This window comes from Trachemys scripta, chromosome 15 (genome assembly GCF_013100865.1).
Source record: "Trachemys scripta elegans isolate TJP31775 chromosome 15, CAS_Tse_1.0, whole genome shotgun sequence".
In the NCBI taxonomy this organism is placed as follows: Eukaryota; Metazoa; Chordata; order Testudines; family Emydidae; genus Trachemys; species Trachemys scripta.
In genome coordinates, this window is record NC_048312.1 from 10,388,609 (window position 1) to 10,460,697 (window position 72,089).

Consider the following 72,089-nt stretch of genomic DNA (forward strand, 5'->3'; position numbering starts at 1 on the left):
TTTCAATTGACATGTTCTAACTGAAAAATTCTGGTCTTCCAGTTTGAAACAACTTTTTGTTTCAAAATTTCAGCTGTAGTATATTTTAAATTAAAAATGGTCAAAAACAAAAATGATTTGATTGACCGGAACCAATTTTTAAAAAATATTTGCGCTTTGTAAAAAATTTTGAGATGGATTTTTTGTCCTGATTCAGGGAAAAAAGTTACAAAATCTTGAAAATGTTCACAGGATGGGAAACCATTTTCCAGCTCAACACAGCACCTGCCAGGACTGAACCCACTGCTCTTTGAGGAAGGATTACCATGTTGTTCCTAATGAGTGTATCACACATTTCAATGCTGATTAACTTCCTGAGGGCCTGCTTCTTCTACCACCTTGTCAAAAAGTGCCTTACTTCTCAAAGGGTCCCACCGATATCCATCAGGACTATTCATGAAATAAAGTGCCACTCAGCATAAATAAGAATGGCAGAATTAGGACCTAATTGAGATACAGAGAATAAGAGATCTCTGGAACAATTCTCTTCTGATGAACTTCCTTGAGGCTAAGAGTTTAGTTGACTGAAGTGGGGAGTGGGACCTATTAAGGCAGAACTGATTACAAAGGGACAGCAGCATGTTGACAAACAGTCACATTTAGAACCCTAACATAAGGTTGCCAAGACACTATGATTTACTGAGGACAAGTCGCAAAAATAGCAGCCACACATTTTAAAATACTTCAAAGAGAAAATAAGAGACCAGATTTATTTTTGTTTCACCTTCACAGAGCCAAAGAAAGATGGACACCCTCCTTCTTAAGGGCAGTACACTTGCCACCTACTCAGTTCTGTTAACCTCCTCTCATTCCGGTTTCCCATATACCCAAGAAGAAGGCAAGCATTCAAGAATTTCAGTGCCCTTTGTGACAGTCACAACCCAATCCATGCAATGCAGGAGACGCCATCGGATAATTTGGGCAAGTTCCCGTTTTATGTTACTGAGAGTGTTCTCCTACAGAAGAGAGTTACGGTGAAACCTCTTTTCAAAGCCTGTCTGTAGGATGCTGACAGAATGCAGTATGTAGCGTACGGTCCCTTACAATATGTACTAACTACCTATGCTAAATAATCTGTTCCATCTTGCATTTTGCTATGAGACTGGGAATTCCTTTCCCAGACATGAAGAAGAGCTGTGTGCGGCTCAAAAACTTGTCTGTCTCACCAACAGACGTGGGTCCAATAAAAGATATTACCTCACCCACCTTGTCTCTCTGACAGAATGCAGTGTCGCTCAACCAAGAATTTAATAGAGCAACTATTGCTTTGCTTTCTCATCCTCTTTTTACACCGTAAATAAAGTTATCTGGGATTTCAAGGCAGCTCTTCTACACTTTTCCCAGCACCAGCACGGTCAATAAAATAAAGGTGGGGTTCTGTATGCTTAGCTTTCTGTTGGCTCACGTGTGACTATCCATTGCCGGAGACAGGATATCAGATACATCAGATACCAGGCTGCTGGTCTGACAAAATATGGCAGTTATGCATAGCCAGCTGAGGGGCTGGATACACCTAGCAGATATGGCGTCCTTAGCCACACAGCAGCTACTATCCAAACCTACGAACAGCTGGGGTGATAGGGAGAGTTCCAGCCCTGCTGCTCACGTGGTGGGAAGAGACTCCCAATGTAACTCAGTGTATGATTTTGACCCAGGGCTATTGGCATAGCCTTTTTGCAGATTGCCAGCAGGGTGAGTGATGGTATCCGCCGTGTTTGTATTAAGGAATCAGTGAGAAATGTACACAACAAAAACCACCTAATACGACAACTTTTAAAAACCAAAAACTTATTAAAAATGTCAGGATTGATTTATCATTTGGGGTTAAAAAATAATAATAGCTTCACGGATGACAACGCTCCTCCTGAGCAATGCACAAGAGCAAATAGAACATGACAACTCAGCAGCATCACCTCCTCACGAGCATGGCCTCAAACAGACTCACAGGGCTGTCTGACCCAGACAGCTACCCCACACCGCTGGTCTCGGATTACAACCAGATCCGCCAAGTCTAACAGCCATCTTGAGTGCCACAGGGGAGACAACAAAGCTAAGTACAGGACCTATTTCTCACCTCATTCACAAAACAAGCACCCTTCACTTAAATACACCAGAAGAGCTTGTGTGAGATGGAGTCTTGTGATCGAAGAGATGACGTTTAACCCACTGCAGGGACTTGCTTTGGAGAACTGAAAGATCAGAATGACAAAGATATGGTTTCAATGGAGAACCTTCTGCTGTGCGCTCAAATGCAACTCTCCAGCCCAGCCCAAATGGTAGGAGATATGGCCTCATTGTTATTAATAACCAAAGATTCCTTTTTTTTAGAGTCACAGTTCTTATAAGCATCGTTCTTTATTGCTCTGACTACACGACAGCTGCGCATTGTGATTTATGGTACAGAACAAATACAGGCTCTAAGGAGCTTCATCTCACTGACTTCATGTAAACCCTTATATTCTAGCTGTGGAGGGAGGAGCTGCCTAACCTGACTAAAGGTATCAAAATCCGGCCCTAAGTTATGCACATAACCCCGGAAGAGATAACAAGCAAAGGACAAAGCCCGAGGAGCAGAAATACAAGCGAAAGAGAGCTTGATACAGACTTAGGTTCCATGCATGTTATTGGTTCCTCCTCTTTTTTTTTTTTTAGCCTTCTTATTGACATCTAGTTACAGGAGAGCTGTGAGAGATCTACCCATAATTCCACTGCTCAGATGAGGTGACAGGGAGCACGATGGCTTTAATGGATAAAATACCACCACCAGGCTCAGCTTGGCAATTCCACATGTTTAATTATTCACGTGGGCAAACTTTAATTAAGTCTTTGAGCCATGGGAGCAGCTCATTCACGGACGTGGAGTACAAAAGTGTGGAGCCTCCCAGGAAACCAGATCGTATTCCTTTGAGGGGAAGCAGCACGTCAGCTAGTTGAGTACCAATGGCAGCTCAACACCACCATCAGCCAAGCACCACTCGTAGCTGAACTATCACAAATAGAGGTGACCGGGATTAAGAATCTGTATTCTGGGATTCCAAAGTAATTTGTCAGGTGCAACTAAATAAACCAGTTTCGGGAAAACAGAGACCAGAGTGTGTGAGAATTTCTCTAGTTACCAGTAAAACTGCTTGATTTCCTTTAATGAGATGGGATTCTTTTAGCAGACAGCACAGGAATTAAACTTAGATGAGAAGTACTACAGTGTAAAATCCTGAACCGCTAAATGAACCATCTAATCACATCTGTTAACAATACAAGATACTTATTCTAGCCTGCTAGACAGTATTATTCAGTAGGTGCTACCTAGATATTTTCCACTCAGTTGAGCAAAACATCAAAGGGATCCGACAGCTGAGAGATTCCATCTTGTACACGTACTATAGCTTAGCTTGGTAAAGCACAAAGCATCTAGTGAAATGTGCTGAGAAGAAAATTAAATGAGTCTTTTGACTACTGGCTAGTTAAAATACATTCCCCCTAGCTATTATAAATTGGCTTATGCCATAAGCAACCTGCATGGCTACTCCCACCGCAGTCCATCTCCAAAGTCATTACATAAAGCAACCTCGCAACCAATGCTTTCAAAGACAAAAAGCTATGAATGATTAAACATAAACCATCCTGATGGTGTGACACTCTCTGAGGCAAAGGATGCTCAAAATAAACGCAGACATTGCAACTTTAACTCATGCTTTTGTGGCAGACGAAAGACAACAAGGACAGCTAAACTCTGTAAAGAGGCATTGTGGGTTTCCATATTTGTTGTCCATCAATGACTTCCATAGCCAGTTTGCTCAATGGATGCTTTGATCTAACTGCCAACTCTACAGACACACCCTGGTCTCTGAGAACCAAGTTTATGCAGATCAGTGTTTGCCCTCAGGAATATTTGTGCAGCACAGTTGCCCCCAAATAATTTGGGCCTCCTTGCAACTCTCTTTGCCTCCAGTGTGTGTGTTGGACCAAACCCCAGCACTTGGTTAGCAATTCTGCCTGTTGATGCTGGTGATTCTGTTCATGAATTGAATCCAGCTCACTCCACTACTCAATTGCAGAACTAACATAACTAATGGGAGTTACAAAAAAAATAAAATAAATAAATCAGTAGAGTAAGTGTCTATGAGTTGAGGGCTCAGACCCTTAAAAGCCTGCTTGCTGAAGCACTCATTCAAAATGTTGATTTTTTTTAATTCTACAATGCAATGAAGTAGAACAGCAGTTCTCAAACTTCATTGCACCGTGACCCCCTTCTGACAACAAAAATTACTACATGACCCCAGGAGGTGGGACTGAAGTCTGAGCCTGCCTGAGCCCCGCCACCCTGAGTGGGGAGGCCAAAGCCCAAAGGATTCAGTCCTGGGTGCGGGGCCTGTAATCTGAGCCCTGCCATCCAGGGATGACACCGTCAGGGGTCCTTTGGGGGAAAATAGCCTTCTCTAGCAGAATGGACGCATTAGCTCCCATTAGCACTAATGGGAATTGGGCACCTACATCGACTGGAGACTACAGACACGTTGGTAACACACGTCATGTGACTGTAGACTTCATCTGTTCTATGGTGGTTTAAGATGAATCATTGTAACATGACATGCTTGACAGCATCACCTAAAATAGCCACAGACCACAAACAATCTGGTCTCCGGTTCCTACTCTGAGGATGGAGGGTGGTCTGCACCAGTCCTGTGCCAGTGAGTTGTTTGTATCCCCCTCCAAACAGCTCAGCTGTGCTAGCCAGCAAGTTCTCTTGGATGCTTACCTGGCCCCTAGGACCACAGCTCTAAGCACCTCACAGCCTTTAATGTATTAATCCTCACTGTACCTCTGGCAGGTAGGGCAGAGTTGTTATCCCCATTCTGCAGATGGGGAACTGAGGCACAGAGACTAAATGACTTGCCCAAGGACACACAGGAAGTCTGAGGCAAAGTAAAGAATCGATTTGGGGTCTCAAATCCCAGGCTAGCAGTCTAACCATGAGGCCGTCCTTCCTCTTGGATGGGAACGGAGGAAGCAGGCAGGCCCTGCCTGTCCCTTTCTCACTCCTCTGTGAGGGAGGCGGAGCAGCAGCCCCTCCCAGACTCTTCTCCCTCTAGTGCTGTGACCTGCAATACAGGCAGGCAACACACAGGGTGGAGTAAGGTGGTGCATTATGCCCTCATGATTCCTGTGCAGCCACGGACAGTGAGTCACAATCTGCCCATGTTTTCATGTTTTGTGCCTTGTTTACTCCGCTTGGATAGTGAAACTGGAAAAACAAATCTGGGTTTTGCATTTGTTTAGATTTCATGTCAAATGCCGATTCTCTCCCCCCCCCTCCCCCCTTTGAATTTTACCCGGTAGAAGTTTGGGATAGAATATAAAAAAAAAAAAAGTGCAAGAAATGAAAGTGCCCCAAATGGTTATTAACAGCATAATGGTTCCAATCCAAAGCCCACTAAGAGATTTCCAATGACCTCAGCGTGCTTTGAATGACCCCCCACACACACCTCTTCGTCAGGAAGCATTACAGGAGCACAGGGCCTGCATTATCTTTAAAATGAGGCCTTGTTTTCTCCCTTTCCAAATCGGCTTCTCTTCCCTCCCCTCCCTTCCTCAGCAAACCCAGCAGTTGTCTCTCCACAATATGACAGCAGAGCTTCACTAGTGAAAGATGGAACCGGTTATTTAAAAAAAAAAAAAAAAAAAAAACCACACAAACCTCTGAAAAAACTGAAACCAGATCCCACCACCCCCATGAGTTCAGATGACTAATGCGATTGGGCAGCAACATCACAGCTGAAAGCAAAGATGGAGCCCAACAGCGAAGGGTGAAGGCATCCCATGCTAGCTACCCTGGTTTATTCCGAACCCAGGTTGGGTGATGTAATGCTTAATTTTCCAAGGTTCTGCATTTATGTGCAGCTGCTTTAGCACGTGAATGCTCCTCTTTATAGTTTATCTTCTGCTTCAGAACAACATCTTCGGCCTTATTTCGCATGCTGGACGTACACGTTATTTTGCAAATGCAAGACACCAGTTACCTAATTAGATTCATTCTGGCATTCCTGCCGTGACCAGCAGCTGTAGGAGACTAGTCCAGACTAAATTGTCAACTCATTGGGGCACATACGGTGTCTTCCTGTAGGTTTGTAATGCACCTAGAGCAACAGGGTCCTGATCGTGATTGGACCATTTGGCACTACCATGCTAGAAATAAATGATGATGATAATACTTGCTTCATGTCTAGTTTAAAGCTTGTGCATTGAATGGATCTTACTCGTTTGCAAGTCAACGGGAGCTCTGCTGTTTGCTTAGGTGGGAGTAGGAGCAATTCATTGTTTTAAGCAGCTGCAGAGTGAAGGAACACAGAGTTCTACGCTCCCCTTCAGCACAGGACAGTCTTCCTCTGGAGCTACACAAATGGGACATCACATCCCACAAGACCAAGTCCACTGTCTGGTACTTAACAAAAGTGAGCATATTATGTCTTTTGTTATAATCCCGAAGTGCCTTCCATTATTGATCTGGCATTCCTGGCAGCAATCTATCAATAGGAAATTGAGTTAAATCCTTTCAGCTGAAAAGAAGGGTTACTAATTAGCTGACATCTTCAAATAGCTCTCAAACTGAATGAATTCTTGCACTTAGATTCTATGTTTTATTAATGTTGCCGTCCAATCTGATATAAAGGCAGTGTGTAATGAGAGTTTACACATTTACCATTGATTGCAATATCAGATGCTGACAGCTCAAGGGGTGCATCTTGGATAATAGCACCAGAAGTAAATAGATAACATATTAAAACGCAGAGCTCCAAGCAGCAACAGTCTATGAAGAATGTAGCATACAATGGCCTGAGCTCAGTTCCCCCTGTTCAGGGAACAGATGGCAATAAGAACTGATTTTGAGTAGTTATGTATAATCCCCTCTAAGTGGTTGTCAGAATACACTGCCGTTGCTATGTACTGTACATAGAGCAAATGGTAATTTTCTATAGACTTTTATAAATGCCATTGTAAAAAAAAAAAAAAAACAAAAAAAAACCCTCTCACCCCTCTGGAGCGGTTTCAGATGAAAAACACTGCAGCGCCGCGGTCAGAGAGGCCACTGGTAAAATCAGAATAGGAGAACACTCGCTGGGCTTTGATGTACTATTGTTTACAGGACAGAAGCAGGAGGGGAAAAGTGATTGTTTATGAGAGACAAGAGGGAACCTGCCTTTAAGACAGAGGTCATCAGGTGAGATGCACTTATTCTGTGTAGCCCAGCTGGTTTTAAAATTGGTCTTGCCTATACTACTGCTGATTTAATTCCCAAGCCCATTAAAAAAAAAAAAAAGTGTTAGTACATAGGTGGCTACGTTTCTGCCCCTATAGAATACAGGACCGGGAATGGGTCAAAAGCAAAGTCGCAAAACTGACGAGTAACAATCACTCTCATTCTTGGTGCAACTGGAATGATTTGAAAAGACTTTTTAGGGTGCCCATTTACTGTTTTCTAAAAAGTGCCACCATTCTCAGGGCACATGCATTCTGTGCATTATACTGACTGTACTGGCTAATTCCTATGTGTGTCACTGCCCACTAGTGACAGGAACAACAACTGCCCAATTACATGTACCAATACCGCTACAACTAGTGGAAAGTCATCTGGAGCTCAACTGGTAGGTGCCCTTTTTCCTGGAGCAAGACTTGAATTCCATCTCTATGTGAAGCCTTGAATGGCTACACTGTGCAGAACAGGAAAGTTCTAGGTGGGCATGAATGGGTTTCCATTGCAGAGGCTGGTAATACCAGGATTACAATATTGTCCCACTTTAGGGTGACCAGACAGCAAATGTGAAAAATCGGGATGGGGGGGTGGGGGTGGGAGATAATAGGAACCTATATAAGAAAAAAAGACCCAAAAATCAGGACTGTGCCTATAAAATCGGGACATCTGGGTCACCCTATCCCACTTCTGTATAGAACTGGCCAGTCCTTAACCCTAGGGCTGGCTCCAGGCACCAGCTAAGGAAGCAGGTGCTTGGGGTGGCCAATACAAAGGGGCGGCACGTCCAGATCTTCGGCGGGAATTCAGCAGCGGGTCCCTCAGTCCCTCTCTTCCTCTTTGAGAGGGAGTGAAGGACCCGCTGCCGAACTGCCGCCGAAGAATGGAGCCATGTGATTGAGCTGCTGCTGAAGTGCCGCCGATCAGCTTTTTTTTCCTTCTCTTTTCTTTTCACTGCTTGGGGCGTCAGAAAACCTGGAGCCAGCCCAGCTTAACCCTCTCCCTTCTCCAGCTTTTATAACGTGCGGTGACATTGGCGCAAGAGAGCAACAGGAAGAGAATCAGCACCTTTCTAGGAAAAGAGGTTAGTAAATCATGTTTTATAGCTGAAAGAGGCTTTCATATTAATGAAATAGATTTGTAATACAAACCTAATCTGGATAACCTAGTTAATCCTTTGCCATCCTAATTCATGAATTTATAATACAAATCCTCAAAGGTCTGATAAAAGTGGCAGGCAAATTTAATTCCCTTTTCAGATGTATCAAAATCATATACGTGGATTTTGTCACAAATAAAAATACAATACATCCAATTGCTTAGATAGAGCTTGAAGCTAAAAAGTACAACGTTTCTCCTCTGGGCATCTTCCATATTTTTAATATATTTTTGCCAATGAAATACAACAGGAAGATTAAATAGGATGCTGAGTTAGCAGGCAATTAATACTACCATTAATAATATTTTCCATTTATATGTAGCCTTCTGAACAGAGGATCAGAAAGCATTAAACAAACCTCACACTATCCCTACAAAGCAGATAAAGATAATAGTTTTCCCCTTCTGAAAAAAAAATATATATTGTTGGGCTGACAAGCAAGCCTGAGAATCCATGCATGGGATCATAGCATGTGATATGGCCCAGGGTCTACAGACAAAACACCACACAGACAAGAAATGAACCTCTAATTCCACTAATCTTATCCATGTGTTTCCTCTACTGTAATCCAGACTTAATTGCAAGACGCTCCCCTCTTTCCAGCTGCTATTGCAACCACGCTGTCAAAGCCACCATCCCCGTTGCTGTTATTTAAAAAAAAAAGGTCCTTCCAAGTACAAATAAAAGAAGCAATATTGTTCTCCTATGTTCCCAAAGAAAAAAAAAGTATTTAAAAGTAGTCAAAGGGTTCTTCCTTTATTTTCTTTGAAAAGTTAATCACTCCAAGGCTACAGTATTTCACTTTGTTTCTTATATTCCCTTGCTTCTGCCGTAAGGCAATATTGTCATGCACCAACGGAGGTTGTCACAGTTTGCAAAGACCCTTTTTTTTGTTCTTGCTACACTGCCGATACAGATAATACTTCAATAGTTTTCTCAGCCAGCACCAATGTAGAAGTTGGCTCATTTAAACAATCTTGAATTATATTCAATTTGGCCGCAAGGCTGGATTTTTCATGATATTAGAGTACTGTTAAAGACTGATTTTGCTCTGTAGCTCTCTATTGTCTTCTAGTTCTTTCTAGCGTCTGCCTCACTTGGGGTGTTACCAGATTTAGCTGCAGAAAGCATCATACCCAATTGATCCTTCATGGTTGCTTGGGGTCCTGTTGTGTTATCAGATGTAATTCGCCTAGTGAAATTAAAAGAAGCGTTTAAAAAACAGTTGAAATACTTTCCCCCCTTTTTGAAAAATACACGATTAGCCAGAGGAACTCAGTGCATCATGATAGGGAGGTCAGGAATTTATCAGGATTCAAATATGGGTTACCTATTAATATAAAGAATTTATTGGATGCAAGTTTATAAAGGGACATAACCCTCCATAACTCAAGGCAACAGGCACTATTTATTGCCCATGGACAGTGTGTAAGAAAGCTGAATGCATCCAATTCTTTAAACTCATTTGTTTGCTATGAGGTAGGACCAAAAACGGATTCCAGACAAACAACTAGACCTCTTGGATGAAATCCTAGCCCCACTGAAGTCAATGGCAAAACCCTCATTGGATTTCAGTGGGACCAAAATTTCACCCCATATTTAAAGATGCAGCTCACAGAGACTAATCACGGAGTACATAAGCTACAGATATTAAATTCAAAATCTTTTAATGAAATTATCCTAATACGCAAGTATGAAAAAAAAGGAACAACAAATTTAAAAATACGCAGAGCCATGACCCCCTTTCCTTGGGGCAACAAACCATCATCATATTTCTAGAAATATCTAATCTAATGTTTGGTTGGTTACAGCTGTTCTCAGATATCTAGCCCTAGCATCTTCCAGGGGTTCTCAACCTTTCCAGACTACTGTACCCCTTTCAGGAATCTGATTTATCTTATGTACCCAAGTTACACCTCACTTAAAACTGCAGGGCTGGTATTAGACTTGCTGGGGCAAGGGTCCAAGCCCAAGCCCCACTGCCCAGGGCCAAAGCTCTGGGTGCACTGATCTAAGCAACCATCTGGCAAGCGTCCTATTCTTCCACCACTGGCAGTGGCATCTACTTGCTTTTTCCAACCTTGTAGTGATAAGACTGACCTAACCATCTCATTCACATGCTACAAAGTAATCAGAGCTAAGAATGACTTGGCCAGACACTGGCAGACACTCTAATAGGACACAACGGTATTTTCCAATCCCTCTTGACATTTTTTTTTAAATAGAAAATGCCAAAAGCACATAAGCTCTTGTTGAATCTGAGTTACTTCTATGCTAACAATGAAATAAATATTTTAAGACAGATTGTTTCTTGATGGCTGACCAGAAAAAATAAATTGCACACCAAGATTTTCCAAGAATAATTTGCAACTATGGTACTCCTCTGCATTTGTTCATACAGTGAGGAGCGCCTCAGCTGGTGTAAAGTGAAATTGAAATCAGAGGCACTACATCAACCAGACACAGATCTGGCCCATTCCTTTTATTGCCGCCAATAAGAAGAGCTGCACGGGACTCCAGCTTCTCCGGATGGCCCCTGGTCTCTGCCATTCTCTAGCTTTCTAGTAACTTCTCAGTGTATTCTGTTGCATTGCCTCAGACTGTTCTGACCTGGAGTTAGCCAACTGAAGGGAAATGCTAGTAAGACAAGGAAAGCCAAAGCTGCTGCTCCTAAGTCACTTAAGTGCTTTAATACAAAACAAAACCATCCCATATCACTTGCCCACAGTCACACAGGACTGGGTCTGTGCTGGAGTAGATATTGAACCACAGATCTTTTAAACCCCCAGCACTGTGTCTTAACCACAAGACCAACCTGCCTCTCCTTAACAGGCAGGACATTTGTACATATAAACCAGTGTAAAATGTTTTTTGAGGCTACAGCACAAGTTTAAGTGAGTGCTTCTTGTAGCGATCTGTGAGAAATTTGGCCCTGTCTTCTCCACTGGGAGCTGTAACCAAGTAAACAGGCTAAGAATTTAATCTATCGTTATTTTTTTCCCTCTCTCTCATGTTTCCTTTAGAATCACAGAATAGTTGTATTTTATATCATCACCACAGTTTTCCAGCAGAATTAGAAGAGAAAACATTGGGTTGATTGCAAGTTGCTGCCGGAGGTGCACACTGAACCATAAGCATAAAAGTAGTTTATGACTCTAAAAATTGTATCCTTCACAGGGCCTTGCAGAGGTGCAGCTTATTCCACTTTATCATCATTTTTGCCCCAAAAGCTTTGTGCCAACAACAAAAAAGTGTTTGTTGGCTCCATTTTGCATATCAGAAGCGGATATGAATAATCCAAACCAATAAAATCTGCTTCCCGGGTCCATGACCTATTCTCTCCCCTTCTAACACAATCTTCACTCCACTAATAGACACATCCCCTACTCTCCATCTTCTAGACAGCCTTCTCAGAGTTAATCCAGTGGGCCTCCCACCTCTCAGTCTTCCTGTGGTCTGCTTCCATTCTCTATCATTCCAGTCTCCTTTTCAGAAGAACAATTATTTCCTTCCCCACCCAGTCCTACGGCAAACCCCAGTCCCACCCCCTATCAGTTGACTGCCAGTTAGGACCCACTACCCCTCCTTTGGGTTCTTTGAAAAGATCTGGGGCCCAAAGTACACCACAATATTGTGACACCTCTCTCTAGATTCCTGACTATCTTTTGAATGGTTGTCACCCTCTTATTCTCTGGATGTGGATGGGAGTCATTGAGGTGCCACTAGCTATAGAAAGGGGCATAAGGATGCTACAACACCGTTGCACATGTAAGAAGGGCCTCTACTCTGGCTAAGGACAGAGCTCAATCCCTTGGCAGAAAAATTTGCACGGTCAAAGGTAAGACCATGTGGGGGGGGGAGGGGAGATTGTTGGGCGTCATAATTTATATTTCTGTGCCTTGGCAGTAAAACTACATCAGATTTACAGACAAACAATGGCACATACAGTGAGGGATGCAAAAGGATTCTTTCAGGGGAATGAGGAGATCATTTAGAGAATATTAAAACCTGACCAGAACTTCTCCTGTACACAGCAGCTCCAAGAAAGGCCAGTGTATGGATATTGTTACACAGGAGCGGCTAGAGAGCCAGACCTTCCACCAAAACTCTAGCTCCATGTTGGTGCCAAACTCCGAGTGGCTCAGGAAGATCCCAGTGAAATGTAGTAAAGAAACTTTAACATCACGGATGAGGGGTTGTTCTGTTTCCCCACATTCTCTCTGCAACAGGAAATATCCTTTTAAAAAGGAGGCCATTGGGTCAGGTAGAGTGTGATCAGCCTTGGTGCCTTTTAAGAGAACAGTGCATGAGAACTGTTTTCGTACCAACTCCCCTAATGCAGCAACACCGATCTGGCACTAACTCATTTTAATATGATTTCAAGCCATCAGCATATCAATTTGGTAATTCAATACAGAGCTTGTAAGGCAGCCGCCTGTGTAAAATAATCACTTAATTACAACACTGTAGCAATATTTTGTTACATTGTTAAATGACACAGCATTTAAACAGGGAGAGGCAACTCAATAGATAGATTGCTTTCTTCATGTTGGCCTCCTTCAGACTACTCCCGGTTATCATCCCTTCGTTAGAGTAGAATGGCTCTGATTCCAAATGGAAAACATGCACCTTCCCTGAAATACAAAGTGGGCCATGGTTAACATGACAAGGTTTTTCTCCCTTCCTTCCCTCCAGGGTGTGTATGTAAACATACCACCACACAATTTTCATGACTTTTTACACCAGTCTTTTCCCTCCTTCATCTCTGACCAGCTATCTCCAAAAGGAGCAAGGCACCTACCAAAGCAGAAAAGTCAGGCTAGTAGATATGCCTTGTCAGATCTGTCCCTGGGAGACATCCTGTTCCTCCAGTATTGTGCCAATAAGGTTTGTTCCATGACAATAAAATGTCTCCCTAGGCTGGGTTAGTTCCGGATCCTGAAAATTCCCTTCTTAATTCCTCACTGTTCTGTAGAGATTCCTATCAGTTGACTGTCAAGCACCGTACAATGGAAGTAAGTATCATTATTCCCATGCTTATGCTTTTGTTTCTCCATCATTGAGGGGTGATATGACTTGCCTGAGGTGACCCAACAGGCCAATGGCAGAGATGGGCCTAAAATCCAGAGCTCTTGAGCCCCCAGCCACTGTGAATCCACTGAGCCACAACACCTCCCTTTACCCACCTTCTCTTTTTAAATCTCATATTGCAAGTGGATCGTCTAGCCAACAATTACCCAGTGGCACAAACTCTTATACTATCCGTCAGCAATCATTATTAGTTGAGCTGAGGCTCATCTTTCCTCTCCCTTGCCCCGATACCACTCAGTGGGAGAAGTCCATGAAGTAATATGCTCCTAAATCAAAATAACCAGATTCTGGCACCTGCTAGTTAGCCCTTGGACTATACTTAACAATTCCTTCTCCCTCCTTGGTATTCATCCCTTCAAATACTCTTTCTTCTGGGAGGCTAACCTAAGGTGTGCCACATGCAGCAGCAACTTAAAGTTGTCCCTGTTGGTTTCCAGCATGTACCACAAAAGTAGTAGTCCTCCCATGGTGTAATTTCCTTTCCTTCCATTTGCCATTGTGGAGCTCCAGCCTGTTGTAAATCATGTTAAAAGTGCTTGCTTTCTAATAGTTCTTTTATTGGCTAATGCATTTTATTTGGCACTCGTTACCTTGGTGGGAATTTCTTCTTCCAGTAATTTACTGTATGTGACATAGTCCTCTAAGCATTAGTCAAACTGAGCTAACACAGTTAAACAGTAGATTTACTCTCCACGCCTTGGCTTGAAAAGTTCTGTGCGTGCTTGTGTTAGGAAAGCCTCGGAGTGCCCCCCTTCGCAAAGAGCTTGCCTGCTACTCGACTTGTTGTGTCAGTGTTGTCTAGGGCAATAGCAGGGTTCTATGGGATTTACTCTTCGTTTTGCCACTGACTTCCTATGCAACCTTGGGCAAGTCCTTTACCCAGGCAGTGCCTCATTTTACCCACCTGCTATATGAAAATTATTCTTACCTACCTCACCGAGTGTTGAAACTTAATGAGCCCTATGATGCCATTAGGATTTAGACACAATTCCTCAATGATTTCTACATGGAAATCTTAGAAACTTCTGATACGAGATGCCCTTTTATTTGTAAAATGATTTACATGTCATATGGAGCATACGAAGCATTTCCAACCATCCCATAGTTTTGGGTATGTTACATTCTTAACAAAGCTAGCTTAAATTTGGCCACACTGTCCATTTATTACAAACATTTACAAATAATAATTCCTGTGATCATACTAATAGGGATTGGAGCACTACAAGCCTCAAAGATTTGGCCTGGGTTAGATCTGCTCCACCTAGTCAAAGGCCTGGTCCCCACTAAGCCCCCACTTCGGACTAAGGTATGCAAATTCAGCTACGTTAATAACGTAGCTGAATTCGAAGTACCTTAGTCCGAAATTACCGCGGGTCCAGACGCGGCAGGAAGGCTCCCCCGTCGATGCCGCGTACTCCTCTCGGCGAGCTGGAGTACCGGCGTCGACGGCGAGAAGATCCGGGATCGATTTATCGCATCTTAACCAGACGCGATAAATCGATCCCAGAACATCGATTGCCTGCCGCCGGACCCTCCGGTAAGTGAAGACGTACCCAAAGGCATTGCACATGTTTTGCCAGAAGATAGCAGGTTAGAGATTATTTTGCATCTCATTGGCATCTGGCATCCCAAGGAGCAGCAGTGGGTGAGACATCAAAACAGCTTTTTCTAATTGTATTTGGGTAAGAGGTTGCAACCCTTTCTCTAGCAAGAGACCTCACCACAGTTCTTCATGCTTTTGGCATTCTCTGCATAAGAACCTTGCACAGGTTTAATTTAAATTGTTTTTTGAAGCAATTTACTTAAACCGGTTCAAATTTTTGTGCAGACACTCTGGTATCAGAGTGACTTATTTTGGTCTAAGCTTAAACAGCTTCCTCAGTTTCAGCTAAACCAAAGTAACACAGGGTTTAAACTGAAATAGGACTGTCCACACAGGAGTTGGCCCTAGTTTAATCACTTTGGTTTAACCCATACAATTTCATGTAGACAAAGCCGCTGTCACCTCACCATTGTGATGTTCATATGATGTGATGCACTTAGAGAGATACTTGTAGATCACTTGAAAGCTTCAGCTAGGGCTTACTCCATCTTCTATTCAAGTCAATGGGATTCAACCAATTCACAAACTCAGAGGATACAGGATCAATCCCCTAATGCAGAAAATAGCAGTCCACTTTATAGTGCTTAGCTGTGTGAACTGAATTGAGATTATACTTGTGATCCACCTGCAGTACTGGTGTACTCTCTGCTTCTGAGTGAAATTCAAGGAGTAGATGTCAGTGAACTAACCCTTGCATGACCTGAGGCAGTACTACGTAAGAAATTATCATGCTTTTTTGAGTACCCTTAAAACAGCTGATATCAGATTACATGATTTTGTAGCAATTCCCTTGAATTATGGGAGGAGAGGTCTTGGCAACAAGGAATTTCACTTGATGGGTCATGAGTCTGGAATTCTCTCCCTTTCTGCTCCTACCAAAGCTTGACATGGTGGGCTCAAAGGAAGGCCTATTGTTTTGGTCACACTCTTTCTCTGAAAGAGGCTGAAACGTGTGTGTAATCTAAATTCTAAATGATGTTCTTAGTCAATTTTGGAGAAGGGTCTCCATGGATTCACACACTTAGGATGGCATTTGCACTCATGATCTTGGGGACTCTATGTGGATGGTGCCAGCTGTTATAAATCACAAGATGTTGATGTATTCTATCTCATTGATTTAAATGAACCTAGGGGCTTTGGCAATATGGACATGTTCTGATACATATAAACAAGCAATGATTGCAGTGTATATTGTATACTAAATCAAGGGCCTTACTCTCCTAAAATGTTCTTTCCACAATGTCTTCCCTTTATTTTAAGGATCTTCTGTAGGTAGAAAGAAATTCACTACAGTTAGATCATTACAAACAGTGATTCTGTGTGCTGCACATCTGGGCAAAACCAATTTATTTTAAGGCCTTTCTATCACACACATCACCATAAGGCCTGAGCCTGTCACAAGGCACATTAATACCTCCAGATGGTTACGTCTCCCCTATTCAGTTTGAAAGAACCAAGTTCTAAAGCATTCAGGTCGTCACAAGCTAACAAGAGTCGGAAAGTTCATAATGAAGGCTACAAAGAGTCCTGTGGCACTTTATAGACAGACGTATTGGAGCATAAGCTTTCGTGGGTGAATACCCACTTCGTCAGAGGCAATGAAGGCTGACACTCTGGCCATAATTCACTCCATGATTAAGAAAAGCGGAGGTGGGAATGTGTCACTACAAGAGTTAAGGGCAGTGTCAGCAGCACTGAACATTTTCCCTTCTTGAGCACAATTGAAGGATGCCCTCAAGGCCCAAGCTCTCAACTGGCCCACAGAGTGGATACTACAGTTGAGCAGTCTTCCTCAAACTGCCCAGCCAGTGGAGAAACCACCACAATGTAGTCCAGTCTCTCTCCATTTCTTGGGCTTCTCTGTTAAGCCTGCCAACAGAGTGGCTAGAGGTCATAGTGATGACCACCGTGTAGGGGTCTCATCCCAAAACCCGTGGGAATCTTTGCATTCACTTCAATGGACTTTGGGGGCGAGGCTCAAAATGCTTAGGATAGACAAAGGAAGAGAGGGGACCAATTGTGGAGGAGGACAATGCTGATGAGCTTACTGTTACCTTGAGCGCTGCTATCTATTGCTGTATCCACCCGTTTCCACTTATGTACCTAGACTGAAAATTCTTTACGGCAGGAACCTCCATTTTCTCATGTGTGCATACAGCACAAGGCCCAGATGAACGATTGAAGCTTCTAGGTGCTATTGTAATAATAAAATTATTTTCCTGGGGAGTTGTGAGGACAATCCACAGCAAACATTTCCACAATCGTGAAGTATAACTACATACACAGATGTTTTCAAATCTCAAGACATTATCTGAGGGTTTTCCCCATTTCATCAGAATAATTTAATCCTTCCCTATGAATTAACCATACATTTCAGATCAGGTGGACTTCTCTCCCTAAGCCAGTGTCTGAGGGTTGAACAAAAAATGGTCTCATCATTGGCATTCTTGCCTGCTGCTGTAGGATGAGAGGCGAAAACTAACAAAGCAAATCAACCAGAGAAGAAAGAACTTCAACTAGAGAAAGAGATGCTGCTTAACTTTGCATTTGGCTCCTGTTCTCTGCTATTCCATCCCAGCACAATGTAAGTAATGCAAGTGGCAGGCAGCCCATACAACACATGGATCAGCAGGTGGCACACATACAGCTGGACATATCTGGCCGCCAGCGTGTCTGAATTTGTAGTTGCCAGCTAACCAGATTTTTGGAGTCAATCTCCAAACTATATCACAGGAAGAAAGAAGATTTTTAGGGCCACTAATCTTTTTCCTCTTGCCCTTTCAGCTTCATACTTCATTGTGCAAATGAGGAAGGAAGGATGCATTATCTCGAAGATTTTCAGCAAGCGAAGCACTTAACACCACCCACAGCAAGCCAGGGATCTTTAGTGGGTGAGGAGTGAACCATGAAGCACTACCAACGATGGACTATGAATACGGATTGGAACAGGGGTGGCCAACCTGTGGCTCCGGAGCCACATGCGGCTCTTCAGAAGTTAATATGTTGCTCCTTGTATAGACACTGACTCCAGGGCTGGAGCTACAGGTGCCAACTTTCCAATGTGCCGGGGGGTGCTCACTGCTCAACCCCTGCCCCTGCCACAGGCCCTGCCCCCACTCCACCCCTTCCTGTCCCCTCCCCTGAGCTTGCCGTGTCCTCACGCCTTCCCCTCCCCCCCAGAGTCTCCTCCTGATCAGCTGTTTCATGGCGTGCAGGTGTGGGGAGGGAGGGGGAAGTGCTGATCGGAGGGGCTGCCGGTGGGTGGGAGGTACTAGGAGCGGGGAGCTGATGAGGGGCTGCTGACGTATTACTGTGGTTCTTTGGCAATGTACATTGGTAAATTCTGGCTCCTTCTGGAGCCAGAATTTACCAATGTACATTGCCAAAGAGGTTGGCCACCCCTGGATTGGAAGATGAGTATGGCTCCGACAGTTTGTTTGCTTTTTGTGCAGATTCAGCAAGGTTGTGTGCTTGGTATTATAGCAATCAGTTTGAGCAAAACCAAAATAACCAAGTTAAACTGGTTTAACTTCCAAGTTTAGACAAGACCTAAGAGTACTTTATCTTTGTCCAGCACTTTTATTTCTTCACTGTCCTGTTCTGTACGTCCTCTCGCTCTCTCTCTCCCGGCTCTCTGCACTACCTCCCCCACTCTCCAGTGAAAACACAGGGCATGATTCTCCTCTCACTTACACAGGTTTAAATCAGGAACAAAAACTCATTTCAAGTCAGTGATAATACACTAGTGCAAAACTGGGGTGAGAGGAGAAGGCACCAAGGCAGCCCAGCTGGCTGGGGTCTACCACAAAGATGGCAGGTGAAGGAGAGGAAGTGAGTACCTGGCACTGCAACTTCTAGGGGCCGGAGGAGCAAGTGTCTCCAAAAGTGAAAAAAAAAGCCCAAATTCAAGATACCAGCACTGAGGCCCCTTGTGTTTGTGGATATGACATTGTCAAACCTTTCCTTTTTAAAATCTAGTTACAGCAGACTGCATTTGGTGACCATCTGTGGAAGAGAATGCCACCAGCTGACCACAAGTGATGTGAAATAATATATGCATACACTGCCCATCTTTTTCACCATCTTTTCTTATACAAAGAGGCAGAGTAAAACAAAAGACAGGAACATATACTTCAAATCAACTACCTTTGCCAGAAGAAAGAAAGGGTGTGATTGGACTTAACCTAGATGTCAGATTTTTAAAAAAATTGTAATAAAAAACAAACAAAAAAAATCTAGGCACTGAACAGCAGCCCAGAATTTTCTCCATGAGCAGTGAATACGAATACATCTGTTAGGGGAAATCTCTCCCTACACGATTCCTCAGAGAGCATTGAGATAGGACATGGAGCTGTATTGGCTGGCTCGTGTGTCACTTTAGGGAATGTGATCTGAACGTTGGAACTCTTCAGTTCTGTCTTAATGGGCTTAATTTTCAAATGCAACAGTTGAAACTGTGTCCACAATTCTTTACACCAGCCAGAATTGCAAGTTTTGTACATGTTGTTGCAGGTGCAGAGATATCCTGGGCATGGGCACAGTAGAAAGATTTTAAAAAACTGTGGACATAAAAGGGCATTTTGCAGTCAGATCAGTGAGCAAAATTTACAGGGCAGATGCTGGAAGATAACTGAAGTCATCTGAAAAACTGGCCTGGTGCATCAGGGGGGTGTTTTGAGAAAAAGCCAATTTTGTTGATTTTTTTTATTATTGTTAAGCAGCATAGTTATCAACAAAAATGCACAATTAGCTATTCTATATTAGAACCCTCCTGGCTCGGCTAATTAACAGAGTTCATGGAACTGCCTACCTGGGGCACTATTATTTACTGAAGACCAGTCAGAGTTAAAACTCAGGCCTAAAGAGAATCCCATTATCCCATCCCTAACTCCTGTTCTGAGCCAAGATCAGTAAACATTCCTTCAGTGGAAAATGTATATTCACGATCCAGATGTGCCACAAAAATGTGGCACTTTACAAGTTATATACACACCATCTGCAGAGGGCAAGCAACTTCACTGACTATGGATAACTAGCAACAGCTGACATTTCTACACTTTCTTAAAGGAACCTGTGTAAAATGAGGGATTAAAAGACATTGTTCATGAACACACACTTTGAATATTGTAAGCCTCAATAGCTGATGAACTGGCTAACAGGGTGCTGGTTATAAAAATCAGAATAGCGATCACAATCTAAAACTGATGAAGGCAAGAAATTAGTGGCAATATCAGTCTTGTTACATTAGCAAGAGAGCTAAACCAAGCACCCGAAACCTCTGCTCACCAAAGCCGATTCTTTGCTCACTGAGTTACAGCTGCTGAGTGAACCTCAAAAATATCTGGGGGGGGGTTGGTTCAGATACTTATCCAAACCTTAGTGAACTAACTGAACTTCTAGCATCTGTGAAATCTGGCTAGAAATGTCATGAGAAATATGAAATTTATGGGTACTTTCTGGTTGAGCCAAAAATATGGACTCTTTCAGGGCATTTTGACAGTTCCACTAGTTGTCCTGATTATAATCGCAAAAGTGTAGAATGGGGAAATGAAAAGTAATGGAGGAGGGGCAGGGCCGGCTCTAGGCACCAGCATTCCAAGCAGGTGCTTGGGGCAGCAATCTGCAAGGGGCGCGTTCCGTGTGTTTTTGCCGCCCCAAGCAGCGTGCCGAATTGCCGCCGCGGACGGCGAGGGCAGTCGGTGTGCCGTTAGGGCAGCACGCGCGTTTCCACAGCGGCAGCAATTCGGCGGCTTCTGTCTTCCGGCTGAAGACAGAAGTTGCCGCCGAATTGCCGCCACCACGGAAACGCACGTTCCGCCCTAACGGCACACCGACTGCCCTCGCCGTCCGCGGCGGCAATTTGGCGCACTGCTTGCGGCGGCAAAAACAGTAGAGCCAGCCCTGAGGAGGGGGAAAAAGAGCTAACCAAAGATACAGTTGTTTTGCAGCCATGTCTGAGTTTCATCAATATGAGAGAAACTTGGGAGGGAGCAAGGTTTTGAACTACGAGGTTCTTTTCTGAGTAGATGACAAAAGCAGACTACAAAAGGTCATCTCGTCATGACTGTTTCCCCTGAGACTAGTCATTGCCTCTATTGTTGGTGCTACCCAGTGATCCGTTCAGCCAAGGCAGGATTGCTTAAGTTGGCAAGAAAGAAAGAACTGAAGGCAGGGGGACAGTGGACAGGTTTGCCAAGGAAGTGAGTCTTCATGGATCTGGATGATCCTTAAGCCTTAAAGCCAAACCTCTTGCACAGGTCACAGAAGAAAAGGAACAATCCCCGTTCCTCATCTAGGGAGACCTGGAAGGTTTAAAACTGCAGAAAATCTTCATTTGGCAACTTCCTGATGCCTATGTCTGATTCTTCCGAGGGAGAGGATGATTTGGCCCTAAAACTCCAATCCTAGCTGATCCTATTGCACACTTGGGTATCAAAGCAGATACGTTCCTCCAGAACACGAGACTGGACAAATCACTAGGAAATATTGGGTGGAATCGTGGCCACTTTGGAGTCAAAGGCAGTTTTGCCATTGACTTCAATGGGGCCATTATTTCACTCGTAGAGTAGGGAACAACCTATGTGCTGGTGGATGGACTACTTGAGTTAATAAGCTCTAATTGCTAGGATTCTCTGAACTGAAGCAGCTAGGCCATAAGGATGGATGTTTTATTGTTAAGAAAGGAGTGATAGGCTGTTTTTAATATTTATTTTTAACAGTTTGTATATCTTCTATATATTACACTGGTCTCAGCTCTCCACATCTCAATTTTATGGTCATTCGTGTGTTGAATTTCCATTGTACAAATCACACAAGATTTAGGGCTAGGCAATGGGAAAAACACTCGTTCTTGTTTTCCTTTCCATATTCATGATCATATTTGTCATAATAATTTAGTTTTGTTTCAGTAACAGGAATGTTCATGTTTTTCCATTTTCCCTATGCATTTCCATTTTCACACTCACCCATGTGACATAAAATATGTTGAGAATAGCCTCAAGATATTCATTGAGAGAGTGGAGGGGAAATAAAGCTGTATTTGTATATTTCATTTCACTCCCCTTTCAGTTAATCAAGAGGGTTTTTTTTAAATTCCTACACAGAGAACTCTCAGTATGACCGAATCAACCTAAGGGGGAAAAAAAAGAAAAAAAGCTTGACAAATTAAGTTCCAAAATCTGATTTAGCAAGTAGGTGATGCTGAGAATTAAACTAGGATTATTACAAATAAACAACAACCAAAATAAACCCATGATTAGGTCCTGTTACACAATACCCACAATTAAAACATCTCTACCGTAGAAGAATTAACACATATGATCACCGGCCACCTTACCATTTTAAAATATAGGAAGGCCATCACTCAGATCTACATGAAGTGCTGAATTCAATGACAGGTGCCACAGAAGTGACACAGACAATCCTTTTTATCAGTCATTTTTCACTTCCCCTTTCCAGTACCTGTCATCCTCATCCCTGAAGTTCTTTAGCAAAGACCGTAGTGACACTTGTTAGTATGGTGAGCAGGCTGACAAGGAATGCACAGAAGGAGAAAGTCACTTAACAGATTTTTTTTTTAATTTCTCTCTTCCCTTGAGGGTAAATGCTGTAAGGATTCAGCTTCCTACATGGCAGATCAAGAGGCACATGACATGTAGAAGTAATTATTCTCTTCCTGATCCTGCAGGGCAACACTTGAGTGGAAACCTTGACTACAGCAGGAGCTGCATAGTGCTCACTAAGATTGCACGAGTCAAACTTTTGAACAAACATCCAAGAGCGGAAGGAAGTTCCAAGATTCACACTTTCCCCTCCCCCCTTTTATTCCATTTCTCCTGTAAAGGCTGCATGGGTTGGTTAGATATCTCCTTTCCGTGGAGGTGGTCTGGGTGAGTCTCTCCTCTTGTCTGCTAAGAGGGAAGCGTAGAGACCAGGTAGCTTGTATGCAGATCCATGGAATGGCAGAGTATTCTACAGCGTGTACATGCGCATACATCCAGTGTGGCCAAGTACTTTAGCACAACAGAGTTAGGACTTGTGTTTTATTTCTAACTGTGAGAGCTTGAGCAGACCAATCACTCTGTGCCTCCGAATTCCCATCTGTAGAATGGAGAATATTATAATACCTACCTCATGGAGGGGGGAGGTAGAGATTACTGTATCTATAGAGAGCTTTGAGATCCTTCAGAAGAAAAAATAGTGTCTTCATATCAAAGATGACTTATCTATTAAATATAAAATATCTATTAAAAATAAAAAACCCACAGCGATATTACCACCTCTCACAGTGGCATTATTTCACTGCTGCTCCCTTCCCAGCCATCTGCAGAAGTTGGAGGTTATTTCATGCAATATTTTGTAAAGTTTTGCCATCATACTAATCAGGTAATGCGTTTACACAGTGGGATTGGTTTCATTACTAGACTGGAAGTGACAAGAGGTAGGCAGACCAGGGGGCTAATAAAGTTACCTATAGAAAGGACTGTGGGGGCCTGTGATGAGGTGTCTGCCCCACACTGGTGGAGAAAGGGTTAAAAGGAGAGGCTGCGCAGCAGACAGCCAATCAGTGAGGGGCTGTAATGAGCAGCCAATCAGGGCAGAGCAGGCCCATATATAAAGAGAGCTGAAGGGCAGAGGAGTCAGTTCCCTCTTAGGAGCCCAGGGAGAAAGGACTGGGTTCCTGAAGGGCTGAGGAAACTGCCAGCACTCTGGACAGAGCAGTGCTGGGCCAGGTCAGGGGAACGAGAGGGAGCTCCAGCCTGACTGGCTGAAAGTCTGAAGCCCAGATACAGGAGCAAAGAAGGTGCTAGGGCTATGGGGAAGTGGCCCAGGGAAACGGACAGTGGGAGTTGAAGGAGACGCAGCACGTGGCTGCTGCTTAAAGGGTCCCTGGGTCGGGACCTGAAGTAGTGGATGGGCCTGCGTCTCCCCTCACCACCAAGGCAAGTGGCTAAAACCTTGGGCTGCAGTTGGCCACAGAGGCGAGTGGCTGGACAGAGGACTGCTGCTCCCCTGGAAGTGGGGGGGAGGGAGAGAACAGAATGGGACATAGCCAGAGGGCTGTGTCCTGAAGAGGTTGCTGCGATCCTTGAGGTGATGTGGGTCCAGAGCAGAAGTGACGGCAGGCGAGACACCACCGGAAGAGTGTGCCCTGCGAAAAGACTGAGCAGATTCCCAGAACATCCAGCAGGAGGCCTCATGGTAGTGAGGTGGAACCATTACAGGGCCCTTGGGAGGTATGATCCAGGAGGCAGGTGAAGATGGAACAAGATCAGATGGTATGGATCCTCCTTCCTAAAAAGAGGCCCCATTAGAGACATGCAGGGTTACTTAGCCTTCAGCTGCTCCAGAGTCTTGCAGAAGAGGAAGCCTTCTCTCCTCCATCTCTTCTTACTTCTCATTTCTAAGGACCAACATGTGTTGGAAAGAGCTGTAGACAGGGTCTCGGGAGATCTGGGTTTTATCCTGGCTCACCACCGACCTGGTGTGTGACCTTTGACAAGTTGCTTCCCTCTCAGTGGCGCCATTTCCTTTCCCACTTGTCGTCATCTGTTGTCCATTTAGGTTATGAGTTCTTTGAGGCAGGGCTGTCTCCTATTGTAAGTTTGAATATTGCCAAGCATAATAGGACCCCCACAATAGGATGGAGTTACCATCATGCAAATGAATAAGGATCAGCCCATCTATTTGGGTTGGGGACTGGGGCCAGATTTTTAAAAGGTATTTAGGGGCCTAACTCCAATTGATTTCAATGGGTGTTAGGTGCTAAAGATCTTTACAAATCTGGGCCTTTGCTCCTAGTCACTCAATATTATTCATGGTATATTTTCTTTTTTTTTTTAAATTGAAACAAACACATTGTACGAAAATTTGGGAATCTCAATAGCCACTTCACTTTTGTTCCCATGGCTAAAGCAACATTCATTGTCCATCCCCTAAAGAATTAAAAAACTTCTGCCCATCTATATGGACTTAACCCTTTTCTTTGAAAACATCTATGTACATTCAAACATGTTCCCTTTGCAGACAGGCTGGATGCAGGCTTTTTGGCAGCAAAACAAATATTTTATTTTTGGCAATACACGCAAGACAAAGGAAAGGGGAGAGGATGGCAAATTCCAGTTGCTGCAGTGTTATTTGCATTAAGTGAGATACAGAGGGCTATCAATTATGATCCCTCCATTAATCCTCTGATCCCTGAACTTCAAATGGTGACTCGATTCAGAAGTCATTGTGCTCCAAGAAGAGACTGGTACTTTTAGACAACTGTCAACTAGATCAAGGGCAAGAATGGAGCAGTCTCAGACCATTAAAGTTGCAACACATGTGTTCACACGCCAAGCCAATTACTCCCATGATCAGCAGTTCTTTCATTGGAACCAGGGAAAATCCAAAGTCCAGCAAGACCATCATGTAAATAGGAAAAGGTACGGCAAAGAAACCACTAATTCAGGAGTATGTTACAGTCGGGAGAGTGGCAATTATTTCTCTATTCTACCTTTGGGATTATTTTTCCTGTTTCCTATCTTTGTTTCGAAAGAAAGGCTCAGGGGAGAAGAGCAAGCAGTGTGATTGGGAGATCATCCGTCAGTATAACAAATGGAAAAGCGAAGGGGAAAACAGCAGATGGGAAGGGTTACAAAAAATAAAGTCATCTTCACATCAGCGGGATCTGTGAGGACAAAGGACCCGTCCTCTGGGATGGTACAGGGCTTTCCCCTGTCTGAAACAGCAGGTTCTTGCACTGCCTTGGTCTTCTCAGGAAGAGGCCTGTGTGGCTCTATTAGAATATTTAAGTTAGAGAGATTCAGGTTTAGCCAAGAGCCAGCTCCTGCCTTTATTACTATTAGGTGCCTGCACCAGTGGCACACAGGAAGGAATGGGAGATTCAAATAGCAGCACAAGATGAATAGCATGGAGGCGGGGGAAGACATGCCAGGGAAATAACCACTTTCCTGGAGCGATGCAGAAAAAGACAGCCACAAGGGCAAGATCATTGGGCGGTTTTCAAAAGGAGGTGGGGAAAGCTAGCCTCTGTGTTTTCTCAAGCTGTGGCCAGTTTATTGAGAACAGGGATAAGCTTGAAGAAGAAAAAAAAAAAGAATCATCAGTACAGCATCCTTCAACCACCTTCTGACTTGGATCTCCCTTTTGTGAGCAACAAGGAGAACATTGCGGTGCTCTTATATAACTGAGCTAGGCATCCCAGCATGCCCTGCTGTTTCTAAAAACCATCCTAGTCACGCACCAGCTGCAGCCTCATCCCCGGCCTTATGCACGGATGCCACAGGGATCCAGCATTCAAGCCAGGCAGCACCACACTGGAGTTACCTGCCTCCTACAAATAGTCTCTTACTCAAAAGAGGGCACAGGTCAATCCACTTAATTGGAATTATTATTCCATAACCATAGACCAGGACTAGGCACTGTAAATGTGCTTGATGTGGCAAATCCACTTCATCCAGATAGCTCCCAGGGAATTGAGAAGTTATACTTAAGAGCAATAGCTATTGGCTGGTTGCTTGAGCAAGTAGCTAAAGCACAGCATTGCTAGTTAGAAGATTGGAGTTCCAATCCAATCTCTGCCCCTTGCCTTGGTGTGACATCTTCCACAAGCCTCTATGGCCAAAATGTTCAGAAGTGGCCACTGGCCTGGCCTGCCCCTATTTTTGCACACCCAACTTGAGACGTGCTTGGCTTGATTGCCAGAAGCACCAAGCACCTGCAGCTCCCCTTCAGTTCCCTTGGACCTAGGGATGCTCAGTCCCATCTGCTGCACCCACACACAGCAGAGCCCCAGGCTGCTGCCCCTGCCTCTTTGGAAGGGAGGGAATCCCACTACCAGTCTCATTCCAAGTGGGAGATGGGACTGTGGGGGTGGAACCATGTGCGGCTTTATGTCATGGTGTGTCTAGGCCTTGGATTGCCTTAATCCAACCCTCCTTGCTTCTGTTGATGGCAAGTGGCTCATGTGTCTTGGAACAAATCATCCCAGTCAATGCACAGCTTTCTGGCTACTGGCACCTTAACCAGGGGCTTAAGATATCATCTGCAGCAGCTGCTCCTGACTGCCTCAGTGCATGCGATCTATGCGCCCCTCCCGAGGCCAGGGGAGCAGGATCTGCTTGCTCCCCTTTGGGGCTATCAAGCTGTAACATTCTGATAGAGGGATAGGTCGGTGTTTTGTTTTTTAATGAGTGAGATTTACAGTGTGTGACTGAAACACGGGAAGTCAGGGTTGGGATTAGAACTCAGCAGCTCCTGGCTTCTATTCCCCCCCGCTCAATCCTCTACACCCAGGAGAAAAAGATTCCCCACACGGGGACCTAAATAAATAAATTAAATAAATAAAGTCCTGCACTCAGTACAGTGCCCCAGGGTAGGGCTTTGGCACATCTAGAAACATTAATACCTCTCCTTCCCCCACTGCAGCTTTCTCTGTCTCCAGTGACTGACAGAAGCGCTGACATCCGTACAAGTCCTGTCTGATCAGAACTGATGAAAATAGCTCCCGGGGTTGGAGAAGGGGAATTAAGTGAAACTCTACAACCCAAGCTGAGAGAAATAACTTCACCCCTTACACCTATGCAACGATAGCGGAGCTGTCCCTGTTAGCAGTCAGCGTTAGATCCATTGACAGCTTGACAAAGCCAATAATAAAAACAGGGTTCTTCTTTCCAGTCATTAGGTGAGACAGAGAATAGGGCCCAGAATAATAAACTGCTTCGAACTCCCACATAACAGCAAGTGAGAGAAGGAAGTCTGTGGCGTGCTTCAGTTTAGGCCTTTATTATTACATTTAGCTGTCAAGGTTTCAGAGCAAACATTTCTCCCAGCCTTTGAGTGCAACCTCATTTGCCACTTAATGCTTCTGTATAAGCTGACATCTTTCTTATGCGAAGATCTCCTGCCTCCCTCACTTAGAGCATGCTCTATTTGCTTCTTGGACCCTGCGGGGGGGGGGAAATCTTCATCTTGCATCCTCTGGCTGGTCATACCTCCCACCGCATCCTACTTTCTTTGCCCTTCTCACCCCTTGTAAGTTGCACTCCTTTTGCACACCCACTGAGTGCCATATGGGTGCAAGTGAGACAGCTTTACTGCTGTTGCCCTCTGATGAGACGGACTGACCTCACACCGGACCAAGGCAGAAGGGAGTTAATGGTCCCTACCCTGCACCAACTGCCAGCAATATTAAGCCAGGAGGGAATGAAAAAGGAAGGTAGCAGATTTCAGATCTGGGCTGCTCTCTTGGGGTAGAGAAGGCTTGGAGTTGATTTTATGGGTCTAATCTTAACAGGTCCTGAACACCCAGATTTATTGGCTTTGTCAGTTGCATGAGGTGCTTAGCCCTTTGGAAAGTCAAGTCAAGTTCATTTTCTGTTGATAAAGTCAAGCCTCAGGAAGGGGGATGTGTTTTCACCCTACGTAGATAGTGGACTGTGTCTTAGAGCAGGTAGGAAAGTCACCTATTCACTGCCATTCCCAGAGCATCTTCCACTGTTTCCCACCAAGTAATGATACTAAATAGTAGCAAATTATACTAGGTTTACCTTAAATGTCTAAACAAAAATGTTTCAAATCAGAACAACAAGGTTTTGGTTTTGATAATTTTTTTCAAAAAACATGGAGTTGAGAAAACTTGTCAAAACCAACCCAACCTGTTCCCACCAAAGTTTTCATTTTGGTGAAACAACGTTTTGCTGAAAGCTTCTAGACCATCTGTATTCCCATTTTGGGAGGATGGGGGCGGGGGGTGATAGGAGGTAGATTGGAAGTCTGAGGACCCTTGTGGGGCTATTAGGGCAAAGGCATTTATGTGAAATCCAAGGACATCCATTTAACACTATCCCTCCCAAAACAATGTTGGGTCTGGATTTTCAAACTAGGGGCCAGATAAGCAGGCATAACTCCATTTACTTCCATGGAGGTATATCTGCTTACTTCAGCAGTGCTTTGAAGTATAGATTTCTCTACGATGTATCAGTTAATACAATATGGAAAAAACACAGAATAGCACCCAATGGTTTTGCAGCACATCTACATTTAGAGCAAGCGTTTGAGAGTCAAGTGACCAAGATTCTATTTCCAACTATCACTGACAAACTAAGTTCTTTGGGAGCAGGGATAGTCGTGTTGGAACCTAGATGGTCTCTTGGTTTGTTCTGTTATGGCAACATGTGTTCCTAAGCAACGACCCTATTTTTCCCCTTCAAAATGGTTTCTCAACGTGATTTTGCTTACAGGTGTTCAAAGTCAGCTGATGATCAAATTAATATTGCTATTGGCCTTGCACTATGCAAAAGCCACCCAAATAAAATGGGCATTTACAATCCTGTGATCACACTGGCTCTCCCTTGGTGATTTATCCTACCATAAAATGCTGATAAAAAGCAAGGAATGTGCTTGAAGTACATCTTGCCCCATTATAAACACTTGGCTGAAATTCTTTAGCTATTCCTAATTTACAGGCAAAAAGCAAACCAGTTTTCAAATGTATTGTTCCATTTACAGCAGAATCTTAAGTAATAATTTGAGAAAAGCAAGATCTGTTCAAAATAAACTCTCAGGTACCAAGCCATTGAAAACTGAGAAGTGAATACGGGAGTCGAAACCGGTAAAAGGAATAAACATTTTGAACATAAAAATGCTAATGACACCAGTAGCCTGAACTAATGAAAGGACACATTTTTAATAACTCTCAGTTCAAGATATTTAATAAAGGAAATTGTCTCTCCGGGGGAGACGGGGGCGGGGGGTGAAGAGAGAGAAGCAAATAATTGTTTACAGCATACAATAAGCTTTTGGAGCTGGAAGTGTAAGAAGTTTTATACTGTTATTAAGCTTCTGCTAATATTTCCAAAAATGGTCTTAAGGTATTTTTCCATTACATGTGTTCATTATTTGTTGCAGCAAGTGAAATTTCCATGTATCTGAAAATCATTTCAGTGTACAACCATTTCAAAGTCTAAGCATCCATAAAAGACATTTGTCTCAAATTTAATTGTGAAATAAGGCACACACACAAAATTGATTCTCACACGAGGGAGGGAAATTACATTTTAAATTAATTCAAAGTTCAATTAAAAATCCCCTTTCATCTCATTTTTATAATAAATAACTCCTTATGTCCAAATAGGTGGTAAGAATTAAATAAGATCTCAGAGTTCCTTTAGAAATGGATATAGATTTTTTTTAAATACATTAGCTCTGTTGGAGCCTTGACCTGACTTCAGCAGCAGAAGAAAGTAACCAGAAGCTTCCCATCTGTGGAGTTAACAAAGCTTTTAATATTCTCATTGTGGGAATTAGATGGATTAAAGAAAAACAGTGATGAAGTTGGATCCATTTCTTGGGTGTTTCTGAAGATGTCCCTGTGATGGGTTCCCCCCAGGGTGCCACCTGTAACTGGGGTACCATTGAGCCCTTTGTCCCACCAACCTGGGCTCCCTCTCACACTGTGCTGCTGTGACAAGCTGCAGACACACTCCTGGTCTTACAAATCCACCAGCATTCACACAGGTAGGGGCACACCCAGCTGCAGTTACTGCAGGCTCTCTGATTAGTCACTACACAAACCAACAGTAGAAAAGCTGAAGCCAAGGTAACTCTCAGCTCCACAGGCATGCACCCCCTCTGGAGCATCAACCCAAAATTATACCATCTTGCGCTACACAGGGAACCGTACAGCGCAAGCTCAGAGGTAACCCCCCTCAATGTGGAGAGGAATATGCAACAGCCCCTCTGAACTAAGATTCCCAAGCACTTCAGTCCAAACTGATTGGTTTAGATAAAGCAAAAACAAGTTTATTAACAACAAAAGATAGATTTTAAGTGATTATAAGTGATATCAAACAGATCAAAGCAGATTACTTAGCAAATAAACAAAAATGCAAACTAAGCCTAAAATACTAGAAAGATAGCGTATGAATTAGCAAATTCTCACCCTGGCTGATGTTACAAGCAGGCTGCAGATTCTTAAGGGACAAGCTACACTGAGTTTACAGCTTGGAATCCCCAGGTCTCTCTCACATAGGCTAGAAATCCCTTTAGCATGGGTCTCCTAGTTCAGTCTTTTCCCCCACGGAAACATGGGGTGCAGTGTCACAGTTCCATTCCAGCAGGCAATGAAAAGTGAAATAATATTCATGGAGAAATTCACCCCTATGCAGAAGTCCTGTGCAAGGATTACGCATCACTTTCATCCTATTTTGAGAGCTTCAGTGGGATGTGAGGCACTGATTCAGGGAAGCACATGTTTAACCTGAAGCCTATGCTTAGTCATATTGGACCTCAACTAGACTTAAACATGTGCTTAAAGTTACCACCCTGCTGTAGAGTTTTTCTGAATTGGGACCTTAAGTGGGATCTATACAGAGGGCCAGCATAAGTCCCATAAATCAGCATAGGGGTGAATTCTACCCTCAGGGAATGGAAAAATCCATTTAATCTTGAGCATCAAACAGAAGTCATTCATTAGTACAATCTGATCTGAATTGGCTGAAAAAGTGCTACTTACACAGTTTTCAGTAACGCACAGGGTGGTTTTGCACCCAGGAAGAGCCTTTTAAAGAGGGAGTGCTTCTATATGGAATAATCATGTTTGAGCACAAGTCCCTTTGGGTAGGTCTACACTGCGATTAAGTGCCCATGGCTGGCCCATGTCAGCTGACTCAGATCAGCCGCAGATGTTTAATTGCAGTGTAGACACACCCTTTGTTTACCCGTAGTTGACTTCAGTATAAAGACCCTCACAATGTGAATGTACCAAACCCCAAAATTTTTTGACCTACCCTATTCATCATCATCTACCAACAAATAAAAAACATTTGACTTCAATGACATGCCAAAAATTAATTGACATTCAGAAAAGTATAGAGGCATTTAGCAACATCTTTTCTAACAAATTCTTAATCATTTTAGACATTTTAGAAAAAGAAGTAAAAACCATGATGGACAGTGACATATTATGGCTCAATGCATTGAATAAGGAATATCCCTGAAAACCAGTGACAATTAAGAAACACACCAAAAAAAAAGTTGTTTCTCTAGGTTATTTAGCCAGCCTAAGGTCTGTGGGGTTTTTCTTTAAAACACACACACACACATCCCCAACCTTATTTTCCTAAGTAACTGTTTAATAGCTAAAGCTTGTCAAATAAAAACATGTGTTTATATTGTGCCTTTCATCTGAAAATCCCAAATTGCCTTATGTACACTAATTAAAATGTATTGTAGCCCTGTGAAGGAGGTAAATGCAGCATTTTACCCTTTTGATACATGGGAAAACCAAGACAGTGAAGGTAGGTGACTTAAGCCTTTTTGCCAGAGAAATCTTATTGATAAAAAGTGTAAGTAATCAATTAGTTTTGATTGGACAGCTGCTAAAAAGGCAGCAATAAATACGCTCTACCACAACAGACTCATGGTCTGAAGGGATAGTGTCTCTGGAAGAACGAAACTGTATTGAAAAGAACAAGTTCACTCTATTTTAAAGGATATTTTTAGAAATCTATGCGTAGTCAGTTACATGGAGCAGAATCATGAGCAGATAAAGATGACCAAAGAACTGGATTTTCCATTTCATGGGAAATTCTGCAATTCCAATATTTTTTCCCCATTCTGAAATGGGGCAAAGAAAAAAATTCAAACTCTCCCACAACACAAAATTCTGAAACAAGGTCATTGAATGTTTTGATAAAATGGAAACATTTCTTCTGATTTCAACCTTTTAAAAAATGTTTGACATAAAATGAAATGCATTTAATTTTTAAATGAAACCTTTCATCAAAATCTACGTATTTTTCGAAACACTGAGATTTAGACTAAAAAAAAAAAAAAAATCACATTTTCCAGGGGAAAAAGATTCTAACTGGCTCTAATAGAGAGTGGAAAGACATTCAGTATAAGATCTGGTTGAAAGATGCATTTTATTTTTCCACAAAAAGAAAAATGTTGAAGTTTTTAAATGGAATTTGTATGGTTTCATCAACCTTTTTCCATGGAATTTTGGGATTGTCAAACAAAAAAAAATATTTTGGTCTTCAGTTGTCAAAAACCAACACATTTTCAGTTTTTCAATGAAAGAAATCCCAAAAGTTGATAGAAAATGGAAATTTGTCAGAAAGAAAAAGCTAGTAATTAAAAAATGTTGCATGGGAAATTTTTCCCACCAGCTCTAGTCAATATCACAAGGAAAGAGGGGAGAGCAAACACTTGGAAAAAGAGGATATCTTGAATGACAAGGAAGCTAAGTAGTAGTGTAGCAAGGGACACCAGGAACAAAAACAGAGAAAGAGAAACAAACTGGGTAGACTTTATGACCTCCTGTATGTGATAACATTTGATCCAGTCAGCGGTACTATCATAAGCCTGGCTGAGAAAATAATGAGGTTAGCCACCTTAGTTGCTAAATGCTCACATTTTCATCAGGAAGCAGCAAGCAAGCTAAATGGTTCCCAAACACCCTGTCTACAAATCTCCTTCTCCACACACCTATTAATCTCAACTTCAAAACTAGGAAGGGGCCCTGGAAGAGATACGGAATAATGGTTTTCAATAGTGATCTTGAGTAACTTAGGTTAAGGCACCTTAAGGCACCCAGTTTTTGGTAAGAGTTGAGCACTCACTCTCTGAAAACCACCCTTAGAAAGATGTCGCAAACTGGGCACTCGAAGACAGACATCTAAAACCACTAGTCACTTTTGAAAATCTTGGTCTTTGTGCACATTGTCTGACTATCTGGTTTGTTTACAGAAAGTAGCAACATACCCACAAGAAAAGGACCAAATTCCATCTTTGGAGTCACATAGCTGGTCTTGACATCAGTGGTAAGGGCTGCACATGTGCACCTGAAGGCAGGTTTGGCCTTCTGCGTTGATGCACAAAATTCAAATTCCACAGATGACAAATATTTACATTTACAGAATTAAATACAATAAAAAGAAATAGGCTAATGCCTCAGGCTCAATTCTCCTCTCACTTCTTCTCTTTGTGTGCTGGTGTAACTCCACTGCAGTCAACCAAGCTGCTTCTAATTTGCACTGATGTAAGTGAGATCATGCTGTATTCTAAGCTGAGGCACAGCTTGGAAAGATCACCAAAGGACAGCAATCTACAAGCAGAGAGGGTGAGATGCCCCCATTCTGACTCGCCAGCTGCCTCACCAGCCAGCTGCACAAGTGCCTTTGGCAAGGAGCCTCTCTTGGAAGGTGGCAATGATGCTATCCCTTCCAGGACAGAGAGGTTAACATTCAGTTTCATCAATGACATATAAAAATAGACACCAGCTAAGTAGCTTAGCTCCCTTCCTCCCCCCAAACACTTTTCATTTTGATGCTTTAGTACATTACCACCAACCCCATCCCCTTTTAAATCCCAGCCTCATCAAATCCATGCACCATCACCAACTTTTTTGTAGCTGCTTTTAAACCCTTTAGCCTTGCATCTTCTCCATTACTGTCCCAAGGGATTAGTTATGGAGAAGGCGAATGCTGATTTTCTTCCCGCACATCTAGTGAACATGGAAGTTTTATTAATGGCACCAATGTCTTTTTGAATGGATTTTTCTAGTCTTTTGAACTTACACACAATGAATTAACAATTCATTTCCCCCAAATACTGCCTTTCCACTCCAGCCCTTCAGGTCATCAGGAAAATAGCATCAAGTTCTTAATCCACCATCTTCTAATTCAACAGCAGGTGTTTCTGCCATCTTTATTCCTGAACTGACATTTAGTGATAAAAATCAATTCCAGATAGGGGTGTGCACACAGCACTGCATGACTTGGAAATGAATTAAAAAAAAAAGGAACTTTCCAAAATGGTTGTATTCTTTTTGAGGTCTCCTTAAAATGTGGAACAGCATCTACCAATTCTTCCTAGATCAAGGAAGGCAAACCTCCCTAGAAAGGAAGAGCCGTTATCAACACTTGTAGATATGCTGTGCAGAGTACCTGTAAAGTACAGCTCCATGCAGGAGTCCAGTGTTTTTAAAATTCTGTAGGAAATCAAGGGGCATGTGCATTAAGATGCACATGAAGAGTAAACTCCTACCTTGGGAGTAAATGAAATGCCATGTATTACAGCAGGTTAACTATTAATTTGGACAATGTAGTCCTTCTCTGATTTGCAATCCAGCCTTAATTATCAGTGAATGTGTTCATAGGCATGGGAACTGGGTGTGCTGCAGACCCCCAGGGTCTCCGCTGCTGGCCCCACGTGCCTGGGGTCTCGGCTGCCTGCTCCAGCTCTGGGAAGAGGGGGGTAGATAGGGGTAAGGGGCTGGCTTTCAGCACCCCACTATTAAAAGTGTTCCAACACCACTGAATGTGTTCATTATTCATAAATCCTTATAAAGGCATTTGGATAATATTGATCTTAAAGGTTTTGGGGTTTTTTGCAAGCTTGACTGTCTATTATGTGACGGGCCCTTTTAGTCCTATGCTATTGTTTCTCACTCCCTCACTGGATGGCTGAAACCTTAGAATAGCAACAAAAAATAAGAAAAATGAGCTTTTGGTATGAATGTTTTGACAAGTAAAGCATGTGGCACAATGTATGAATATGTTGAGATTCACAGGACACTTTGGCAAATATGTGAGGTTATCTAAATACTATTTAGCTATGTTTATGTAATTTAAATGCGTAACATCTCTGATTTATTGTAAGTGATCAGGATGATGGGCCCCAGTATATGCAATAACCAGAGTCTTCTAACCATTAGAGCTGGTAAACATTTTTTCAGTGTTTAATGGTGATGAATTTTTCAAGGCAAATATTTGGATGACATTTTCATGAATGTTCCCCTCCCACGCATTTTCTGGGCAACTATGGAGCTGATTAGAATTTTTCAAATTTTGGGAGCACATCCAGCAACTCTCTGAAGGGGCAAAACTGTGGCTGACAGAGAACCTCTTGCTCCAATGCAGACTCAACTTTGGGACATGCATGGTAAAGACCTTGGTCTTTTAGGTGCCCTCATAGCAGAAGTTCAGAAGGAGCTGGAGTTCAGCAGAGGTTAGCTAGGGAGATCTATTTTGTGCAATTCCTGCATAGCCCACTAGGGGCACTATGCACTCACAAGACTGCTACATCTACAGCTGTTTCCAAAAAGGGACTCTGAAGCCGAGACTGGAAAGTGGTCTTGGGTCTGGTTGCCCACATTAGTGGGGCAGTGAAGATTTGGGGCAGTTCTTATTTTATTTGAACTAGTCCATCCATCCTTCATCTATTGATTGTCACTGAACTAAGAGGGATGCACTGCCATGTGGGACTAAATTCTTGCTAGTGGAGATACAGTACCTTCTTTCTGTATTAGGAAAGGGATCCCTATCCAAGCCAGAGAAGATGCAGGAAGGAAACTGTATACTTAATAAAAGTTTCAGATGTGTCATTTTTGCTTACCAAAGAAGATTGCCCAGGAAAATCTGACTGCTTAATGGATTGTTCAAACGCTCATTAGCATCAAGCAGATTTATTTGAACAGATAATTATCCCCATATTGTGCTTTCATCACTGGGATTGTTTATGGTGAACTGTCAAGCAGCAGTTCTCAAATTTTATCCCTCGATGTGTTGAGCTTCCTTTTATGGCTAGAAAAGAAAAACAATTTTTGTTCAAAACCTCAGCTCCATTTTAAACCTCATTTTAATAAGTCTTATGAAAGACTTTGAAGTTCACAGACATCAGGTCACGTGCCTTTCAGGCAGTAAGGGGAGTTGAACATATAGATCCTTCCATGCTATTCAAACTTCTCTTGGCTGATGTAATTCATCCATCACAAACTGGAAGGAGCGTGCATGAAAGAGGTGTGAGCTATAAATGACAGTTTCTCTCTTCAACAGCCAATTAGAATTTGACAACCCATCAGTGTTTGGTTCAGCCCTTGGTTTCAGTATGGTTAGCAAATCAGTCTATTCACAGCTAAAAGTGATTAGCACCTTATGAAAGATAGCAATTTGGGAGCTAATCAAAATGAAACAAGCTGTGCCTTTAGGCTAGGCATAATGCAGTTGCTTACTGCGAGAGGAAGTATGACAGTATATTTGTGTGTCTTCCCCCCCCCCGGGGTTCTTTCTAGCTGTCAGTCAGCCTTCTCTTCCCATGCGCTGCTTGTCTATAGAAGAAGCCCATTTTACTAGCCAATAAAAGTAGTCCTTCACTGCAGAGGCAGGTGGCTAGTACAACTGAGTGACCAGTATTTACAAATAAACTCAAAAGGTTCTTCACAGCTACGGAGAGAGCGATTTTTCTTTCCTATTTCAATCCAACCCCTCCTAGCAGTAGAAGTTCTTTAAAGGAGTGCACTTAAGAATGAAATCCTTTGGGGTCCCTGTGTTGGAAGCCTCTAAAAATAGACGCCGCTTGCACCGTCCTGAGTGTGAGGATATTCCAGCTGCAAAGAGGCAAACCTCAGGTACATTGACTTCTTCATGGCCCTTATTGTTAATCTGAAAGAAAGGAGATCATCCCACTCACAAGGGTATCATCAGGGACAGCTCTTAGTTTGGCTATGCCATGAGTATGGTGTGAAGTGCAAAGGGCTCAGCGCAGGATGAAGATTTTGTCAGCTGGGATGGAGTCTGGCACAGGCCAGTAGGGAGAGTTTTGGCAACCAGTAGGGAGAGTTGGTTTGTACTGGGGGAGTTCAGTTAACAGTACAAATGTCCAATCCCAGCCATGCCTAGAGCCTTAGAATTCTCTCTGCCCTACAAGGGGAGTTCTACTGAGAAACACTGTACAAAAAGGTAGGGGTTCCTCATTCTCCTTCAAGGTAAGTGTGGCATTTAGCTTATGTGAGATGCAATGTTAAGACTGCACTTTCCAGCCCACAAAAGTCAGGCAGTGACAAAGCTAGGACTGTCTTGCTCCCATATCTCATTGCAGTCTGGGGTTTACTTTACAGATACTGCTAACAGTGTTATAGATAACCAAAACTACAGTTGTCTTGTCCACCTAAACTTCCTCCCTTTTTGGTAGGTAGGGCTGGTTTATAGAAATGTTTTATAAGAAATCAAAGATTCACCCTATAGTCTGGACCGCCTCTGCAAGGAGCACATTGTACAGTTCCATTTGCAAGAGGTATCTTTCAGTGGTTAGAGTCAGTCAGCGGTCCCCGCATTACCTGAGGGGAGGAAAGCTGCTGGGGAGTGCTGCCGAGCCAAACCAGCAAGATGAGGGGGAGTTGTGTCCCCTCCCCTGGTTTCTCTTACCTTTAACACCCGGTAACATTCTAATTGCATCTTTACATGTTGAAAAGTACAATCGTGGGGCCAGGTTCTCCTCCCCTTTGTACAACTGTGCTTGTACATGTACATGTCAAGTGCCTAGGCCACATAAGAGGTTAAGGAGTCTGTTAACTATTAGCTATGGAGTGAAGTCAAGCAGCAGTTCTCAATTAAGGGTAGAGGTTCATTCTTTTAGAGCTTTAGGTCCTGGGTTCAAACCCCACTGGGACCCATGTGGAGTTTGTTACACTTCGCTTCTGCAACAGAAATAGGAGGACAGAGAGAATGTCTCTCCCCTGAGCAAGGAGCTTTTTTATACCAATTATAGTAGGGCACAGTTTCTGGGACCAGTCACTAGAGGGAATCATGATCACATGTGGGCAGGTCTACACTATGGCAGGGATTGACACTCTGAGATGGACTGCCGGTGGATCAATTTAGCAGGTCTATTAAAGAACCACCAGATCAAGTGCAGATTGCTCTCCAGTCAATCCCTGTACTCTACCCTGGACAAGAAGAGTAAGGTAAGTAGCCGGGAGATTTTCTCCCATCAACCTCCCACAGTGTAGACCCCGCAGTAACTCAATCTAAGGTACATTGACTCTGCTATGTTATGGTTGTGTAGACATAGCCTTGGTCTCGGCACACAGGTGAAATTAAAGATAGGTGTAACACAATAGCCTGTGTGGCTATGTCTACACAACCATAATGTAGCAGGAGTCAACGTATCTTAGACAGAGTTACTGCGTGGTCAACAGAAGAAAATCTCCCGTTGACTTACCTTACTCTTCTCGTCTGGGATAGAGTACAGGGATCAACTGAAGATCATTCTTTACTAGACCGCCAGTGGATCAATCTCAGAGCATCAATCCTTGCCATAGTGTAGACCTGCCCCTAGTATGGGAAATTTTAATCCCAAAGGGCAAGTGAATTTAAACAGGAGGATGAGATCACCTTACTATATTAACTGTGGTTTTTGATAGGGATAGCACTAGAACAAAAATATAGGCAGTGTTTGAAAAATAAAGTCAGCAGGTTGCCTTTTTCACATTATAGTGCAATATGGTAAAACTAGACCACACACACAAACAACTTTCCAGGCTAACAGACGAGTCAAGAAGACCTTACTATTCTAGATCAACAAGCACTCCATCAACAGTAGATTGTCATTAGCAGTAAGGTTATTCTGAAGCGTGACATATCAGTCAGGCAGTGTAACTGCTTTTGACATCTGCTGGAGTTCTATTGCTCAACTGAGATGATATGCCTCAAATTGATAAACATCAGTTTCAGGCAGGTGATGAATCATTTTCAGCCATACTTCACATTTCCTATCCTTCTGCTAGATGAGATGGTGGAAAACACACGTTTAAGATTATGGTTGGGTTGGATGCTTTTAATGTTTCTTAGACCCTATAGATCCATGCCTACTCTGTTCTTGATAAAGTGTATAGAGATTAAAGACATTTTTGTAGATGTGTTATACTATATGGGACATAGCCAACCTGGTACAGAAGTTGTTTTACACAGAAGCACCCCATCCTGTTGGCAGGTGTTGATCCTAGTTGGGAAAGTTATGTCCCTTCTGCTCACTCCCTGAGGCAGATAGCTTATTCTTTCCTACATCCCTTATATCCTCTGGATATAAGTATGGGTTCAGCAGGCCTGCTGGGTCCTGGGAGAAGCAACACCATGTGATCAGCAATGGACCACAGTTTGGGAACCTTGGTCTTAGAGGAATTAGGTGTTCAAAGGATAGATCTACTGACTGAAATGTAAAATTTCACACATGAGAAGAGGGATTAACAGTCAGGAATTGGGAACTGACAACACATCAATGTAACACATGTGATACAGTTGTGTTTGCATGTCACCCGCATTAAAAAAAAGAATTTTGTGCAACAATAGAAGAATGCTGGCAAATTGTTGAGATACAGGATGTTTAGAATGAGCAACACAGAAAACACTCATACAAACTCTTTCATGCATGGGCAAGCACAACAATTTGCCAGCATTCTGAGGGGAATCGCTCTGGATTAACCTTGAATACTTGGTGATTGCTATCCATTGGAAAAGTGTCTTTTTAATTAGGGGACCCCCCAATCATCTGCAGCGTAGCAGATCTTGCCAAATCCTAAATGCAGTCATGAGTTGCTGAACTGATTTGAGGGTCTGATGAGATCTAGTTTAAAGAGTCACATTCCACAGGTTCTCTCCACAATCCTAAAACAAGAGAGGCATTCAGATTATGTGCTCAAGCAGCATAAACTGGCATCTAGTTTTGCAGCCAGCGAAATTCATTGTTGCTGCCAGGTATGACAGACTTCCATAGGGAGCTGTTGAGACTGTTTTGGGTTAAACAGAGATGGAACTCCAGTAAGCCTCAAAAGAGACAGAGCCAAAAGGTAGAGCTTGACTTCCCCTGAATTCAGTAGGATCTAAATCCAGAATTAGATAAGCCAGCACATAATCATCATTGCACTCATTAGAGTGCATCTGATTACCCTGCCCCAAGAAACCAAAATAATTTAATAGTCACAACTTACCACTTACTGCCTTTTGTAGACCATTTGGTGAAAGGGCAGCAGAAATCAACCTGTAGGCAGTAGGTACATTTAAGTGTTCTCTGTCATAGAAATTAGACAAGACAGACTTTATTAGTCGTATGCTAAACAGAAATGAATCACAACTGACAATGAATGCTTCTCCAAAAGCTAACTGTTATACGAGCAGGAAAACAAAAGCAGCAACATTGTTCACTAAAGTATTGAGGAGTCCCAGTAATTTTACAGTTATAGTAAAAGCAGACATCAGCATCATATGAAACTCACATTCTGTCATTTCAGTTATCTTGTCCAGTCTTCGTCAATGACCAACACACAGTATTTAGTTTTTCCCTCCAGATCTCACTAAAATATTCAGCATCTGAGGCATATGTTTGCAGAAAAGGGGCTCATTTGTGCTTATGTACCGTCACCTGACCTTGTATATCACACCAAGAGTACTAATATTGATTGGGGCCTCTGGCTGCTACTATGATATCAACATGGACCACACCTGGGATCTCTTCTAAAAGGGCGTGTTCCCAGGGAGTACTGCCTCTTGAAATTGATCTGGAAATGCTCTGATGTGAGCGGCAGCAGCTACAGAGTTCTCCAATGGCTGCATCAGAGAAACAATCAACCAGCCATGGTCTCATTAGGATAATCCACTAGATGAGACAGTATAGATGTCAAGAGGTTATTAAATGTAGAGTTAATATTCAGCTTACAGCTCACAAAGCCAATAATTTAGGCACATAGCAGTCTGGGCTAATGCTACAGAAACTCTGTGTCATGACCTAGAGGCCAACTTTTTTATTCTTAGAGAGTAAGGTACTGCCATGGTTTTATTAGAGGTTAGCAATAACCACCCTAAAGTTGTAACATAATCAGATTCTTTCATCATAGGTTTAAAAAAAAAAAAAAAAAAAAAAACCACACATGATTGACTTGCAGAAACTGCAGATTTTTGCTGATTTTACTTAAGCCTATAAAACACCTGAAGAGACAGCTCAGGAAGTCATAATCTAATGCAGGATGTGTGTTATTTTACTACACAAAGGTTTGGGTCACTAGCATTACTTTCCCTTTGCAGATATACATGCCAGTCAACTAAAACCGTGATTTTCCAGTAAGCAATCCAAACCCTAGGTTAAAGTTTCAATGCCACAATTAAAACAAAACAAAAAACAAAACAAAAACAACCAACCACACACATACCAAAACACAAAGCAAGAACAAATGAAATTAAGTCATAAATCACGACCATCCAGAAGGTTAGCTGAAGGCTCGATGCCAGAAATAGCAGAGGGACAGATACAACTTTATTTTTTAAGTGAACTGTAGAAGGAAAGCTAGCATTAAGTAACATTTGAAGAGTGGGGTCTCATGTTAAAACATCATGATTTTAGTAAATAAGAGACATAGGGATATAAATCAAGTGTGTAGCTTCCCTTTCTAAGAGAAGCAAGCTACAGAGAAAACAACACTCTGGGGACAATGCAGATTTTAATCCAATCTGCTTGTCGCTGGATAGATTGATAAAACTGGGTCAAAAGCTTCATGTCAATAGAGTTTTCTCCCCATCTTGCTATACTATATTATGGTTTCCACCCCTATCAGATTTCACCAGATTAACTGAGTCACACTGAACTCCTACTTGAACAGAATGGATCTGTAGGGGACTCTCACCTTTATGGCAGCAGGTTTCCCTCTAACTGGTTGGGTGATGTAGCCTTTTAACCAAAACAAACGCCTTCTTCTTCCCGGGTAACAAAGTCCAAGTAAAACACAGATCCATGGCCTCCCTGGGACACAGTCATCCCCCTAATGCAAGAGGTGCAACTTCCTCTCTATCTCTGGAAGCCTTAACTTGGAGCCCCTAAACCGAGCAGGTGCAGACAACAGGCACACCACTGATCTCACACCAACTTGCAGCTATCTAAATCTTCAGATTCACCTCTATGAATACATCACTGCTCCCCAGCTTGCCTAGCTCTCTGTAGCTATTCACCAGGTTCTTTCTTCCCTCAGCTCTCAGAATGTGGAACTTCTACCCAACTCCTTACTCCCTCCCTAGAGTCTCTTCTTACTGAGAACCAGGACCTGTCCTTTATCCTGCTTCCCAGCAAGCCTTGCTCTGTCACATGCTCCTTCTGGGAACTACAACTCCCAGAATGCCCACAAAGAGGCTGCGACCCAAGGAAAAGGCCCATTGGGCCAGACCTGCCCTTAAAGAGCCAGTATGCCTTTCTAAAGTCTCAAAAGAGCATCTGAAGGCAATACATTTGTTAGTCTCTAAGGTGCCACAAGTACTCCTGTTCTTTTTTCTGAAGGCAGTGTTTGTTATTCAGCAGGAGGCATGGCTCGCATGTTGAGATGGGTCACTGAGCTGCTGCACTGCTGCACTGCGCTGCATGTTGAGTGGGTCACTGCGCTGCTGCACTGCACTGCATGTTGAGATGGCTCACTGCGCTGCTGCACGTTGAGATGGGTCACTGCGCTGCTGCACTGCGCTGCATGTTGAGATGAGTCACTTAGCTGCTGCGCTGCTGCACTGCACTGCACGTTGAGATGGGTCACTGCGCTGCTGCACTGTGCTACATGTTGAGATGGGTCACTGCTGCTATCTTTTGGATGAGACATAAAACAAAGGCCTTGGATTTTTGTAAGAGAAGGTGTAAACACTAGTGTTCCGGCCAAATTTCATCTTGTTTTATTATATTGTCTCTCTAAACAACCACTGCAGTTTCAATAGAGTAAATATATTCTGTGCTCCTTGTCCTAAACTGCTGTATATCATTGAAACTAGTTGCCACGCTTCACTCCAGAGCAGGTTGTGTTTCAGTGGTGAATGAGGAGATGCCTGGTTTGTATTACTTTATAAATTGCTTTGGGAAGAACAGCACTAGATGAATGTAGTTTGTTTACCAATAATCTTCCAGTTCTTCTACAATGAGGCTGACCATTTGAATGGTTAAGTACTCAATATAGGATTGAACTAGGAGCCACTTACACAATGCTTTGCATGGACCACCCACTTTTTCCTCATGTGGAAAATGCAAAGATGCTTTCAACAAGACAATGCACCATGTTTTCTGATCAGGTTCTTACACCTGAGTGTTTCTGCACCTCGTAATGGGATTAAGGCATAGGCTTGAGAACGAAAATGGAATCAATAAGCATATCATCTTTATTGTATGCAGCGTTGGTCCCAGGATATTGGAGAGACAATGTGAGTGAAGTAATATCTTTTATTGGACCAACTTCTATTGGTGAGAGAAACAAGCTTTTAAGCTACACGGAGCTTTTCGTCAGATCTGGGAAAGGAACTCAGAGTATCACAATTAAATACAAGATTGAATAGATAGTTTAGCATAAGTAGTTACAACATATTCTAAAGGACCATTCCAGGTGAAGTTCATTGTAACCTGTTATGGCAGCATTAGAAAACATCACATTAGAGAAGGGGCCAGGTAACTGGAAGTATGGAATTCCACCAGGATCACCACTTCAAGAAAATGCAAGGTGTCTCCTCAAAAAGGAATTAAAAAAAACAAAAACCATTTCAGGGAGGGCAAGGATTTCTACAGAGAAAAATCATGTCCCCAGCATCATGCCATAAATCAACAGGCTCTAGAGCCTGTGGGTTAAGAAGGTCACTGATTGTTGATGTTTTGTTTTACTTGATCTCATCTTGACTAAGAAATCAAAACAGAAGGTCACAATCAAGCTTAGGGTATGTAAACAGGTGCATTACTGTGCAAAGCATCACAGCAGGCCAGCAGCACCAGGCCAGGTCTGTGCAATGATATTCTGCATTTTGAAGGCAGGCGCTGCTCTTTTGTTTCACTTGAGCCACATGCCACATTGACAAGTTTCCATCCAAACTGTATTTCATAACTGCAGCCAGCACTGGACTCTGAAAGAGCATGTGTGTGTTTAGCAGAAGAGGGGTGTCATGGGGTGCTGCTCTCCAGCACAACACTTGGTGGCCCTTGTGATGTTGCAGTCTAGATGGTTTTATAAAAAATATGCTAATAAGTGAATATAATGTAACTGGAATATGCTTCATGCAAAAGGTCGCTTGTAAGGTATTGTTACAAAGCTTATAATCTACTGAGTGTGATCATCCTATTTGTATAAATGTACCACTCTTGTATCTGAAACTAGAAATATAAAATATAACTCTGAGGGCCTATTGTAATTATGCAAAGTGTGGGCCATTAATGTTGATTTGGAATCTTAATGACTCCCATTAACCAGGACAATTGACTGCAGATGGCTGTTCTACCTGTAAGTCTTCCTGTACGTATGTGTGTGCTGGCAAGTGAGCAGTGAAGTCTTGCAGTGACATGTGATCATGTCACCTGAACTGGAATCCATCTTTAACCTGGTGTATCATGAAGAGTCCCCTAGCTACCACCTGAGCTGGAACAAGAGCTGTACCAGGGGAAAGAAATGTGCCCAGGCCTGGAAAATGTCCAGTCTGAGGAAAAAAACTTATTGAAGCATCTCTGAGGGTGAGATTTTATCTGTATTCAGTTTGATTAGACATAGATTTGCACGCTTTATTTTATTTTGCTTGGTAACTTACTTTGTTCTGTCTGTTACTACTTGGAACCACTTAAATACTACTTTCTGTATTTAATAAAATCACTTTTTACTTATTAATTGACCCAGAGTATGTATTAATACCTGGGGAGGCAAACAGCTGTGCATATCTCTCTATCAGTGTTATAGAGGGTGAACAATTTTTATGAGTTTATCCTGCATAAGCTTTATACAGGGTAAAATGGATTTATTTGGGTTTAGACCCCATTGGGAGTTGGGCATCTGAGTGTTAAAGACAAGAACACTTCTGTTAGCTGCTTTCAGGTAAACCTGCAGCTTTGGGACAAGTAATTCAGATCCTGGGTCTTTGTTGGAGCAGACGGGAGTGTCTGGCTCAGCAAGACAGGTGCTGGGGCCCCAAGCTGGCAGGGAAAGCAGGGGTAGAAGTGGTCTTGGCATATCAGGTGGCAGCTCCCAAGGGGGGGTTCTGTGATACAACCCATCACAGCCCCCTCCTGGCCTGTCAGGGGGATTACACTCAGGACCCCCTGCAGTTCTGTCAGTCAAGTACCCAGACTGCATTGGTTCAAGTCATGCACCCCTTAATGGGGTCTGACTTATTAAGTCTTTCTACCAGCGTTACTCACTTTGGTTAGTTGCCCCAGCTCACCCTACTCTGAGTCCATCTAAGAGTCCTGCTCAGCAAGTTCAAAACAGAAGGCCCCAGCTCTCCTCCTTGGAGCTGGACTACAATTTAGCCAGTTTCTACCTCAGCTGCCCCCTTTTCCCCAGTTAGTCCTCAGACCCAGAGACTCAACAGCCCAATCTTCTCCTACTAGTAGCTACCCTGCTATGAGGGAAGAGACAGCATTTATACCAGTCCCCTTCGCTTACCTCATCCCCAACTGGCTGAGTGAGAGGGAGTCTTTCCCCACCCTCTCTGCAAGGCTTCTGGCCCCAGACCCTTAAAGACACACAGTGACAGGATTTCCTCCCAGGCATTACTTATTCCCAGGACAGCTTCCTCTCTATCAATATCTCTTAGGTCCTTGTCTGTATGTATGCACTGGACCTTCCAAAATTTTAAAGGGCCAAGCCACATGACAGGGTGTGCTGACCAGTAGGTATCACGACCCTTAAGGGAGCAGACTACCCCATCACAAGGAAGTTATTGGATAAAGTCATCGCAAAGCTCTTTTCCATCAAGGGGCAACTTAATAAGGAGGCTTTCATTGATTGCTTCTCCTTCTCCCCATAGCTTTGGGTTCTTGGCTTTCCTACTACTGAGCTGAGAATGTTCCTCAATGATGACTGTATTTGAGGAATATATATATTTTCTAGGTTATGTTTTTATTTGGGCACTATCCCTCTAAGTCACAAGGATCAGTGAAAAGGAAAGTATCCACACATTCTTAGGATGTTTGCTCTTTCTGTGTTTCCTTCCTGTACTAAGTACGGTTCATATTGTCAGCCATTAACATGCAAGAGATACTTATGACATCACTGGTCTCTAGCTGCCTTTATTTTACCCATCGAGGTTCCTTTAACATCATGTGATCCAGAGAAGTGACTTTCTGCTCCCAAACAAAATGATCTATCTAGGGAATGTCTGACTTCTCACAGGGATACCTCACCTCCAAAAACGAATTCCAATATCCACTGAAGTCAATGGAAAGATTCCTATTTCTTCACTGGGTGCTGGATCAGCGCCAGCAGAACAGAAAAACTTTAGCAGCAAATCCTTAAGAGCAACAGAAGTTCTTCTTTCACAGTAGCAGCCGTGTTAGTTTATATCCGCAAAAAGAACAGGAGTACTTGTGACACCTTAGAGACTAACAAATTTATTTGAACATAAGCTTTCGTGGGCTACAGCCCACTTCTTCGGATGTTCTTCTGCAACTTGACATTCAATTTTGCTGTAGATTTGCCAGTTATGTGTCTGGTTTAGAGACTAATATTAGCAGTAAAATGCTGCCCTGGGGATGGAAAAGTTACTGTATGGTTCTGAAGCCAAAGGATTATTTCACAATTAAGGCAAATCCTTTTTATGTCAGAGTGATCATTTTACAGCTGTTTTTTTAAAATAACAGGTATTATTTATTTTAATGCACTTAAAGATGGGAAAAAATCCTGCATAAATCTTGCTTCAAGAGTCATCTGAGCTGAATAAGCCCTGTGCCCTTCATCAGCTTTCTTGCTTTTAGAAATCACAAGGAACGTTATCTGTTGCCAAAAGACAGGAGGTAGTGAGGTTCCCTCAGTCATCTAGGACATTAGATCTTTCCCATTTTTAGCTGCTATGTTCTTATAGTATTCAATTATACAGCAAGGGAAGATGATCTTGTAGTTAAAGCACTGAGCTGGGAGTCAGGCGATCCGCCTTCAGTTCCCAGCTCTATCACAGACCTTAGTTCCTCAGTTCCTCTTCTATAAAAGGAGGATGACATTATTTCCTTTCTCCCATCCTTCTTCAGTCTTCCCTATGTAGACCAAAAACTCTTGGAGGCAGGGACAGTCTGCCATTATGTGTTGGTATAGTGTCTAACACTGGTGTTCTCAAACTTTTTTTGCTGGGCCACCCTTTGAAAATATTTCCTGCTGTGACTACCCCTCCCCGCCCTCCCAAAAAAACTGATAGCAAATTACTGTACATACTTATTGGCGCATACTCATGGTATTGCCCCCCTTTCTTCTGCGCTGCTGCTGGCAGCAGCGCTGCTGTCAGAGCTGGGCGGCCAGAGAGCAGCATCTGCTGCTGTACTCCCCCGACCCTGGGCAATATTTTTTTGTGATCTCATGTCCTCCATACAGTAGCCTTGAGACCCCCTTTTGGGTCAAGACCCCCAGTTTGAGAAATACCGGCCTAGCACAACGGGACTCTGACCTCAGTCAGGGTTTCTAAGAGCTACAAGCAATTAATAATAGTAATTAAAACAATATCGTCATGGTTTTCAGAAACTGTCACATTTTAAGATACAACAGAGTTTAAACCCTTGAACAATTTAGCATGTTTGAAACAGGTCTGCATATGCTGGGTTTAGGAGAATCTTGCTTATATCACTTGTAAAGTATGATTATACTGTCCATAGCACATAGTGTGGGGGCTTTTTTTCCCCCACGGGGACACTCCAATCCCTCTTTGTAGCCTGATGCCAAAAAAACCCCCTACACATTCTTTTATTTCTCTTGAAATAACATCATTTGTCACTTTCTAGCTGAAGCTATTTGTGATAGTAAGTTAACATTGTTTCACTAAAATGGCCCATTGAACATCTATGTTTCTGCTATAGTCATTGATCCTTCCATGTGTTCTAGCCAACTTTATAAGAGAAGCAGAGAATAATCTCTTATCTTTTACTTTTAGTAAAGCAGACAAGGTAAAATCCCATCGAAAAAGGCTAACTCTCATGAAGAAGCTAAGTGAGTAGGTTAATGTATATCTTAGGCCATATCCAATCAGCATGTTAAAGCACAACTCCCCATTGACCTCAACAGAGAGGTCTGCTTAGAAATTGATTGCACTATATGGCCCATTATTAATGGTCCCAAATATCTTCCTAAAGTATATACTTCGCTTCTCATGCAATAGCTGTCTCAGCTCCTCTGGGAAGATTGATGGAGTCAGATAGTAGCCAGTAGACTTTCAGGAGATAATGAGGTCTGTTAGTTGGTGGAAGGTCTGAAAAAATGAAAGCATCTTACCTCTTGCTCTAAAGCAGCTAGGACTGGGCTCAGGCATCATCTGTTCAGTGGGACTGAATACCCTTCCTCAGCTCCCATGAGCTTCAGCCTTGAGACAGAGAGCTAAAGCACTCCTTAGGAACACAGGAATTGCCAGACTGGATACGACCCAAGGTCTATCTAGCCCAGTACCGTGTCCTTGACAGTGGCCAGAACCAGAAGCTTCTGAAAATGCTATAAGGACCCCACAGCAGGCAGATGTGGGATAATCTGCTTTGCTCCTACTCTTCCCAGTGTAGTTGTTATGGTATAGGTGGAAAAGCTGGTCTGATATAAGTGGAGTCTAGACCAACTAGGCATCACCTTGAATCCCACCTGTCAATTAACTGGCAAACAATATTACACCTGTGTTCGAATGCTGTTATCACACCGCTTTCCCTTTGTACTAAATAATGCTTCTAAGTAGCCTAGCAACTGGCCTCAAGTATAGCAACCTTCTAGCCGCTGAAGTAAGACAAACATGGATGACTCTGGCAAAGGTCTGCCTCTGAGAAGAATCGGTGCACTTCTTCCATCAGCTGAAGGTGAAAGGAGATGTTTCTGCCCATGTGTGTGACCAGGAGCTTAGAGGAATCTAATAGGACCTCAGTACTGGTGACCACTTTGACAACAGGCAGTCAAGAAACCTCAGATGATGGAGCAATGTAGTCATTGATCTCTTAAAATATGCTGATCTCTATGAGGTATATGTGTGTGAGAGAGGGCACTTTCATTAGTATAATTTCTTCCCTCTAAAGCACTTATGAGTGTATTTAGGATCAAATTCTATGGTCCTCAGTAGAGCAACCGGAGATTTTCTCTCTCAAGGATGATAGAATTTGGCCTTAGTTAATAATTTACTGGCAAAGATTGACCTATGTCAGTTATATTTATGTTACCACATGCTCCTATTTGGCCAAACCCTGAGGCCCTCTATTGACTCAATTCTTTTTCAGACACCCCTCCTCTGGTGGAAATCCAAGGGCAGGTCAGCAGGGTAAACCTCACTTTGCCCTGCTCTGGTGAGCCATACCCTCTGGTTCCCATCTCTGGTATAGGATATTGCAGTTAACCCAAAAGGAGAGATTTTCAAAGCGCTCAGTGTTGGCCTACCTCCACTTCCACTGAAGTCAATGGCAAAAAATAAACCATTGACTCCAATGGGAGCGGATTTAGGCCAATGCTGAGTGCTTTTGAAAATGCCATGTGGTGTCTCTCAATAACTGAAGCTATTTGTAATGTAATGCTCGGGTGTGAAGAAGGCATCGTTAACAAGAACTGCTGCTTTGTCATTGTTGTTCTTTTAGTGAACTTAATTACAAGAAGCAGGAATTATTTTCACAGATTCTGTCTAATTAAAATTAAATATGAGCCAGATGGTTTGTAAATATTTCAACAGTGTAGTTTAGTAGTTTATTGACTTTTTTTAAAGAAACAACTAAGTCAAGGATGGGTAGTGCTCCATGTCTAATGAAGTTTGAGGAGAGGATACCAAAACAGTTTTGTAATTAGGTATTCTTTGAGGCAGCAGTTCAAACCAACAGTACATTATGATGAGGACTAATTTAGACAACTGCAGTGCAGTCATATATTCAGTTTCAAGATGTGACAATATTTGCATTGGGTACAGTACTTTGTTGTTGAACCATTCAAGGAAGGGAAACATATGAAAGATTGTCAGTGTCGGGGGTGGGTAATGGAAAGACACCCATTGATTAGAGTAGGTTAGTGAAGCACAAGTGTCATTAAGTGGCTAGGACACTAGACTGTGAGATTGGAGACAAAGGGACCATTCCTCCCACTGACTCTGTGCAAGCTACTTCACCTCTCTGTTTCTCTCATAGTGATACTTTACCTTATTTTGCAGATCACTTTGAGATCTATGAATGAAAACAGCTAACTATAAATGTCACTTCTGGAGCTATGACTTCCAATTTTCATTAAGGTCACCCGTGAAACTAAGTTTGATGACCTCACGCTAGCCCCTTCCTGGGCACATTGCTGTGGTGGATGTGGTGTGGCCTTGGAATAACTTCTGACCTGGTTATTGGAAGGATTACCATATGGATATGTTGGTTTAGTTTAACAGTGGGCTGTAAGGGAAAACAAGCAGGAAGGGAAGAAGAATAGCTCGAAATAAGCCACCCTTCAGCAAACAACTAAGGGTTGTTATGGGACAATGTCAGAACCATAGGCCCTGAGAAGTCTAGCTCGACCTCCTGCAGAGCCTACCAAACTGCCTTTTCCAAGGAGTGTTTGGACCCAGAGTAGTGGGTGGGCCTGCTCCCCCCCCTCACCTTGCACCTCACTTGCCAATGAGGAGAGTGGCCGATATCCAGATTGCAGTTTGCCCCTGAGGCAGGGCCGGCGCAACCCATTAGGCGACCTAGGCGTTTGCCTAGGGCGCTAACATTTGGGGGGCGGCGGCCGGATCTTTGGCTGCCCCGGTCGGCGGTAGTATTTCGAGGGTGGGACCTTTCGCTGCCTCTGTCGGGGGCGGCATTTCGGGGGCGGGACCTTCCGCCGCCGAGGGCGGCAAAAAAGCTGACAGCACTCCTGCCCTGAGGCGAGGGGCTGGACCTTGAATTGCAGTTGGCCGCTGAGGCAAGTGGTGGAACTAAGGACTACTGGTTCCCTGGAAGGGGGGAGATACCAGAATGGGGGATGAGGATGCTGCCATCTAGGGAGTGCTGCGGGTCCAAAGAGTGGAGACTGCAGTGACGGCAGGCGTGACACCACTAGCTGAAGGTGGACTGGAAGGGCCAAGAGCTAATTCCCAGGATGGCCACCAGGAGGCGCCATGGTGGTGAGTCCCAATTTGTTACAGAGTGCCAAAGCCTGGGAATTGACATGAACAAAGGGACTCTGGCTGGATTAAAAGGGATTCATTCTCTTAACAGAGGAGGTAGTTGCTGGGCTGTTGTTCAGGGTTGACTAACAAAGGCATCCAAGGAAACTAAGCCTGCCAAAGGATGATGGGGCTTAGCTAAGACAGATATGCATCTGGACTGCTTGAAAATCCTTTTTATCTAAGAGCTTTATTCCTACTGGTTACATAAACAATACTTTGGCTTAAGAAAGCTCTCTACTGACTATATACCCCACTGGTCACAGACTCCCAAAGGGAAGAACTGCAGGTACCAAACACAGTCAGACCTGCTGGGTAAGCACAGTGGATACAGGGGGTACTGTAGCCCGGTCTAAGAGCAGGAGAATTCCAAAATTCCACATCAGGGGAGGTAAAGGCCTGAGCTTAATTCTGTAGAGGTATTAAGATGCAGGTAGCCCAGTAACTGTGACAGTGGTTAAATCACAGTAGTTCTTCCCAACCCAGGAGGTCATGAACAGTGTGCAGGAATAAAGTAACATGAATGAGCACAAAATCAGCATAACAGCAATACTTCAATATGGCTAACCCTTATCCAGTTAACATATTAACTAATAACAATCCATAGACAGGTCTCAGAATAAAATCTGAGCATTGCATTGTATGTTATCTTAATAACGATTAAAGCTGGTCAGATTCTGTTTGCTGAATACATTATTATTCAACTAATAACAGTAGCCTGGAAGCATAATTAATTTAGTGCACAGGGTCTTTTTTGCTGGTCCTCCACATCTCAGGTGAATTTCACCCTTTGTGAATATTCAAGGATTCAAACTTACAAAAAAAATTTTTTTATTTGCACAAGTAAAGTTCAAGTGATTGTATATTCAGGGAAAGTGAACATGAAATTGTTATAAATATGGTAAAATCAAAATTGGCTTTCAGATCTGAACATATATTCATGGAATTTTTTCCCATATTATTCATTGACCTCTATGGCAAACACCCACAGTATCACAATTCCATAGTACAATAAAGTCAGGCCTCATCCCATATATGTAAAAGTAATTTCAGAATCATTTGCTGCACTTCTGAAGTAAACATTAATTAAAAATGTATAAACAACAATCAAAACAGGTTTTTACATTTTCCCCTAGGAAGTGGTTGTTTTTTTTTAATTGCCTATGTTTCTAACGTGTCACAGAGCATCAGCGTCAAAGGAGCAAAACTCATGCTGCAAAACTATTGATTAATGCCTACTCCTAAAGTGGTCTAAGTGCAAAGAGGATCTGTGACTTGTTTATCTTGTGATGTAATCTCAAGAAAGAAGGCAAAGATTCCCAGTTCCTCCCATGTGGTTTATTCTTGCACCCATCCAAGGCAGCAGAATCCAGTAGCTAGTGCAGAAGACAAAGTCAGGAGATATGTCTTCAATTCCCTGCCCTGGTATGTTCCACTGTGGGACCTTAGGTAAAGCACTGTAACTCACTAGCTAGGGGGCATCTGTAACATATCGGAATGTCTTTCTGTACCTGAACCACTTAGAGGTTTGAATATTATACTATCTCCAGAATAATGTAGCTTGTTCTTTAGCTCGTGCACTAGAGGCTCTTTAGATCCAGAAGTTCAGGGTTTGATCCCTGCAGAAAACCCTAACAGGGACATCATTACATCACTAACCCTCTCTGTATGTGTTTTCCCCTCTGTCAAATGGGGATAATGATACTTACTCATCTTTGTAAAGTGCTTTGAGATCAGCTGCTCTGATACTATGAGATAGATGGATAAAGCCTGCTATATAGGGACCAAGTATTATTCACTGTTGTCTTTCTTGAAATCAATGAGAGTTTTGCCATTGATTTCAATGGGAGCAGGATTGGGCTCTTTTCTGGGAAACTGCACAAGGTTTTGAATGATCATACTATTGTCACACTTTAGATCAGTCTATGTTTTATGGCTGCCATTACTGGATATAAATTATTTGCTAATTATTGCATATGGGCATGAATATTGCATATGGGCATGAATATGTTGTATAAGGTTAAAATGTTTAGCACATTACATGAAAAAAGGACCTGAGAGGAAGGGTGACTTAATTAAACATGTTCTTTTGATGGATGTGTCCTTCCCTTTACATCAAGCTTGGACAGACGATTGAGTGAATGGTAAATTAGTGTCATCATCACGGTCACTAATCATGAAGAAAATGGCTTTCTGATTTTACTAATTTACTTTTCACCCTGTCCCCAAATGACAGTATTAGTTTATCACACCATCTCAGTTCTGACATGTTTTCTTCCCTCTGCGGATTAAGCATATTAGTTATGCGACAACTGTCTGAAACTTCTAGAGTGGTTGAATTCACGATTCAAGATGTTCAGAGGGGCTAGGTGATGAAGACGGGGTAATGATGTTCCAGTGGGGATAGCATGAGCAGAATGTCTTTCCCTTACAGAGAGAGCTTCAAAAAAGTAGTGCCTAAGGAAAGGAAAGCCACTAGGATTCTAACCAGAGAGTTGAGAAGTAACTGCATCTTAATTCTGTTTAATTATCTTAATTCATTCTGGGCCTCCTCGCCTTTCTGAAGCATGTTAACAAGGTGGCAAGCATCCTTCCTTTCTGCTCATAAATACATTTTGAAAATCCCTTTTTTTCCCCCCACACCTGAATTACATTTCTTCTCAGCAGGGCCTCCATCTATCGTAATCTTTCTGTGTCAACGCTATGTCAGAAATAAATTCACTCACTTGTTCTGCATCATAATGCCATAATTAGAGCTGTCAGAAGTTTTCTGGCAGAACAGAATTTCTCAAAACTGAAACTTCTCAGAAAGGCAACAGGGATGTCCAAAGACTTTTAGTCAAGCTCTATAGTTTGCTAGCTCTAAACTCTTTGCATCAATGCCTTGTTTGAAATGCACTTCACCCTCCTATAGGTGAGTTCCACATCATGCAGATATCTTCCTGGAACAGGAATGTCCAGAAGACCAGGTCCAAGAAAATCATTGAAAACATTTTCAATTTTTTTATTTGAAGTATGCAATCCGGTCAACCCAAACCACAGCTTTCTTATCAACCATGTTCAAGGCACGAAGTCCTCCAGGAAGTTGAGTCATTTTGAAGTCCTCAACAATATGTGTCATGCTTTGTGGCTACCCAGCTGGACAAATAGGAGTGTCTTTAAAATGCCACTGAAATTCCGCTGCAGCACAAATTCCATGTCTGGTATGAAACCGGTTCAGAAGGCTTCATTGCCTTCACAGTAAATCAAACCCAGGTTGACATTGCGTGGGGTCCGAGACAAAATAACTATTATTTGTCACTTTCTCTACAAACCATGAAGCTCACCACATATTCTCTACCATAAATCTCTCACCCAGTAAACTTATCCACACCAGGCAACGTGAGGGCAGACAACTATATGGTGGATTATACAAATCTTTAATTAGCGGTAGATGTGGCATATCATGTATTTTCAAATATGGATGCCTAAATGTAGACTCCTAAATCCATATTTGGGCATCTAAATAAGTGGTCTGATTTACAGAGGTGCTGCCACTGAAGTCCATGGGAGTTGCCTTTTTAAAAATAGGCCACTTATGTAGATGTCCTAATATAGGCTCCAGAATCCATTTTCTGAAAACCATGGCCTATGCCTATGTTGAAATTCACAACTAAGTATGTGTGTGTAATGGATATGGAGGCTGGGGGGAGAGTTCAGTATGAATCACTATCAGATCAGTTTCTGCAGCATTCAGTCTTTTTTATATATATAAAATATGGAGATATATCTAACTTATAGAACTGGAAGGGACCTTGACAGTTCTTTCAGTCCAGGTCCTTCACAGCAGGACCAACTACTGTCCCTGACAGAGTTTTGCCCCAGATCCCTAAATGGCCCTCTGAGGGATTGAGCTCATAATCCTGGGTTTAGCAGGCTAATGCTCAAACCACTCAAACCTCCCCCCAAGTCTAGGACTGCGGCGTTTCATTTACCATGCCACCATCTAAATTACTCTTTGTACACAGCAGAGGGAGCAAAGGAGTAGTGTTGCCTGATTTAGGAGGTTAATAACATTAATTTGGATAGTATGGGTTTTAGGATCAATCTGTTTGATCAGAAGACAATAAGGTTCTTGTCCCGAATCAGGCCCCACAGAATTTACAAATGACCCTCAGGGGTATGACAGGAAGCTCACACTGAAACAGATATAGCCTTAAAGACTTTTTATTAAGATAAATTAAGTAGTAATTAAATGGTAAAATAATCAGAGTTACAAAGTTACAATTGTGTTACTGCTATTCAAAAGATGCATTTGGTATTGTATGCTACAAAGCTTTGATTAATATACTCACACACCCTTCCTTGATAACCTGGTGGTGAGAGACACAGGACCAGCCTCGCCTCTGGTGGTTCAGGTTCCTCAATTCTTGAGTGAGAGGTGCAAAGCTTAGAAGAAGCTAGAGCCAAGAGCTATCGGAGCTAACTTAGAGTTTTCTTAACTAACTGAAACTTAAAATCGAAACCTAATACACAAAACGAAGAACAAAAGCTTAGGGAAACCAAGCTTAGCCTAGTCCCCTTGGAACTTAGAAAGTTTTAAGAAAAACAAGTACAGACTCTCTAGCCAGGCCCTCTTTTATAGGGCACAGGTGTCTGAACTCTCCTCCTATGCCCAAACTGCATTCCTCACCCATAAAAAGTGTTAGGGTACACTAACTCCATGGGCTAGTATGTTTATGCGTATTGATGATATACATACATATTAATGACATTAGATCATACACACATGTTATTTTTATTCTCCCGGTTATTTCGGTTCTTTCCTTGTGGTGTACCTGTTAAGTTTGAGGGTACAGACTTGGAACCCCCCTATGCCATTCTACCATTATCTATCTAGGTGAAAGGTCTCAGACATATGTGTGTGTGTTGACTTTGTTATCTGGGTGAAAGGTCCCAGACATAGATATGCTAACTTTGCCCTAGCTCAACATATAGGATATGGCCTGTAGGTCCCTTGCATTACAGCCAAACTTACTTTAATATAAATCTGTAAACCTATTACAATAAACCAAATACTTAAACTATAAGGATATATATAAGCAAGCAGGTTAATCCTATAGGCTACAGTAGAATTAAATCTTAGTTCCAACATATGGTTCCCATTTCTTTACACGTGTAGGGGTCTGATTCTCCTCTAACCTACAAAAGTCTGACACTGATGTAACGCCATCACTCCAACAGAGTTATTCCTACTTTACACCTGTGTAAGAGAGAAGAGAATTAGAGGACATTTAATGTCACAGTCATGTTCTCTTTATCTCTGATATTTCCCTCATGTCTGCAAAGAGGCTGGGGAAAGCCATCCCTCCAGCTCTCTCTTGTCAGACTTTTATTTTAATTAGCACTGTTCAGAAATTCCCCACCCTCACCCCCTGGAAAATTTTGACGAAAACAAAGTTTTTATCTAAATTTTCAGTGGAAATTTTTGAATTCTCTCCCACCTCTTTAACGCTTATTTAATCACTTTGCCACCCACTCACAGGCTCTGCCACTTTGCCACCTCACATAACCAGCCTGTATTGGATTTCCCCCATAGTCTGCAAGCTATGTGTGATGTTCATTTACTCAGCGTTCTCCATGTTGGGTGAAGAGTAGGGGTTGCTTGGTAGGATGATCAACATTGCTATGTGATTTAAATGCTAGAGCCCAGTTCACTTACATTCATTATTAATCATGGGGACAGATCCTCAGCTGGTGTCAATTAACATAGTTCTGCTGACTTCAGTGAGAGGACATCAGGAGAGGACAAGAGAAAGAATGGCCCACCTGTGACATGTTAGTCCCGTCACATAATGCACTGGAAAGCACTCATGTCCAGATCCTCGAAAGCATGTAGATGCCTAACTCCCACTGACTTTAGGCACCTAAATACCTTTGAGTGTCTGGGCCTCAGATGCCACAATGACAATGGCAATGTAAGAACCTACATAGAATAGAATATGAGCGTAACCATAAGCTCTAAAGAGCAAAAACTTTTAACAGTATGTTCTGTCACGTGTGTACAGCCTTCACTCCATTTGGCTTGGGTTATTGTTCTCCAGAATCCAACTGGACGTTATATCACATCAGGCTTAATACATGACCTGTGCTGATGTTAGCTCTACCTCAGCGAAATTTATATTTGCTTTATCTGTGGGAAAATATTGTTGCCGTAAAAGAAGCAGTTATAGTCTCCAGGAGATGCACTCCTTTATAATTTACAGTATAGCATTTTCAGCATAAGGCCATAAATATGCAGTATCCTACAACCTAATTTTAAATGACAAACAAGCCTTTAGCTAGATGCCCATGGGCATTTAGTAACACTTGAAACTTACTTTAGACCATCTTTTCCAAGGTTTTATGGCCTAAGCAGTTAATTTACATACAAAAGTACAAAGTGGAAGACAGTTCTCTCTTGGAGGAAACGTAGCACTTTTAGCTGGATACATTAGGATAAATTGCAAGTGCTTAGAATGAAGAAGTAAGATGCATAAGTGAGTCAATGTTTATTAAACACTGTTGCTCAGTATTAGGCAATTATGTTTAGCTCCCTTAGAAGTCGGAGAGTTCCCATTTTCATCTTTTAAGGCACTAAAGAAGATTGCAGTAAAGGTGGTGTCACCGTCCTGAGCTCCCTCTTCTGGATGCTCACTACACAGCCATGTTTGGAACCCCCAGGCTAGATTTGTGGGCTTCTAATCCCTACTCTAGGGCACACTTCCCAGGTACTGACACTCTGTCTGGGGCCACTTCTAATGAATGGGACCGTGCGATCCTACTGTCCTGGGCCCCCAGGACCAGTGCTGACCCTCCTAAGACCACCCAGGCACTCAAACACATCCTCCCTGCGGCTCATGGGTATTCGGTTTATAGTTTAACTCTTTAGGGACATATGACAGTTGAAGACAATAAGGCACAGCCTTTGCACAGGGATTTCTAAACCAGTCCTTTTATTCATAGATAAAGCATAGGAGACCCCTCTATCTAGGCAAAATAAGAAACACATGTATGCAATTCCCTCCCTTAAAGCCCTAACCACTCTTGCGCATTCTTTCTCAGTGTCTGCAGGCATCCCATTGCCCTACCTCAGTCTTCTCTTTCTGACCACGGGGTTTCCTCGAATCAAGTGAAACAAAAACCCTGTATTTATACTTGTGGGCTGATCTCTCCAAGAGCTGATATTCGTGCTTTTTAGTGTATCCTTAAAGATTTCAATGTGCTGTATCATTTTGCAGAAAAGACCCAGTCATTTACACCAGCGAGCCAGATAGAAACCTTGCTAGCTGCACAAAATAAGAAATGAGCCAGAGCTTTTAAAAGGGACTATTTGATCTATCCTCTAATCAGGAGGATATCCTGATCTACCCTCTAATTCAGGGGGTTGGACTAGATGACCTCCTGAGGTCCCTTCCAACCCTGATATTCTATGATTCAGGAGTACAGAGCCATTACTACCCCTACAAAGAACCACCTGTGAAAGTGGTACTCTAGGTGTTAAAGATGACAAGCCAAGTGTTCAAGATGAATAACTTTAGGCTGAGATTTTCAAAACTAGCTAAGGGGTTTGTACACACCAATTTTTATTAAAATTAATGGGAATGGGGCATCTAAATCTCCCATCCAGATTTGAAAATCCCAGCCGTACTATTCAATGTATGTGGTGGCTTTCAGACAACAGAGTTGCATCACTATCAATGCTTCATCAACCAGCTGACTTCTCATGTCCTTCTTAAGATAGATCTGGGCCCACTTAGGAAATGCATGGTTGTCAGTAAATGTGCTCCACCAAATGGCCTAAAGAACTTCAGGCTAGTAATAAGGATAGAACCCAGATCTTCACAGCATGTAAGCTAATGGAGGCTCACCACTGCCATGTAAGCTAATGGAGGATCACCTCTAACGGAAGTATAGGGCATGAGACACACAGATGAGTGGTATTAAATCTATCCAGGAGTGGTCAGTGTTGCCCACATTCAGACCAGCCACTTTATTATTACAACACTATTAAGTTACAGTCGCTCCCAACGCCACAGAGTCTCAATAACTCTGGAAAGAATAACACTCGCAGTTCCATTATCATCAGGACACTTTTGATACTAACAAATGGCATGCAGAGCTTTAAAGGTGATGTAAGAAGAAAGTGTTGGGCCAGAGAGGGATCTTCCACCAACCTTACCTGTATTTTATCATTCCATTTTTAAAAAAGATTCAGAAGCAATTTGTGCTCGGAGCCTCCTGTTCTTTTTTTATTTTTATTTTCATTTGTTAACATTTGAGTTTGGATTGCTCAAGAAAAACTAACTGAAAGCCATGTCAGTGTCAGAAGGTTTTACAGGTCAAGCCTGGAAAATTCTATTGGCCCATTAATAAATATCAAGGACATTTTTCCAGAGCTCTATCAAATGCTAAATACTCCCATTAGCTGCAAAGTGTATTATTATTTTCCAGTCAGAAGCATGCTAACCTTTTACATTTAAGGGAACAATAATAAATCCATCCTCTTCTAACATAGATTATCAGTTCGTGATGATACCTTAATAAATAACAATGAGGTCTTTATTCAACAGTACATAAAACATAACTAGAATTTTGTTTAATGGCTCATAACAGTAATTCCTTATTTTGCCTTTTTTCAGATAATTCCCTGACCTGTTGTCACCAGTAGCCATATGACACTTATCTGTAATCCTTAAGGGTGAGATTTATCGTCATAGCTTTGAAGTACAAAGGCTCAGAAGGCTCTTTCCTGCTGGGCGGCATTTTCCCTTTCCAGCTTGCAATTGCTGAAGGATTTCTTTTCTTTCTTTCTTTTTCCCCACCCCCAGATGAGGTTAAATCAAAGAAATTGGACTATATACACAACCGTTTACCAGTAGCTCTGCCTATCTGGGGGAGTATGCACAAGGCTACTTGAGATAGCAATAGGAGAGTTAGTCTGAAGGAAAGGGCGATCTCTGTGTTCATTTTTAAAGTGCCTTGCCTGAGTTTCTGTTTTGTGAGCTCTCAGCGTGCCGTGAACTAACTAACTCCTGTACTTAGAATGAGGGATGACTACAGGATCTCAGAAACCACCATCAGATAACTGTTGGCAAATTGCTGACTTTTTAATAGCAACCTCTGTATCACCAAACTGGATGTCTTTTCTAGAGTGACATCTCCACCGGCCAGTGCTTCAAATGATTTCACCATGACAATATCTATAAAGCATTTCCGAGCTGAAAGTCATTCTTGGACGTGCTCCCCTCTGCAGCCAATGTTTTTTGGAATAAGAAAGTGGCAGCTGGAGGTCAATAACACATTCTGGCCCGCATGTAATGATTTGGTGATCACAGTTCATCTAGAGCATGGTCCAAAGTCCAAGTAGGCCACTGGAAAAAGTCCCGTTGAACTTGCTGTGCTTTGGAAAATGTAATTCTGACCTATATAGAAAGGCATCCACATCAAGAAAACTGCTACCAATGAGTGTCACAAGAGTTGGCAGTCTCAGCAGAGAGGACAAGAACTGAATGGAGAGTGGACTGATCTCTTAGCCCTGGAAGTGATCCCTCTTGTTCTAGAAGAGTTGAGACATATTAGGGAGAGCATGGGGGAACATTTAGTACCACTGCCTATGTAATACCGAGAGACCTCGGTTGTCGGCGGGCAGGATCAAACCTGGGATCTCTAAAGCTTAGTGCATGAGCCTCTACTGCATGAGCTAAAAGCCACGTGGCCCTTAGCTAAGGCTGTAGCAGACTCATTAATATCTCTCTCTCAGTGGTCTAGGTGCCACTAGATGGGACAGAGCATCACACCCAGGAGGTGTGTGGGTTATAATTCCCCTAGCTGAGGAAGTGCGTCCCAAGCTTCGGAGACTTCCCAGTTGAAATTCTGGATGAGCCCCCACTTGTAACACCGACAGACCGCGGTCGTCGGCGGGCAGGATCACACCTGAGACCTCTGAAGCTTAGTGCATGAGCTGCTACTGCATGAGATAAAAGTCATATGGCCCTTAGCTAAGGCTGTAGAGCAGATTAATTAATCTCTCTTTCTCTAAATGGTCTCAGTGGCACTAGATGGGACAGAACACAACACCCAGAAGGTGTGTGGGTTACACCTGTCCTATTCCTGCACCAGGAATAAACAGAGTACTCAGGTCACTAGGTTTGCTAATCCAGTAGCAATTTCACATTAGGAAAGAGAAATGCATTGACATTAGATCAGTTTTGGGGTGTTTCTATGTGTGACTCTCTATCTACCAACATGAGACATGGTCTCCAGTGCTGCAACATGAGGCCACATATGACATGCCAGTGCCCACTACTTACTTCTGGGGATTGCTAATCAGACTCCAGTACGTGCTATAGTGTGCAGAGGATACAAGGGAAACAAAAAGAAAGGGCATGTGAAGGGATGTTTTTAAAATTACTGTACTTGTGTTATCTGATTGCTGAATTCTTCTGGCCTCTCTGCAGCTGTAGTTCTGGATAAAGGCAGCTAGCTAAACTGCAGTGCTATGACTAAAAGTTTAACCATAATAGCCCAGAAATCTATTTATTTCCATCTGCTAATGTATACAATGTTTTGCTATTCATATATTTGCATAATACAAAGTATATTAGAAGACGGAAGCAACTCTCAGCAGAATCCAGATGCACATTTGCTCTTCAAGGGACAAATTCTGAGCTCCTGCCTTAGGACCCAATCCATTGCCCATGGAAGCCAATGAAAAGACTCCCCTTCATTTTAATGGGCTTTGAACCAGGCCCTTAGTTTTTATGCAATCCTTATGCAAGTACAATTCCCATCATTCACAAGTTGACAAGCCTCCTTCAATAATCCCCAGTTTTCTACAGGGCGTTAAAATACCTCAATCCTCTGCAATTGTTGAGAGTTGATGTAAACGGTTGCACGCAACAAGCCATCTGCGGTACACAAAAGCAAGTTTTATTTGTCCTACAACACACGGGAACTATGCTACATATTCTTGAGTGCCAACCTATTTACATTTATACAAATATAGAACTCTTCTGTAACAGCAGCTAATTCATATTTCATTCTGCTTTTTAGACTTTATCCATGAGAAAATATTGAAATGTTACAGCAACGTGGACAGCCAATGCTACTGATCTGTCTCTCTAGAGCACTAATGGGCAAGTGACTATACTGAGGCTTTCTTGTCTGGAGGTATCTTTTCATAGGTAATGATTTATCCCCGAGGAATAAGGGGAAATACAAACACTTGTTTTCTGGCTTGGTCAAAATAAATCCAAGAAGCCTGATGTCAAGATAAACTGTATAACCAATCCGATGGTGCTGAAAGTTGATATTTCACCACTATAGTCACAGATTTGTCCCAGATAAAAATGATAGAAAAACAGTCTCACAATGAGAGCAATAAAAAAGTCATCAGGCTGCAAGTTATAGTTTTCTTTCCTTGCTCCTTCAGTACCTGGGTGATCTGGGAAATATTTACCGTTGGTGGACACTGTATTCAGTGCTTCGGTTGCAATTTTTGAACCCTCAGAAACACAAAGTGCTCGAGGACTCTTCGGACAGGAAGGTATGGAAAGAATAGCCAGGCCCTGAAGGGCGTATATTTGTTCAGCTCTGAGGCAGCGTCGTCTTGGGGATGTGAGATGACAGAGGCAGGGAGCCAGCTGCAGCAGGGTCTCCTAGCAACACACTGGGCACAGCTGACCCTTGCGGGAGCGGCCTGATCAACTGCGCTTCCTGACTGGGCGCAGCTAGGAGAGGACCCAGCAAAGCAGCAGCCGGCGCTTGCTGGCTGCACAGTGTGTGTGTGCTGCATCTGCCCTTGATCCCGCTCCCGGGGCCTGATTCTGTTCCCATTGCTACTGCGCCCACCTCGCTTCCTGCCCTTCCCTGTCCTCGACACGCCTGGCTCTGACCCCTCTCTCCACTCCCCAACCACGTCTCTGGCTCACTCGTTGCCTCGGCATTTGGCTTCTGATCCCTGGCTCTGACCTCGACTCTGCTCTGACTGTGCCCCTCGGTGTTCCTTGGCCTTGATTCTTGACTCCAGCTTGGCTCTGCTCTGACCCCCAGGCCTGGTCCCCCCCTGGCTCTGACCATTAGGTCCAAGTGCCCATGTCTCGGTTGTGATCCGGACGGGGAGTGACAGTCAGGAGATTTAGGTTATGTCTACATTGCCCTGCAATTCAGCCTATGGGGGTGTGACAAGTAGTTCACACCAAAGTGCTGCGCTGTAACTCCCCAGTGTGGACGGTGCAGGTGAACTAAAGGGTTCCTAGTGCCCATTAATGTAATTCTACTTGAAGAGGACTAAGTGAATGCTAACTAAGGACCATTTCATTTGTGCCCGCCGCATCTGCATGAGAGACTTACAGCACGGCACTCTGGCGTGCGCTGCTATTCACACCCCCATAGTTCGTATTGTGGGACAGTGTAGACAAGCCCTTAGGTTCCATTGCCAGCTCTGCCACTGATAGGTTGTGTAACGTTGGGCAAAAGACCTTATCCCTCTGTTTCTCTTCCCACCCTTCAATTTTTCTAATTAGGTTGTAAACTCATCTGGGCAAGGATTTTCTCTCACTATGTGTTTGTACAGGGCCTAGCACAATACGGTCCCAATCTTGATTAGACCTGTAGACACCACAATAATATAACTACTACTACTACTAACAAAGATCTAATAATTAGGTGCCAGTTCTGCCATATCTACTCACCTTCTTTTCCAGGGCCGGCTTTAGGTCGATTCCCCCGATTCCCCGGAATCAGGCCCCGCACTTAAGAGGGCCCTGCGCCTAAGAAGGCCCCGCGCCTTAGGCGCCTTTTAAATTTTTTTTACTCACCCAGTCTGCTTCGGGTCTTCGGCGGCACTTCGGCAGCGGGGGGTCCACTCCAGGTCTTCGGCGGCACTTTGGCGGTGGGGGGTCCTTCAATGCCGCAGAAAACGCGGAGCGGACCCCCCGCCACCAAAGTGCCGCCGAAGACCCGGACCGCCGCTGGGTATTCAAATCAAGCCCCGCAGTTCATAAAGCCGGCCCTGCTCTCTTCAAGCAGTCTCGTTGTATCTCCCAAACCAGTAGAACCTCTGAAAATGGCAAAACCCTCCTGTAATAATTCAATTTATTTTTAATTAGGGCTAAGGCTTGCCAAATCACAAGTAAGGAGGTTCCGTGTTGCAACTGAAACTCTATTTTTATACTATCCTATTGTAGATAAATATTATAGTCCTTGTAATAGGCTTGTTTGATACGTTTTCTGTGCACGGGCTGTTCAGAGCCACAATAACATCCTTGGACTCATTAGAATTTACCTGGCAATTGTGTTATTCTTAATAGAGCTTCATATCACCAGGAGAAAGGATTCTGTAACTGTTTACTAATGTAATACGATTTTCATGTTACAAGCTGCATTTTGTGTTCCTTTAATATGAGTTCATAGAACCGACACAATGAGATGATACCAAGCCATTAGACTTAGACTGGTGGATGCAGTTATATGCAGTGAGTCAGAGAATGGGGCGTTAAGTGCCCCAAAATGTTGTGTCATTGTTAGGAAATTAAGAAAAGCCACAAATGTAGGGGTTAGCACAAAGCAGACATCTGGAATCCAGAGGAGAGATCTGAAGTTGTCAGGGAACGTAGGAAAAAAAAGATACAGGAAACTGGAGACGTTTCAAGTTGTGAGAAAAGAAAAGACCTCAGGCAGAAAAAGAGAGAGGGCACAGAAGGACATAGAGTGTGAAATTTACCCCTGAGCAAAAGGCCAGCACAGTGCCTATGGACCACTCAAGTCTCATGTAAACCCTATTTTGAGATCTTCGCTCATCTAATTCCTCAAGGCCATGAATCTTCAACCTGGGAATCACAACCAGGTTTCAAGGGTTCACGACCACTCTCTGTCTGTTTATGGCTGGATTGGAGACGGATCTTGAAACACGTTTTAGTTGTAACATGAGGTCACAGTCTGGGGCCCCTTTGTGGGCCATCATTACCTCCTTATCTTCCCCCAGTTTGCACACACTATTTGAGTTTTTGCTCCCCTCGTTAATAAAATATTCAGCCTCCCAAAATTCCCAGGAGAGGAAGAAGGTGGAGGAGATTCAGAATCACATGAAACAAATCAGTTAAAACCTTTGCACTATTTTTTCATGAAAACCTTTTGCCCTGCTCTGGCGCTGTGGGCTTGACTCATTGCTGTGTTACTCCAGTAACACCACACCCATTACACCAGTCCAGAGGGGGTCACACTACCATTCCGACATGGTTTCATTCCATTTTCACTTTACACTGGTTTGAAAGGCTACACGAAGTATCAGGCAACGGCAAACTGGGGGCCCTATCTTCAATTCCCGCAGCCAGGAATTATTGTTATTTGTCCATCTGAGTAATGAACTTTTTATTAAAAAACTTGAATTTTGTCTGTCGTTTTATCACTGACTGGTATTTTCCACATTACGGAAAACAAATGTATATAGACATAAATCTAAGCAAGCATCCAGTTGTTTAAAACAGCTATCTCAGCCGGCATCAGAAAATGAATAGAGCCTTATTGTACTGAACAATCTTACTCATCTGTGCTGTACTACAGGGCCCTCTGCTGTGCAGTACATGTTAAACATAAATATTACAGGTTAGTAGAATTATAGGCTCATTAGCTCTAGCAGTCTAACATGCATGATGGACACATTAGGTTCATACTACCGTACATTGGAATTTAAAACACTGCTTTAGTAGCAAATCACAGTCACCTTATACTTTTCATCCACTGTAGTACCCTGATAAGATCAGAAAGATCATATGAGCTTTTCAGGCTACAAAGCCATCTGAGTCAATTTCAGCCTGATCAGATTCTGTTTCATCAACTAGGCTCAGCAGACCCTTGAAACAGAGACAACAGCCCTGTCCCCAGGTCTGGGCCCTTTTACCTTCTGTTTTTCTGTTGAAATGAAATCGGCCTCTTTTGTCTTTCAGCAACACATGGCCTTGTAACTGTGAGCCTTCTCACCACCTTGTAACAATGGAATGTGTCTTCCTAGCACTGGATGATTTCTTTATATTACCTAAGGCAAATGTTGGCTTATGAAATTTGAAGAAGTGAATCTGTGGCCTTGTACATATGATCAAATGATAGGCATAAGGAAAGCACAGTAAATAACTCTCATGGTCATATGGAACCTCTCTCCCATCAGTGACCAGTGTGAATCCAGTTCAAGTTGGTATTGACAAGCTCGGGATAAGAAAACACATTTTGAACCCACTTAATCATTGTGACTTGGAAATCAGAAATGGAACTAGACCCAGGCAAAAAAATCACAGACAATAACGTACTCAGTTAATTTAGTCTCTTTATCTGTGGCTTGCCTGTGAACTGCTTTCAATGGTCATATTATCACATTCTACTGGTCAGAGCAGAGGACTCCTTTGACCTATTCCCAGTTCCTCTACTTACTTTGATCAAGTCTCTTTGGGTATGTCTACACTGCAGTTATACACCTGTGGCTGGCCTGTGCCAGGTGACGCTGCGAGGCTGTTTAATTACAGCGCAGACTTCCAGGCTTGGGCTGCAGCCCAAGTTCTGGGATTCTCCCACTCGCAGGGTCCTAGAGACCCAGGGTCCTCCAGCCCAAGTCCGAATGTCTACACCACAATTGAACAACCCCTTAGCCTGAGCCTGGCAAGCCCAAATCAGGTGGCCCAGATCAGCCCTGGGTTTTTAATTGCAGTGTAGACATACCCTTTGAAATCTTAAAAGGGTCCAAGCCCCTCAGCTTAGCCAGGGCATCCACAACTCCACAGACTTCAATGGGTTTTCCATATATATAAGGATATATTCAATGGGTAAAGTCCTGAGAAAATTCCTCTTCTGGAGCTGAATTCAGTGAGAGCTGTGGGCGCTCAGTGGGTGATCAGTCCCTTATTTCTCTGTCATTTCCCCCCCCCCCAAATGAGTGTACTGATACTAACCTAACATCTCACTCGGGCTGATTCCGAGCCCACTGAAATCAATGGCAAGGCTTTCATTGACTTCAGTGGTTATTGGATCAAGTTCTCGGAGAGAGAAAGAGTTGGTGTACAGATACCGTGGCAACAAGCACCCTAGGAATATCATGATAGAAACAGCATTAGAAGATATATTTTGACCAAGTACTGTTTTGCTTATCTTGCATGATATTTAAAATAAGTTGACGGGTCTGAAATTCAGGTTCCCCAGGCTGTCAATTAATGCCACTGTTGCAGACTGAATTAGTTTCTTCCCATTATTCAAACTTCTTGCAATCAACTGAGAGAGATTTTTTTTTGTCCATTCTGATTCTTCATCATCTATTAGACCCTCTACTGCTGGGGCTCTTCCTCTTCTCATGCCCCCCCCCCCCGCCCGCCCGCCCAATTTTAAATATCTTCTACCTAGAAGTTCATTTCCAAACAGAAAGCCTCACTTATGTTAATACTCTTCCATCCTCTTTACTACATCTAGAACCAATTAAATGCCTGACCTGGGAGAAAGTACTTAACTACCCTGGAGTCTGAATAATTTATTAATCCAAAATACCATTCAGATTCCTAGCAATTGCAAAAGGTCCTAGGCACCACTTAAATAAGAGATCCTGGTCCCACCAAAGTTAAGGGAAGTTTGAGTGTGGGATGTTAGTGTTACATGGGATTTTGACTGGACCCTCTGCGTTGAGATCAGTTTCACCCAGAGATCATTGGCACTACATTGCTTAAGACATTGTGTCTTGGAAAAGGCGCAGAATAGCACTGCCAGACAGGAAGACTGGATTTCGGATGGTAACTAGGGTTTCGGATTCCCAGATTCTGGAATAAAACTTTGCACCTATGAATAAGATGATGCAGTTGATCTCTGTGGACAATAAGCTTGTGTTATCATTATTATACTGATAGTTTCTTCTGCTGGGAGATCAGTATTGTGGGAGAGATAGAGATGTACTCTGATTGCTCTTGAGGTTTTTTTTAAAGGCGCACATGGGGAAGTGAATACAGGAAGTGTCTGACTCCTTATCATCCTACACAAAGATTGAATTAATAATGCTTATTTTACTTCCTCTCACTTGGGTATTTTTATGGTGTTGGATACAGTAACATTAAACAGTTATTTAAAAGATCAAGCGATATAATGATAGCCTAAACCCTGGATTTTTTTCCTCCTCTCTTTTATTGCTACCATATGCATTCCATTTATCCACTGAAATTCAGTTTTTCTATTCCTGATACTTCAGATTCAATCTGTATTATGAAGCAAAAGTTGTACTCAGTTGGATGATTAAACTGTGATCTCCAGATAACTGATATGCAGCATTTTTAACTGATTCCTTATTTGGTGCTGATGAGCAAAGTGGACAAAGTCTCAAGATAATCATGATCCCCTCCCCGCCGTTCCTCTATCTAAGGTACTTACCTGGCCCCCATTTAGGTAATATCTGAGCACCTCACAATCTTTTAATGTGTTTATCCTCACAATACCACTGCAAGGTAGAAAAATTCTATTATTCCCATTTTACAGAGGGGAGACCAAGTCCCAGAAAGACTAAGTGATTTGCCCAAGATCACAGAGGAAATTGGGGGTGGAGCAGGGAACCAAACCAAGGTCTCCAGAGTCTCAACCTGGACCATCCTTCCTCCCAACGAATGTCATTTGGCCTTATAACTACTATTTTTTCATCCCAACTCACCTGGCCTCCCTACGTCAAGTCTAGCAGAACCTACGTACCCTAAGCATGGTGAAGAGAGCAATACCTTGTGAAGAAGACAACAGTCCATTGTCTGGTTTCCCATCCTAGGAGCACACAGAAGAAATGGTAAAATTCACAAGGATGTGCTGAATACCAAACAATCAGGAAGTAGAAAGTGGCAACTTTTGTGCCTTCCATGCCCATGTCGACTAAAGACAGATCCTGCAAGATGCTGAGCACCCCCACTTCATGTTGGACCCCCAGAAAGCAATGGAAGTTTTGTTATTGACCTCGGGGGAACAGGATTGGGGCCACTGGCCACTGGGGCTCTTACATTTCCTTAAAAGCAATGCGCATCACCTTGTAGAATTGAGAAGGACAGAAACTTGCACAAAAAACAAATATTTCATATATCATGCATTTCACACATTGGATAATCACCATGTAACTTATCATTCTGCATTTAGGAAGGAAACACAGTTCGTATTTCAAGCATGAGTGTTGACTGAATGTTTTTAAAGTTTTTAGCTGTGAATTGTAGAAAAGTTTCATTAAATTCTTGTGGTTTTGATTGCAAACTCTTTGGGCCAGGGACTGTCCTTTACTTATATTTGTATAGCACCTAGCACCCTAAGACCTCTGGGCCCCTGTTACTGCAATAGACATATTCCATAATAATAGATGACTATGTCATCTATTGGCTTTACAATAAATTCAACATATTCAGTAAGCACTGTAACAAAAGTAGGTAACAGAGTGGCAAAAGTTCTCACAGGTTTCATAGTCTTAAAAACAGCTGTAGCAGTTTGCATTAATGCAGTTGGTTAGTGATTTGATTAAAAGTTATATTTGTAATTTAGATAAACTATTGAAAGGCCAGGGAATTATTTTTTTCTTGATTATTTTTAATGAAACTTTCTCTGGAGTCCCTCTAACCCAGTATGTTGTCTTGGTTCCAAAGGGAGGTGCAAGAAACCCTGCGGTTTGCTAATCTCCCAATAGGGAACATTTCTTCCTAACTTTCATTAGCTAAAGGGTGGCTTCTATCTTGAAACATGAGGGTTTATATCCCTTCCAAAACTCTTGGATTTATTTATTTAAACCTTGCTGTTGTAAATGTGAATGTTCTTATGAACCATATACATTTCCAGTTCCTTTTCTAACTGCTAATCTTGTGCCCTCAATGATCTCCTGTGTCAATGAGTTACACAAGTCAGTTGTGTTCTGTGTGTGTGTGAGAGAGAGAGAGAGAGAGAGAGAGAATGAAGGTATTTCCTTGTTCAGTTTTAAATGTGCTGCCTTTCAATTATATTCAATGTCCCTTTGTTCTCATATCATGAAGGAGCATAGCCTAGTGGAGGGAGAGCACTGGATTGGGACTCAGAAGACACGGTGTAACAGGGTGCTGGCTAGGAGATCCAAGCCAGGCCACTGTTAGCCCAGCTCCACTTAAAAGGGGGATTAGTTAGGACTAGCCGGGAAGGCCATGTCCTAATCACCTGAGGGGATGCACCTGCAGGCCTGAGTGGCTAGCCTGCTATATAAAGCTGGCTAGGAGGAAGCAGAGGGGGGAGACAGGAAAGGGAGGAGCAAGGAGTTCTAGATCCCTGCTGGGAGGAGAAGCTAGCAGTCTCCCAGGGTGTTGGTCTGTATGATATGTAAATAGTAGGTGGTGGGGATAGGCACAAACAATAAAAGAGCACTGGTGCATGTAGTTTGGAGCTGTCTCTGACTGAGTTTGCGGAGGGGCCGGGAGCAGGCACTGCTACACATGGGCTCTAATCCCAGTTCTGTTGCAGGCCTGCTGGGTGACTTGGGCAAGTTTCTTGCTCTCTCTGTGCCTCTGTTTCCCTATCTTTGAGATAGTAATATTGATCTTCTTTGTAAAGTGCTTTGAGATCTGTGGATGACAAAGCACTATGTATGCATTTGGTATTATTAGAAGTGCCTGATTTACCTGTGCTCTACCATTCATTAGTTACACCTCTTGATCACATCTACAACAATCCTATGACTACTTCCTGTGGCTATGTAAACACAAGTCATTCAGTAAATTCTTTGCCTTCATACTCAGCTTCCATGTGTTATTTGCACATGGCTGAGGGCAGAGCCCGGGCACTTTGACAGTTCCTTAAACAGCTTCTACGGTGTGAGTAGGAGGGAAAAAAGAAAATCCATCCCCAACATCACACCGAAGCACTAAGTCAGCCTGTGAACATAATGAGGAAAAGGATATTTGAGATGGTAGTGAGGTCGGGGAGGATCAAAAGTCCCACATGGGGACTTCTCCTTTATGCTGCTTTCAATGTTATCAGACTGAAATGGCTTCAGATAGGGTTGGTCCGTTCTGACATCAATTGTGTGAGCCGTCATGC